Consider the following 72,089-nt stretch of genomic DNA (forward strand, 5'->3'; position numbering starts at 1 on the left):
GCGTGAGAAGACCCGGCAAGCCAAGTAAGATCGTTGCCAGTGCCCCTGGACTGGTTCTTGTGCGGTTGGCACATGAGATGCACCATTTTGAGCGTGGCCGTTGCCAGTACCGCCTGACTGGCTCCTGTAGGATTTTCGAGCGAGATCGTTGCCAGTGCCCCTGGACTGGCTTGTGCGGGTGGCACATAAAAGACACCATTTCGAGCGTGGCCGTTTTCGTGCGGGTGACACGTAAAAGCACCCACTACACTCTCTGAGTGGTTGGCGTTAGGAAGGGCATCCAGCTGTAGAAACTCTGCCAAATCAGACTGGAGCCTGGTGTTGCCATCCGGTTTCACCAGTCCTCAGTCAAATCGTCCAACCCATGCTAGCATGGAAAGCGGACGTTAAACGATGATGATGATGATGATGATGATATATATATATATATATATATATGTACACACACACACACACACATATTGATGCATATTTTTTATATATTGATGTACAATTTTATATATATTGACATACATTTACATATATATATATATTATATATATTCATCACATATAAATATATATATATTGATGTATATGTTTTATTTTTCAGATATATTTTGTTATACATTTTTATTATGTCTGTTCCTTTTATCTTTCTCATCTTGGATCCTTTCTGATCGATTTTCTTACACAATGATTGATCTTAATTTTTTGTTTTTTTTCTCTCAAATTTATACAATATATTTTCTTTCTATTTTAAGGGGTGTGTTTAACTCTATTAGGATCAAGTCTAGTTTCCCTCCATACAATTACTGAATAGATCAGATCATTCAGTCTGTCAATGTTTGGCCAGTTAACGATGATGAGCAGGCAGAATCGTTAGTCTAATGGGCAAAATGCTTAGCACCATTTTGTTCATCTTTACATTCTGAGTTCAAATTCCACCGAAGTCAACTTTCTTTTTCATCCTTTTGGGGTCAATAAAATAAGTACCTGTTGAAATTGAGCCAAAATTTGAAACCAATGTTTGGGCAGTTTGTTATCAAGCACAGAATTCCTTGTTTGTTTGTAACTTTGGCAGGTGTTTACATTGACCTATGGTCATTGATTTTGTTATGTTCTCTTCCTCTTTTCTCTTTACATTGGGTCATCCCATAAATAATGCAGTTTTTTTCAATTGCATGAGCTAAAAGTTGGAGGGAAGCAGGATAAACTACCTGCATCAACTTGCTATAAAAGAAGGTAGCCCATCCCGCTCAAAAGATCCCTGAATAAGGTTTGTTTAAGGATATTGAGTAAAACACCCATGATTCCAAAGGTGAATTATTCAAACCCCAAAGAATTACTCTCAACACATGGCTATGATGCTCCCCCACTACTTCTGCTCATGATCAGAGATGCACATATCGTCAGCCACCAAGCGACATGCTCAACTGGTTAAGGTCAAACAACTGACAAGCAAATCTGTGATATTAAGCAGAATATTTGCTGTAGCCCATCTTCTATACCAAGACAAAACAATGTACATGATAACACTTCCAATCAATTAAGATCAGAAGCCATGAGAGCCACTGCCTGGTCCTGCATCATTATTATCATCATTATTAATATTATTATTATTATTATTATTATTATTGGATTGTTGGACAAAATGCCTTGTGATATTTCTTTTGGTTCCTTATGTTCTGAGTTCAAATCGTGCTGAGATCATCTTCTCCTTTTGATCTCTTTGGAACTGATTGCATAAAGTACTAGTCAAATCTGATTCCTCGTGCTTATATTAGAAATAATCATTATCATTTAAAATGTAAGCCATTCTACATAACTATGAATTTACCTTATATTGACTTTGGGTTTTTAAAAAAATGAATTTTAGATATAAAATTTTTTTTTCAGAAATTTTGTAGCAAAATAATTCTTTGCTTCTACTTAAAAATTTTTTACTCAAAAATCTCAGCAACTTGCAAGCATGTCTCCTTCTATTCACTCTTTCCTTCTCTCTCTTACTCTCTCTTACTCTCTCTCTCTCCCTCTCTCTCGTTATCGTACTGTCTCTCTCCTCCTCTTCCTCCCCTACTCTTTCTTTGTTTTACCTTCTGCGGATTGTATTTTTTTTTGAGATTGCATTTTGCCCGTTTCTAATATTTTTTGTAAATATTTAATTTTGTTTTTGTTTTTAAAATATGTGTATGTGTATGTGCATATACTGTGCGTGTGTATGTGCATATGCACACACACACACACATATACATATATATATATACATATGCATATATATATGCACATACATACATACATAAATACATACATACATATATATATATATATATATATCCACACACACACACACACACACATATATATACATATACATATATATATGCACACATACATACATACATAAATACATACATACATATATATATATATATATCCACACACACACACACACATATATATACATATACATATATATATGCACACATACATACATACATAAATACATACATACATACGTACACACACACACACACACACACACACACATATATATATATGTACGCACACATATATATGCATATATATATATATATAAATGCATATGTGTATGTGTGTGTATGTATGTATGTATATTTCTAGTGATGGGGAAGTTGTTTTCCAGTGTGGCAAGCATAACTGTCTGTAGCAGAACTACAGGTACCAGCATCAAAGACACCAATCATAACAGACAACAGGCTCTATGTGGTCATTTGATGCACTAGAAACAACAGCCAAATTCTCTCAACTCAAACCTTTCTGTCTTAAAATGTAGGAAGGACACATTGAGCAATGTAGTCCGAGATTTACAAAAAGATGGGAGGGTCACGGCTGGAACGCCTTTAAGAATAGGTCTGTTGAATCAGAGCTTGCCAAGAGTAAAAAAAACAATAGTATCTACACCAACAAGCCACTAGCAGAAGCCTCAATCTGGTCACTCAACTTGCTAGAAACAGCAGCCAAATCTCCCCCTACCCTTTTAATACAATGAAGTATACATTGAAGAATCTAGTCCTAGATGTACTATAGGATGGTCATGCATGGAATGCAATTGTTCATAGGTATGCTTGATCTGTGTTAACCTGCCTTGGACTAAACAAACTACACAACAACAACTTCATTACTAGAGAGACTACAGCTATTTCTGACGAATTATGATGATGATGATGATGATGACGATGATGATGACGATAACGACGATGATGATGATAAAGATGATGATGATGATAATGCTGATGATGAAGATGATGATGATGATGATAATGCTAATGATTAATGACCCTCGCTATTCATGAAGTTGATAATATTGCTGCTTATGAATATGATGACACGAGCGATTTACATTGATGATAATGAGGGGGGGGGGGGTGAGTGACGGTGCTGATGTTGCTTATGCTATTGTTGTTGGCAAGGATGATTAAAACAGTGACATTATATTGATGAGGATGATGATGATGATGACGACGACGATGATGACGATGATGATGACGACGACGACGATGACGACGACGATGATGACGATGATGACGACGATGATGATGACGACGACAACAATGATGATGATGATGATGATGACGACGATGACGATGACGACGATGATGATGATGATGACGATGACGACGATGATGATGATGATGATGATGACGACGATGACGATGACGACGATGATGATGATGATGATGACGACGACGACGATGATGACGATGATGATGACGACGACAACAATGATGATGATGATGATGATGATGATGATGATAATGAGGAGGAGGAGGAGGTGGAGGTGGAGGAAAAGGAGGTAAGGAAGAGGATGACAGTAGTGGTTGTGATGGCTATGATAGTGACAGTGCTGGTAATGATGAAGATGCTAGAGGTAGTGATGACAATGAAGGGAGGTGGTCATGGAGATGGCGACGACGACGACGATGATGATGATGCTGATGACAACTATGATGGCAGTGACAACAACGATGATGATGGTGGTGGCGGCGGCGGCGGCGGTGCTGGTGGTGGCGGCGGTGGTGATGGTTGGTGGCAATGACAGGGAAGAAAATTCTATTCTTTGCAATTCCGATGGCGGTGGTGGTGGTGGTGGTGGTTATATAGTAACAACGACAACAATTCGATTATGGCGATGATAATGATATCTCTACTGCTGCTGCTACTAGACGGCTCCTACCCAACCCGCCGTACAAACAGCCATCTGTTCTTTACTCCACGGCAACCATCGAGACTTCCCTGACACTTGTCACAGCACCTGCAACACCAACCACGACACTGTAGCCAACGCTTTAGCTTGACATAAAAATCAATATTCCCTGCACATAGACTTCTACTTGCTATAAAACACTGCACATTAAACACTAACAAGGGACTCGTCTTCTAGCCGTCGATGTTGTCGTTGTTGTTGTGACTGTCATTACCGATGCTATTTTTGTTGTTGCTAATGTTGTTACTGTCGCAGCTGCTGCTATTTCTACAGCTGTTATTTTTGTATTGGTTGTTGTTGTTGTAGGCGTTTCTACAGTTGTTATCCTGTTAGTGTTGCTGTGGGTGTTGTTGTTGTTGTTGTTTAACTTCAGGTCAATCTGCGTCCGGTAGATTTATGATTGCTAGCATTCTAGTCCCACAATGATCTGTTTCTTCTTTTAGACACTTGGCAAGCGCCTTCTAATATAAAACTCAGGCAGACCAATACCCTGTGAGTAAAAATTGATAGACAGAAACAGAAAGATAGCCATCATAGGCGGCGAGCTGGCAGAGACGTTAGCACGCCGGGCGAAATGCTTAGCGATATTTCGTCTGCCGTTACATTCTGAGTTCAAATTCCGCCGAGGTCAACTTTGCCTTTCATCCTTTTGGGGTGGATAAATTTAGTACCAGTTACTGGGGTCGATGTAATCGACTTAATCCCTTTGTCTGTCCTTGTTTGTCCCCTCTATGTTTAGCCCCTTGTGGGAAATAAGAAACAGAAAGATACCCATCATATATGTATATATATATATATATATATGGGAGAATTTACGAAAAAAACAACAGACGAGGACAGGTGGTGTAAACAACAAAAGGATGTATTAGTTTAACGCTCAGGAATAGAGAAAGTCTTTAACGTTTCGAGCTACGCTCTTCAATAGAAAAACAAGGAGATATATTAAAGAAAATGAAAATGCCACTTTTTAAAAAAAATTTGGGGTGTCTTTCAAATATATATATATATAAATTAATAAATCTCAGTGTAGTAAAAAAATGTAGAAATTCTTTTTGCTACCAGTGGTCTAGCGAGAAGAAAAAAAAACTAGTCAATAGACTATATATTGTTCATATAAATACATACAGTGTACATTTAAACACAAAGAAAGTACACTGTATGTATTCATATGAATAATTGTGGTTTGGAGTTTGACTGCTCCTTCTAGCGGGTTAGATGTCCTATTATGGACATCTCTCTTATGTGTTTAGATGTACACAGTATGTGTATATATATATATATATATATATATATATATATATATATTATATATATATATATATATATATATAACAGAAACAGCAGAAGAGATCTTCAGAAGAAGAACTCCCATCTGACAAGTATTTCAGCCCTTATACAGGGAGCCAGGCCCACCCAGGTAATAACTCCTTGGTGTCCTGCTGCTTCAAATCCTACAGCAGGATTTGAACCTGGGTCATTCTTTTTGGACTCGGTCTGTATTTCAGCCCATTAGGCCACTCTGACTGACGAAGGAACCAGTTCTCTTCTTCTTTTCTATTCCTTTAAATAACCAATTATTATGCATGTGTGCATGTGTGTGTGTGTGTGCGTGCGTGCCTTTGAGTTGGTGTTTGTCCCCACTAGGGCTTGATAACTGGTGTTGGTTTGTTTATGTCTTGTAAGTAAGCAGTTGTTCAACAAAAGACTCTGATAAATGAAGCACCAGATTTACAGAAAAAGTACTAGGATTGGTTTGTTTGATTAGACCCTTCAAGTCCCCATCATGGCTACAGAAAATCTGCCTCAACAAATTCTTCGGACCCATGTGAACATGGAAAACTGGATGTAAAAATTATGATGATGAAGATGATATATATATATATATATATATATATATATATATATATATATATATATATATATATATATATATATATATATACATGCAGGCATGCATGCATACATACATACATATATATATATGTATGTATGTATGTATATATATATATATATATATATATATATATATATATATATATATATTAGAAGCATCAGTTGTGGCGTGCAAGAGAGACGATTGCGCTGGTATGGACATGTGGTGAGAATGGAGGAGGATAGCTGCGTGAAAAAGTGCCACACCCTAACAGTTGAGGGAACCCGTGGAAGAGGTAGGCCCAGGAAGACCTGGGCTGAGGTGGTGAGGCAAGACCTTCGTACATTGGGCCTCACCGAGGCGATGACTACGGACCGAGACCTTTGGAAATAGGCTGTGCGTGAGAAGACCCGGCAAGCCAAGTAAGATCGTTGCCAGTGCCCCTGGACTGGTTCTTGTGCGGGTGGCACATGAGATGCACCATTTTGAGCGTGGCCGTTGCCAGTACCGCCTGACTGGCTCCTGTAGGATTTTCGAGCGAGATCGTTGCCAGTGCCCCTGGACTGGCTTGTGCGGGTGGCACATAAAAGACACCATTTCGAGCGTGGCCGTTTTCGTGCGGGTGACACGTAAAAGCACCCACTACACTCTCTGAGTGGTTGGCGTTAGGAAGGGCATCCAGCTGTAGAAACTCTGCCAAATCGGACTGGAGCCTGGTGTTGCCATCCGGTTTCACCAGTCCTCAGTCAAATCGTCCAACCCATGCTAGCATGGAAAGCGGACGTTAAACGATGATGATGATGATGATGATGATATATATATATATATATTCTACTATACCTATCCCTGTAGACCAACAAACCAACAAGTGTGTCTTTCTCTATGTGATCTTCTGACTAGCTAGAAATAGCAGTTAAATCACACCCTGCTGTCTTAAAAGAGAAAAGACACATCAGACGACAATGTAGTTCTTGATGTACTGTGTCTGAAAAGAAGACTGGATACTTATGGCTGTAACACATTGGATCATAAGTTCATTAAATAAATGCTAACCTGGGCTAAACTGCAGCGATGACAATAACTACAACAAGAACACTGCTGTTGAATGGAAGTATTATCCCAGAAGGTCATGTCTGTAACGTGTATTCAATTCACTGTGGAGTCCTGTCTCTTAGCTTATTTCTCATGCTTTTTGTTATGGCTGAGATGATTGACACCTTTCACAATGTCCTCTCCATAATACCTAGAATTAGGAGAAATACCTAGAATGTGGTACAAGCAAAACAAGTGGAGAGTGCTTCAGGAGAAATTTTTTTCTCATAAAATCATTCATTTGCATTACATATCCATAGCATTTTTGTCATCAGACCTGTATATACCAACCAATATTTCTAATCTTTTATCTTGATTCAGACATTGGAGTGCAGCCATGCTGGGGCTTGAAGTATTTGGTCAAACAAACCAACCCCGTTTTTAGAAATAATACATTTTCTAAACCTCTCAGAGAGATTTATGCAGGAGTGATACGATGAAGTAGTTGTATGCTGTCAACTTAATGTGACAGTCCCCTGATGGGAATAATACTACTCTTGGTTAGACCTAAGAAGCTGCACCACTTCCTGTTGGCCTTGACACATTTCCTATGTCCTTATGTTTACAAGGGGGAGACAAGCTTAGCTGGGTGGAGGTGCTTGTCTCCCCCTCGTAAACATAAGGACATAGGAAATGTGTCAAGGCCAACAGGAAGTGGTGCAGCTTCTTAGGTCTTACCAACAGTAGTATTATTCCCATCAGGGGACTGTCACATTAAGTTGACAGCATACAACTACTAAATCAATCCCCATACTCAATTTTTAAGTCCTACTTGATGTATATATATGTATATACATACATCAATCCTTGTCTACCAAATCCACTTACAAGGCTTTGGTCTGGAGCTATATCAGGAGACAGTTACCAAAGGTGTTCCACAGTGGAACTGAACCCAAAACTGAATGGTTGGGAAGCAAGCTTCTTAACCACACCTCTGCCTTATCTCAAATGTAAAACAGAAATCTTTAAAAATCCCATCAAACCATCAGAGATACCTGCAGACAACAACTCATATAAATCATCTTTTGATTAGTAACATAGTTTGTTACTAACAAAGACTATGCTTGCACTTTACAAGATTTTTACCACTGACCTATCGGTTATTGACCCCTTGCCATTGTTTCCCAACATATGATCTTCAAAGATAACCAGAAGGGTTCTTGAGCTGAATTCAAAATTTGTTCAGTAGACAAACCATTTAAAAGCTTGTTGGGGAAAGTGGGAGGCCTTCAGAAAATTTCTTTAAATAAAAGGGGGCTCTTGGTAGTGAAACGGTTGGAAACCATTGTCCTATGCTTTTAGTGAATTAGACCATTGCATACTCAAGTTTATCCTTCATGACTACCTCTCCTCTGTGAAGGCGCAATGGCCAAGTGGTTGGGGGAGCAGACTCGCAGTTGTAGGATTGTGGTTTCGATTCTCAGACTGGACGTTGTAAGAGTTTATTGAGCGAAAACACCTAAAGCTCCACGAGGTTCTGGCAGGGGGTGGTGGCAAACCTTGCTGTACTCTTTCACCACAACTTTCTCTCACTCTTACTTCCTGTTTCTGTTGTGCCTATATTTCAAAGGGCCAACCTTGTCACACACTGTCATGCTGAATTTCCCCAAGAACTATGTTAAGGGTACACGTGTCTGTGGAGTGCTCAGCCACTTGCACGTCAATTTCATGAGCAAGCTGTTCTGTTGATCAGATCAACTGGAACCCTCATTGTCATAACCAACAGAGTGCCACGACCTCTCCTTTTTTTGTCACTCTTCTAGGTTCTTTACAAACCACTTTTTACCCAATATTTTTTCATTAGACAGTTGACCTGGAATTTCTCTACTTCTCATACTTTTGTTAGCCATGTTGTGAAGAAGGTTCAGTGTCTTCTACCATAGCCCATGACTTGTGAGTCAATTTGGTTGACACGTGTTGGTTTGTTTACATCCCAGTAACTCAACAGTTTGGCATAACACATTGATAGAATAAATATCAAGCTAAAAATAAGGCATGTACTGGGGTTAATTTGTTTCTTTAAACCCTTCAAGGTGGTGCCCATCATAGCCACTGTCTAATGGCTGAAACAAGTAAAAGATCGGAAAATATCAAATGAACTTCAATTATGTAAATCTCATTAGTCTTTGAGGGCTTGAAAAGGCCAGAGATACAAGTCCTTCCTCTTGGCTAAACAATGGAAAACAAGGAAACAAAACATAGTACCCTTTCCAACAGTAATTATGCTACCCAAGTAACAGAACTAATCTTATAATTTCATAACAGAATAATTAAAATAATCAATGACTAACAAGATAGTAAGCTGGCAGAATCATTAGCACACGGGGCGAAATGCTTAGTGGTATTTTGTCTGCTGTTATGTTCTGAGTTAAAATTCTGCCGAGGTTGACTTTGCCTTTCATCCTTTTGGGGCCACCCTTACAGCCAGGAACTTTTCAGCACCCCCTCATATATAAGGCTGTGTTATTAAGAAGTTTGCTTCCCAACCACGTGGTCTTCAGTTCAGTTCCATTATCTTCAACTATAGCCCACGGCTGACAAAAACCTCGTGAGTGGATTTGGTAGACGGAAACTGAAGGAAACCCACCCTATGTGCATGTATGTGTTGTCCAGAGATCCAGTGATTGTTGTAAGCGAACATCATCGTCATACGAGCGAGCTTATTTGCTTCCAATTTTCCGTGAACAATGTGTCTGGTGAAGGGGGAATATTACCTTGTTTGGAAACAGGAGAAAGTTGATGACAGTAAGGACATCCCGCTATAGAAAATCTGCTTCAATAAATTCCGTTTGAAGCCATGCAAGCACGAAAAAGTAATTGTTAGATGGTGATGTATTTATAGAAATGTTTCCAACTGACAGTCAGTCACAGCTGAAGGTACTTTATTTTATTTATGCTTTTCAAGGAATGAACGTCATCCATTCAGCATAATTAAAGAAATCAATAAGTTGTGATTAACAAAGAAAAAAAGATTTATATACCGATATTGCTCAGAGATATTATTTCTTTTCCGCCAAATCGACCCCAAATACCACTCTACTGTCTTAAAATAAAAGAATACACTGACAAGTAAATAGATGGAATGGTCACAACTGGAATACCTTTGATAGAATAATCTATTGAAACGGGGCTGACTTAGGGTTAAACACCTAACTTTATCTAATATTCATTCTTTCTCTTTTTTTTTTTTTTGGAATAAGATAAAAACTATTTCTAAAAATAACTTAACAGAGTACTGTTATTTGTGTAAAGTTATTTTTAGTACAATTGTGATAATGTTGATTTCTCTCATCGCCGCTAGTTCCAATATTATTATAGAAAACGTGATTTTAAGTGATAAATTCTAGAGAGTATAAGGTTCATTTCCGTCTAAACGAGACATGGCACAGATGCGGACGGAGAGGCGATGCGGGTGACTGAGATAAAGAAGACTGGCAAATTATCAACACAATTATCTGTTGTTAAGTTATTCAGGTCAATTTTCGCTACATCTACTTAATCTGGCAATCCTCCGCGCATCATCATAACGAAAAGCAGTCGACAGACATAAACAAACCGAAAGAAATCTGAACGCAAAATGGTTGGCACTTATACAGTTGCAGCTATATCAGGGAGTTGCGGATTTCTACTTGGAGGTACTCTTTATGGATATTATTTATGTTGTAAAGCACATAGGAAGAAAAATGTCTACGAAACACCAAAGTTAGTCGACGAGTATATGTATCTTCATTACGGATCTCCTCAGGCTTCCACGCATGCTGACTGGTATAATAACTTTCAAATTAGAGATGGATTCGATTTCCCTCTTCGATGTGCCATATTCTGTGATAAGTACTGCCCCAAAGAGGTGAGTTCTCATCATCAATTGTATATAATTCCTGTATTATGTATTCTTTATTAGTAAACGTATTTTCATTTTCCTTCACTACTCAATCCTGTGTTCGACCGTCAGGTAACATTATATTTCATACTTAAAAGTTGTATCGATTTGTGCAGCTTCCTTCGTGTATTTATACATTTCCCCCCCTTTCCCTAGATTTCATTTAGGTTTTGTATGTATTTTCCTTTCCTTTAGCTGTCCCATCCGAAGTAAAATATATATATCACTTGCACCCAAATGTCATACCTTAATTTCTTACACCTCAACGTGCCACGTTCCGGGTTCGCCTTCTTTTCTCATTAACCTTGAAAGACTACCAACACTACTAGTTGAAGCTTCTATGTGGTCGCTTCGATCTTCTAGTATTAACAAGAAGGAAATAGTAAAATTCAAACCTATAAACAATATTCAGCACACCTACATAAGTGCACTCCCACAACGACTTTATTTCCTCAAAATTTTCATGAAAATGGATATTTTTAAATGGAATTTTCTGCAAATACTTTTTCAAATAGATTCTGGTTATATCTGAATCTGTTGTGAAAAACTTTGTTTTGGCAAACGATTTAAAAAATGTCAGGAAAACTCAAACTAAAAAGCATGGAACAAAATTCAGGGCACCGACTTCGAATTTGTTACATTCTTCAGAAAATTAAAAACGTCGTAAAAGTTGCCCCATCTCAGCATGAAACGTCCTTAAATACTCCCCCAATCACAACAAATCATGACACATTTCAGCTTGCAGGGTCTTATTGCTACAAAAATACTCTCCTAACACGCTACGAGGTAGCTTTCTAGAAATGACAGCCAAATCTCCCTCAAATCATACTCCACTATTGGCCGATGTAGTGTCCGATGTTAAATATGGTTGTTGACATCATAAGAAAGTATAAACTTCAAGAGAAGGTGAAATAATTTTTTCGAAACGGTGCATCTCTAAACGAATAAAGCTATGAATAACAGTGTGTAAATATTAAGTCAACTTTTCTATCCAAAGGGTTTTAATCAATATTTAGAAATTTTGGTAAATTTTCAGATTAACACCCGCACGATTTTCACTAGGGTGTTAGGGTTTTGGGGTCAGGGTTACGGTTTTAGGGTTAGGGTTAGGGAATTCCGTCCCTAACCGTAACCCTAACCCTTAGACTCTAACCCTCACCCTAAAACCCTAACACAGTAGTCACTACTGTGTTAGGGTTTTAGGGTGAGGGTTAGAGTCTAAGTAACACCCACACGATTGTCACAATCGTGTGGGTGTTAATCTGAAAATTTACCGAAGTTTTTTTTTCATTTATAGCTTTATTTGCTTCGAGATGCACCATTAAAAAAAAAAAAGTAAAAAATCATGGTCAAGCTGAAACACTTGATCGAGGCTAATCTGGGGGTAAATAGCAACTAAACAATGCCAGCGTCTAAACACAAAATACAGAGCCAAAGCTGCTAATGTTGTTACATAACTTAATACCACCATCAAAAAGAAAGAAAATCATGCCTCAATATATAATATTAACTGTCTAAAATAATATATATATATATATATATAATTTTTGGTTAATGTAGTTTAGTGTCACGAAAAATTTTAAGTAAATTGCACCAGAAATGATTATGTGAAGTCCCATAATTTCATAAATATCGAGTCATCCCATAAATAATGTGGTTTTTTTCAATTACATGAACTAAAAGTCATAGGGAGACGAGATAAACTACCTGCATTAGCTTGCTATAAAAGCAGGTAGTAATTTTATTTTGTACTTATTCTTTGTGCAAGTTTTGAAGAGTGCAGTTCCCTATAAAATTGTCAAGCTCTGAAGACAGTGGGTAGGGAAAGGAGAAATACTGGCACCCCAGGCTAAAGAAGACCTTCACTCACGTAAGGTGTTGTTGTTGTTTCTTTGGTTTCAAGACGAAAGGTGTTCTTCCATCAGCATAATGCTTGGCCACATGCAGCAAGGATGACATTCCAAAGGCTGGAGCAGTTTGAATGTGAAATGATGCCCCATCCACCGTATTCACTGGACATTGCCTTATCTAATTATCATTTATTCCACATCTTCAAAATCATTTGAACAGAAAAAAATATGAATTCTGTAGACAAGGTCAGAACAATACTGGAGAAGTATTTTTCATCACAGACAAATGAATTTTGGAAGAGGGGCCTTGCAAGTCTACCAGTAGATGGAAGAGTATTGTAGAAAACGAAGGAGAGTATACTTTAAATTAAAAAAGATCTTAATTTTGAAAAATAAAAGAAGTATAAAAAAAACCGCATTATTTATAGGATGACACAATACATGCATTGAAGATATCACCTGGGTATGTGACATAAAGAAAATTGGATGTTTGGTGCTGTAGAAAATGGGTACAGGAAAATGTGGCATGCTTACACAAGTGTGCTAGAAAATTTCATTGAAAATTATCCATTTCTCTCAAAGTTATGAGGAAAGAAATTTGAGAAGAGAAGCATGTGGTTGATACCCAATAGGTAGGCTTCCTATGTTGGTTTAGGCTGCACACATGGTTGTAAACTATTCTTTAAATTTTGTTGATCCAATGATAAGAGCATCCATTCTCTGACTATTGAGGGGTGGTGGAAACTTGCCAAGAAGATACTCAGTTGACAATTACCTGTTTGCATCACTAAACCTATATGTATACATGTATAAATTTTGTGTCTATTCTTCAGCCGCGATCTACAGAAGCTCGGCGAGCTTTAGATATTGGATGTGCAGTTGGAAGGTCAACATTTGAACTGTCACAATATTTTGAGGAAGTTATAGGAATTGACTACAGCCAAGCATTCATCAACCAATGCCTTTTATTGAAAGAGAAGAAAACATTAGATTTTTCGATTGTCAGTGAAGGAGACATTTATGAAAAACACACAACTACATTATCGAGTTCTGTGGTAAGTCTTCTCTAATTTTAAGCTCAAATTATTTCATTTAAACTATAATTAGTTGAGAAATCTTTGGGATCTTTTTCCATTTGATATATTTGTTTTGATTCTATTGGAAATTCTTCAGATGTAGTTTTCCAACTGAATTATGAAAATCAAAACTATATTTTTGAAGCAATTAATAACATGAATAATATGAAGATTGAAACATTGAAATTTTTTGTAATTTTAGCCAATAAGATTCATCCACATTTTACACAATATGATGATATATTGTTTTATTTTTGTTTGTTTCCACCACCATCATCATCATTTTATGTTCATATCCGATGCTGGCATGACTTGAATGGTTTGGTAGGATCTGGTAAGCCCCAAGGCTAGGCTGAGCTCCAGTGTCAGCTCTAGTATGTTTTGTATGGCTGGATGTCCTTCTTAGTATCAACCAATTTATAGTCTGTACTGGATTGTTTTTTTTTTTGTGTCACTTGCACTATTAGGGTTGCCACATGTTGCAAGACAGGAAAAGAACAGAAAAGGCAAGAGGCCCCTAAGTGGTGGAGTGGGGAGTATTTGGGAGGGAAAGATGATTTTATGCCAGTTGTTGAGTGGCTAGAGTATGAAATAGGAATGTACATGTATGTGTTATTATAGAGGAGATATATAGCTACCTCACATAAGGGTGTTTTGTTTTATGAAAACCAAAACAATTTTATATTTTTTGTAAAATTAATAATAAATATGTTACAAAACCTCTAAATATGAAAATATTTAATGAAAGACAAATTAATATGTACAATGAAATTTTATGAAGCACTGTGAACACTAACTCCCACGATGCTGTGGTAACTTATTTGAAGAAGAAATTATTGATGAATTTAATTGGCTTAAATCACAGAAATTTCAATCTGTAACCCTTTAGTATTCATATGACTCTGTCAACTGTAATGCTTATTTATTCATATTGTGTTGAATTGCATTATCTCATAGCTTTCAGATTTCTAGGATGTGAATGTTTATTATTAGAATGACATTGTAGGATAGGTGTGAGAGACCAAATCTGGCCAGTTTGAACATAAAACAGGTCAAATATTCAGGCTGCATATGGCCAGTTTAAATGCTAAAATTAAAAATTTTGTAACTTTATTTTCATTAATTTCTTTAAGAAATAGTTGAAATTTTCGTAATTAGCTTGAAAACTACATCTATGTAGAAATTTTCCATAACATTAGAATGAATGTATCAAACCAAAAAGATCCATTGTGTATTGTATTTTATTGATTTTTATTTTTCCCTCTGATTTTACAACTACATTTTTTCATATTTGTATTGATAGTACCTTTTCATTTGGTATCGATAGTACCTTTTCATTTGGTATTGATAGTACCTTTTCATTTGGTATCGATAGTACCTTTTTATTTGGTATTGATAGTACCTTTTCATTTGGTATTGATAGTACCTTTTTATTTGGTATCGATAGTACCTTTTTATTTGGTATCGATAGTACCTTTTTATTTGGTATCGATAGTACCTTTATTTTGGTATTGATAGTACCTTTTCATTTGGTATCGATAGTACCTTTTCATTTGGTATCGATAGTACCTTTTTATTTGGTATCGATAGTACCTTTTTATTTGGTATCGATAGTACCTTTATTTTGGTATTGATAGTACCTTTTTATTTGGTATCGATAGTACCTTTTTATTTGGTATCGATAGTACCTTTTTATTTGGTATTGATAGTACCTTTTTATTTGGTATCGATAGTACCTTTTTATTTGGTATCGATAGTACCTTTATTTTGGTATTGATAGTACTTTGTCATTTGGTATCGATAGTACCTTTTTATTTGGTATCGATAGTACCTTTATTTTGGTATTGATAGTACCTTGTCATTTGGTATCGATAGTACCTTTTTATTTGGTATCGATAGTACCTTTTTATTTGGTATCGATAGTACCTTTATTTTGGTATTGATAGTACCTTGTCATTTGGTACCGATAGTACCTTTTTATTTGGTATCGATAGTACCTTTTTATTTGGTATTGATAGTACCTTTTTATTTGGTATCGATAGTACCTTTTTATTTGGTATCGATAGTACCTTTATTTTGGTATTGATAGTACCTTGTCATTTGGTATCGATAGTACCTTTTTATTTGGTATTGATAGTACCTTTTCATTTGGTATCGATAGTACCTTTTCATTTGGTATCGATAGTACTTTTTCATTTGGTATTGATAGTACCTTTTCATTTGGTATCGATAGTACCTTTTTATTTGGTATTGATAGTACCTTTTCATTTGGTATCGATAGTACCTTTTTATTTGGTATCGATAGTACCTTTATTTTGGTATTGATAGTACCTTTTCATTTGGTATCGATAGTACCTTTTTATTTGGTATCGATAGTACCTTTATTTTGGTATTGATAGTACCTTTTCATTTGGTATCGATAGTACCTTTTTATTTGGTATTGATAGTACCTTTTCATTTGGTATCGATAGTACCTTTTTATTTGGTATCGATAGTACCTTTTTATTTGGTATCGATAGTACCTTTTTATTTGGTATTGATAGTACCTTTATTTTGGTATTGATAGTACCTTTTTATTTGGTATCGATAGTACCTTTTTATTTGGTATCGATAGTACCTTTTTATTTGGTATCGATAGTACCTTTATTTTGGTATCGATAGTACCTTTTTATTTGGTACTGATAGTACCTTTATTTGTTCTTTTCAATAATAGTGATCACGATGATAATGATGATTTGAAGGTGTTGGAATAAGTTTTTCTGTGTCTTGAAATTTTATTTCAGAATGTTGACCGAGTGAACTTCCAAGTTGGTGATGCTTGCAACCTACCAAGAACTCTTGCTAAATTCGACTGTGTTCTTGCTGCCAACCTGATCTGTCGTCTGTACGATTCAATGCTTTTCCTTAAGAGACTGCCAGAATTAGTAAAAGAAAATGGTATTTTAGTTCTTACAGCACCATATACTTGGCTTACTTCATTCACCCCAAAGGTCAGTTTGTTATTTTATTGCATATTATTTTCTTTTTTAATGATTCTTAAGAAAGGAATGGTTGTGCTGTGTTTTTTTCTTTTTTGCATTTAAATAAAATTTACTTTTTAACCATGGCTGAGTGGTTAAGAAGCTTGCTCTGCAACTACATGGTTTCTGGTTCAGTCCCAACTGTGTGGTTTCATACTTGTTATGCAGCATCTTGGACAAGTGACTTCTAATGTGGCCTCAGGTCAAACAATGCCTTGTGAGTTAATTTGGTAAATGGAAACTGTGTAGAAGCTTGTTGCATATATATAACTGTGTGTGTCTTTGCGTTTCCATTTGTCTCCCACCACCACTTAACAACCAGTGTTAGTTTGTTTACATCCTTGTAACTTCAGCAAACGTGACTGATACAATAAGTACCAGGCTTGAAAATAAGTCCTGGCATTGATTTGTTCAACTAAAACCCTTCAATGCAGTGCCCCAGCATGGTCACAGTCTAGTGACTGAAACAAGTAAAAGATAAACAAGTGAATCTGGTGCCATGTCTATTTGAAACAAGTTATTGTAGCTTATATTTTACTATTGTAAGCCATGTACATAGAAAATTACTTGTCTTTATAAGGTACATCCAATTAAAATGGAAGTTATAAAGTAGTCTGCCAAATCAGTAGTTTTACTGAGGAGGAGGGGAAATGGCTAAATGGATACAGTTGTGGTGTACTAGTTTGTTGCTCTTGAGTTCAAATCTACTGCCTACATATCATGGTATATTTGGTCAAACACTTAACTCCACATGTCTTTATTAACCAAACTTTCAAGAATAAGTATTATGTCTTCCAGGAATGTTATCTACAATGGACAAACATTATACATTTTGGCATACAGTCATCATCATCATCGTTTAACGTCCGCTTTCCATGCTAGCATGGGTTGGACGATTTGACTGAGGACTGGTGAAACCGGATGGCAACACCAGGCTCCAATCTAATTTGGCAGAGTTTCTACAGCTGGATGCCCTTCCTAACGCCAACCACTCAGAGAGTGTAGTGGGTGCTTTTACGTGTCACCCGCACGAAAACGGCCACGCTCGAAATGGTGTCTTTTATGTGCCACCCGCACAAGCCAGTCCAGGGGCACTGGCAACGATCTCACTCGAAAATCCTACGGGAGCCAGTCAGGCCGTACTGGCAACGGCCACGCTCAAAATGGTGCATCTCATGTGCCACCTGCACAAGAGCCAGTCCAGGGGCACTGGCAACGATCTTACTTGGCTTGCCGGGTCTTCTCACGCACAGCACATTTCCAAAGGTCTCGGTCAGTAGTCATCGCCTCGGTGAGGCCCAATGTACGAAGGTCTTGCCTCACCACCTCAGCCCAGGTCTTCCTGGGCCTACCTCTTCCACGGGTTCCCTCAACTGTTAGGGTGTGGCACTTTTTCACGCAGCTATCCTCATCCATTCTCACCACATGTCCATACCAGCGCAATCGTCTCTCTTGCACACCACAACTGATGCTTCTAATGTTCAGCTTTTCTCTCAAGATACTTACACTCTGACGGGTATTCACATTGACATTACACATCCAACGGAGCATACTGGCTTCATTCCTTGCGAGCTTACGTATGTCCTCAGCAGTTACAGCCCATGTTTCACTGCCATGTAGCATGGCTGTTCGTACGCATGCGTCATACAGTCTGCCTTTTACTCTGAGTGAGAGTCCCTTTGTCGCCAGCAGGGGTAAGAGCTCTCTAAACTTTGCCCAGGCTATTCTTATTCTAGCAGCTACACTTTCAGCGCACCCACCCCCACTACTAACTTGGTCGCCCAGATAGTGGAAACTATCGACTACCTCTAGTTTTTCACCCTGGAATGAGATAGAAGTTGTTTCCTGTTTGTTTACAGTCTTTATTGCACCTGAACATCTGCCACAAACAAAAACTAACTTGCTAGTTAACCTGCCTTTGATGTTGCTGCACCTCTTATGTGTCCATAGCTTGCACCGGGTACATCTTATAGAGTTACTACCTACTCCTTTTCTACATACTGAGCAGGGCCATCTACCTGAAGGGGTTTGTGTTTTATCTACCTTCCTACTTATTAGGATTTTGGTTTTAGCTGGGTTGACTCTAAGGCCCTTCAATTCTAGACCTTGCTTCCACACCTGAAACTTCTCCTCTAGTTCTGATAGTGACTGAAACTTCTCCTCTAGTTCTGGTGTATGATATTTATTATATGTATGTAAACCTTAATCTTATCATGAAGAGTGTTTTTGATTAAAAACTCAAGTTAATTAGATTGTGTAATCAGTAACTTGATGCAGATATAACTGTGTGGTCGAAAAATTTGCTTCACAACCACATAGTTTTAGGTGATTCCTTTGTGCAGCATTTATCAAAAGTGTCTTGTGTCATAGCCACGAGCCTAATGTCTTGTGGGTGGAATTTTGTAGACAGAAACTAGGCATATTACTTTACATAATACCATACAGCATGACCTAATGTATTGTGCAAATGTATTTGTTTTGAGTTGTGATCCATAAATTCATATAATGTATTCATGAGTTGTCGATTTTTCATATTCCATTTTAATTCTTATCTTATTTTCTGCAATATTGAGAAAGTCTTTGCTTTGCTTTTTCAGTCTCATTGGCTTGGTGGCTACTATAATGAAGCAATGAAACCTATTTATGGATTTGATGCCTTAAGAAAAGTGCTCTCACCACATTTCAAATTGATCAAAGAAACTGAAATGCCTATGCTGATCAGAGAGACTCAAAGAAAACATCAATGGACAATTTGTCATGTCACTGTTTGGCAGCGTGTACCTTTAGAAGGATCTGTTTAGTATATCTTTCTTTCTAATCTGTTCCTTCTGGAATAACCTTCTTATTTGAAACTTGAATAGTCCTTTTTAAATCAAAAATTATGAGAAAAAATTTAGATATTTTTGTTAAAATTGTTGGACTCTATTTTTCTATGAATTTATAACCGATTTCCCACAATTTTGAAATATGACAGAAGTATTCTGGAATTTTTGTTTATTTTTTTACACTAACAATAATCCTGTTGGATTTGCCTGACTGTTAGTATTTTTGATTCTGGCAAGATGGCTTCATTATTTCTTGCATAATATTTTTTTAATAGGTCTGTGATTCAAAATTTTGATTATGTAATGTCTCATCTGAATGATTGGTACTTTTCTCAAGTTGCAGTGAAAATAAACATGATATATTTCAAAGAAATTATGACAATTATTTTGTTTTTCTTTTACCATATCACTCATCATTTACCCTGTAATATTCTAGTTCTGTTCCTCAGTTGCAGTCTTACCTATATTTAACATCACCTACATTGCAAATGGGGATTGCTTAGATCTAATTTCAATGTTAATTTTTCAATTAAAGCATCAGTCAGTTCTGACTATGAATATTTAGATTTTTGCTAAAGCTAAACAAAACTTAATTTGGTTGAACATCCATTCTAGAACTGAAAACATCTTGCTTCCAATAGCAGATCTGTTGAGATGCTAAAACTATTATTTAGCACTTTGCATAATCACACAGGCCTATTTGGTTGTTGCATAATTTCATTTTCCATAGCATGACGCATGCGTACGAACAGCCATGCTACATGGCAGTGAAACATGGGCTGTAACTGCTGAGGACATACGTAAGCTCGCAAGGAATGAAGCCAGTATGCTCCGTTGGATGTGTAATGTCAATGTGAATACCCGTCAGAGTGTAAGTATCTTGAGAGAAAAGCTGAACATTAGAAGCATCAGTTGTGGTGTGCAAGAGAGACGATTGCGCTGGTATGGACATGTAATGAGAATGGATGAGGATAGCTGTGTGAAAAAGTGCCACACCCTAACAGTTGAGGGAACCCGTGGAAGAGGTAGGCCCAGGAAGACCTGGGCTGAGGTGGTGAGGCAAGACCTTCGTACATTGGGCCTCACTGAGGCGATGACTACTGACCGAGACCTTTGGAAATGTGCTGTGCGTGAAAAGACCCGGCAAGCCAAGTAAGATCGTTGCCAGTGCCCCTGGACTGGCTCTTGTGCGGGTGGCACATGAGATGCACCATTTTGAGCGTGGCCGTTGCCAGTACCGCCTGACTGGCTCCCGTAGGATTTTCGAGTGAGATCGTTGCCAGTGCCCCCGGACTGGCTTGTGCGGGTGGCACATAAAAGACACCATTTCGAGCGTGGCCGTTTTCGTGCGGGTGACACGTAAAAGCACCCACTACACTCTCTGAGTGGTTGGCGTTAGGAAGGGCATCCAGCTGTAGAAACTCTGCCAAATTAGATTGGAGCCTGGTGTTGCCATCCGGTTTCACCAGTCCTCAGTCAAATCGTCCAACCCATGCTAGCATGGAAAGCGGACGTTAAACGATGATGATTAAGTGGATAAAAAATAAGGTAGTTTTTCCCTACAGCTAAGTGAACTGGAGCAATATAAAATTATAGTGTTCTTATATGTTTACAAAACACCAGCAACAGATTAAAAGTCATGGATTATAAGCTGTAGTTGTCTGCTTGTATTTTGCTTTTAAAAATCTTGATCTCACATTGAAAATATGTCTATCCTAGTCTCTGAAACTGTAATAACTGAAATCTAAACCAGAGCAATAGATTTAATTCTTCTAAAACCCTTGGGGATAATTGGCTTTAAAGAAAGGAATCCACAAGAAACCCATTGTGAACGGTTCCACAGGTATACCAGGTTTTCTTTTATTTCACAAAACTGACTAAAATTTAATACTGTGCATTAAATATGTCAAACAAATATTATTTTATCGTGGTTAGACCATAAACATTGTACTTATTTTTAAGTTTCTATGGGTCGAAGCAAAGAAAAGGTTTCTCTTTTCTGGATCATTTAATATATTACATTATATATATATATATATATATATATATATATATATATATATATATATAATATATATATACATATTATACATATTATACATATATATACAAAAATATACAAAAATTTATGCCTAAAATACAATACTGTCTGCTCAAATAATGATAATTATCACAAATATGATAATGTTGATCTTATTAGAGAGCAAGTGATTGAATGAGATTTTATTTATTAATATGGAAATTTGCTCCCATTAAATTTACAAATTCTGGTAATTGTTTTTTTTTTTTGTATTCTTAATTCAGTGAAAATACTGTAACCATCATCATTTGGACACCACATAAAGAGTAAGTTCAATTCAAAAGATGTAGTGAATGTGAGTGTGGCTAAAACTGAAGTGCTAATAAATAGCAGAAAGTACAAAAGCCCAATAACTTTAGAAAAGAGGCCTTGTTCAGTATGTATGAAACTTAATGCCAATGATGAGTCTACAGAAAATGCATTATCTCTCTGACAGAATAATAAAAAATGAGAAATTTAGATGCATTTATTTGTAGTTCTAAAGTAACTATTAGTAGAGCAGCTGTACATTTTAATACCTGCTGATTGCACAGGTAGATTGCAGCATGTAGTAGTTTTGTTATATTACTTTATTGATTAATTCCATATAAGGTAGTGTGACATTTTTAGCTTGACCAAGCAACTAACAGTACAATTAGTATTGATATACATCTAAAAAAATCAACAGACAAATTTATTTTTAGCTCTATGGCTGAGTGGTAAGATATTTGATTATCAACCACATGATTTTAGGTTCAGTCCCACCGAGTGGCACCTTGGTTAAGTGCCTTCTACTATTGCCCCAGGTTGACCAAAGTCTTGTGAATGGATTTAACTAAAAGGAACTTGTCATATTTCTGTGTGTTACTGTCTCCTTGTCTTGACTTCTTATGACAGCTGCAAATGAGTGCTGCCATCATGCAAGTGGTATTCTTCATTTCAAATCCTCCATAAAAACATGTCTGGTCATCGAGAAACATTACCTTATTTGGAAACAGGTGAGAGCAGAAAACAAGAAAGGCATCCGGCAATAGAAAAACCTGTCTCAATAAATTCTATCAGACCCATGCATGCATTTGGCTGAGGTCGACTTTGCTTTTTATCCTTTCGGGGATCGATAAATTAAGTACCAGTTGCGTACTGGAGTCGATCTAATCGACTGGCTCCTGTCTAGAGTAGAAAAGAATAAATTTGATATGAAGTCAAGATCCAAGAAAAAAAAAAGTGAATATCTGAGTTCCTTCCCCTTGGCCAAACTTCTTCAACAAAATCAACGAGTTTCATGTCTCTAGAGATATCGATATTGGTCATGGATGTGCTTTCTCACAACTGGATTTGCATTTTAAAATTTTCAATCTTTTTATCAATTACTTTGTTCTACACAGCAGGGGATGTCTTCCTCATAAGTTACATTCATACTTTCACCTTTGCAAAGTTAAAGTAGAGAAACAACCAAGAGAACTGGATTGCCAGAATTAATAGAACATGGACAAAATGGAGAGGGGAAATCTGCCACATGGAACAAGGATAAATAAAAACGAAGGAGTTGCACTCATCATTGCATGTTGTCACAATATCTATTAATTATAGTTATCTTTTACTTGTTTTAGTCATTAGACTGCAGCACCATCTTGAAGTATTTTTAGTCAAATGAATCAACCCCCACTACTCATTGTCTTTTAAGCCTGGTGCTTAATCTGTTGATCTCTTTTAATAAGCTAAGTTTGGGGGTGGGGCATAAACACACCAACATTGGTTGTCAGGTGGTGGTAGGTGGGGGGGCAAACATAAACACACACAGATCAATGCATTTTATTGTTCTTTTTCAACTAAAAAAAAAAAAAAAAAAAAAAAAAGGGAGAGAATTTCAAAGGAGTGACATTTCTGGGAAAATATGGGAAAGGGAAAGAAATGCAGAACAATGACATTCTGGGGAAATAAGGACTAGGCATAGGGGTTTGTAAAGGGTGGTTACGCATTGGAGAAATAAAGTAGTGCCTGAGACCGACCGGCCAGCTCAGCAGTAGCAGCAGAAATCACACCAATCAACCAAATGAATTTCCTTTAGATGCAGCTTAGAATGTAACAGTAACATTGTCCAAATATGAGGATAGCACTTCCGGAGCTTTGCAGAGATTTAGTATTTGTTGCTGGCCTCAAGGCAGAAAGCTTGTCTTTGTTGCTGTTGATGTGCATTTGCTGTCAGTGAGAATAAAGCCTACCATTTGAAGCAATCTCGAGTTGTAGAAGTAACTGCGAGACAAAATATCTTTTCTACTCTAGGCACAAGGCCCGAAATTTGGGGGGAGGGGGACAGTCGATTAGATCGACCCCAGTACACAACTGGTACTTAATTTATCGACTCCAAAAGGATGAAAGGTAAAGTCGACCTCAGCAGAATTTGAACTCAGAATGTAAAGATGGACGAAATACCGCTAACGTTTCTGCCAGCTCGCCGCCTTGGGAGACAAAATATAATGGGAGATGTAAGCAGTAACAATCCTTTCTACTTTAGGCACAAAGGCCTGAAATTTTGGGAGACAGGGCTAGTTGATGATCTCAGCCCAAGTGCTTAACTCATACTTATTTCATCAATTCTGAAAGGCAAAGTCAACCATAGCAGAATTTGAACTTAGGATGTAAAAACAGATGAACTGCCACAAAGCATATTGTTTGGCTTGCTAATAAATTTGCCAGCTTGTCATCTTAATGTAAGTAGTAATAATGATTTCAAATTTTGGCACAAGGCCAGCAATTCCAAGGGTCAGGGTAGGTCTATTAAATCAACACCCAGTGCTCAACTGGTACTTATTTTACCAACCCTGAAATGATGAAAGGCAAAATCAACAATGGCAGAATTTAAACTTAAAATGTAACCCTAACCCTAAGCATTTGTCTGCCGTGCTAATGACTTTGCCAGCTCGCCATCTTAATCTGAAGTAGTAATAACCATGTTGGCCTGTACTCATACAGTAATGTAGTATGAATGACTATGTTGGTCTGTACACATAATGCTATGAATAATAAAGGTTGAGAGGAAAAGAAGCTCTGATGATAGTGGGAACCAAAGAAGAAGAATTGTTGTTTAGCCATAGATTGATTTTGATCAAGTAGATTTCTAATCAAAAGCAATCCAGCTGTGGCTATCCTGTGTTTCTCTGATGTGTAGTGAATCCGGAACAAGATTGTCCAATGTATCTTTTTCTCAAATGGTGGGATGTGGTTTGAAGGAAATTAAGCTGCTATTTCCAGCCAGTTGAGTACTCTTTAATTTCAAATTTCAGCAAACTGTTGTATCCCTAATTCTATTGCCGTTTACAATATATTGACTGTGTTACATGCCTAACTATCATGATATGAAACAGGGATTAGCAAGTTCTTTTTTTGATGGTCAACTTTTGATTTTTTTCTAACATTTGTCAAAGGCTCCCATATATAACTCACAGATAAAAACATCCTTTATACCTCCACCCATTTCCATTACAAGCAATGTTTAACGACAAAAATTAAATCACGATTTAAAAGACTGAAAGTTATGAATTGCTCACTAGCTCACAAATACATTAAATTTGGGCATACGTGCACAAGACTGTCCCTCCACCCCAACATTTGTTTCCTCATAACTTTCGGAAAATGGATATTTTTTTTACTAAATTTTCAATAAATTCGCTTCAGCTGGTGTAGATTCCGATTATTTCATAATTTGTGAAAAAAAGTGGAGAGGGGCTTCGGAAAATTTACACTAGTCAGAGGTATTTCCTCATAACTTTCAGAAACATGGGTATTTTTTAAAGAAATTTTCAACAAATACCTTTCAAAGTGTGTAGATTACAATTACATTGGAATTTAATATGATGAAAAAAAATAATAATAAATTGATAGGCACGCACACATCACATACATCTACAAAATGAAACTTGTAATTTCGAAAGAAAATCGTGTGCGTCAATATGTTTATGTGCGTGTTACTTTTTTTTTATGTTAAATTCCTATATAATCGCGATCTGCAAGGTATTTGTAGAAAATTTCATATAAAGTACCAATTTTCCTCCAAGTTATAGGGAGACGATGCCGACTAGGTTGAATTTTCCGAAGCTCCTCTCTTCCTCTTTTTCACAACAAATTCCTATATAATCAAAATCTACACAATCTGAAGCGTATTTGTAAGAAATTTCATTGAAAGATGTCCATTTTTCTGGAAGTTACGAGGAAAGAAAGTCGGTGGGAGCCTACATTTGAAAGAAATACCTCATCGATCTATTTGTTCCTGACCCCAAAGTAACTTCAACTTGAAAGATTAATTGTAAAAGATCAAGAGAAGAATTTAAATATAGATGAATGACTGACCCGCAATAAAATAAACTGTTGTATATACCTTTATCTTTTCCACTTTATACTGCGCTTCCATTTTCAAAAAACAAAACTGCCTCTAATCGGATAATAAAGAATGTGAGGTTTTTAAAAACTTGGAAACATCTAAATTATTTCTTTTAAAAAGTGATATTACCCCCATCTTACTCCTAAAATAGTTTAAGGCTGTAAATGAACAATGAGAACCTATTTCAAAATGTCAAGGTGTCGATCGTGTTGATCTTTTTTGGCAAACAGATAACGGTTATAATCGAGTTTATGAAAATAATTATTGGATGATGGTAAATATGATATGTCACGTTTCTAATGATCATAGAACAGTACGAAGTAAGAATAAAATTTTAAATAATTCTTTTAAGTTTAATTCTGAGAGATAACAAAAAATTGACGACTGCTTATTCAGCGAGAAGTTGCAAAAGAAAACAATAGTCTAACGGCGAATATAATTGACAGGTGGCATTTAAAAGTTTAACAATTTTAATATCAGTTCAATTAATGGCACTAAAATATTTAAAAATATATTTAAACTTTTATACTGTTACGAAGGCCATGTTACCACTCTTTCGGCTTCGTCTATCAAAGTCCAGTTAGGTGAGTGGACATCTGTAGATAACCAGTTAAAGTCATCAATTAAATTCCAGTTATTACGTGAACGATTTAACCCTGACAATTCGTAATGGTCGTCTATCTCCGGATAGTCCCAGTTGTAAGGAGCGAAGGCAACTTCTGTACATTCTTCGATAATAGCCCGACTAGTAACATGGATGTAGAAGTGACACTTCTGGCTTTGATGGATGCGTAATTGCTGACAGCCTAACACAAAGGTACAGTTAGAACAATCGTTAATAAATATAGCAGAAGACACGGGTCCACAGAAAACTTTGCAATCCTTTAGGAAGTTAACATGGACAGCTGATGGTGCACCGTAGAGTTTAACAGTACAGTCTGTCAGTTTTGTCAGAAGAACGTCCTCTTTATTCGTCTCTTCGGCTTCTTTGATTAAAGTTTCGTTTTCTCGGTCGGCGAAATGACATTCAGTAAGACTAATCTCCAGCTCGTCTGTTTTGCTTTCCTCAATTTTTGGTGTAGGATCACTTCGAATTTTTTCTGAGAATTTCTTCTTACTTCTGAAAGCAAATTTCTTTTTTGGAAGAACAGCATCCTTCTTATTCAGAAGGTCATTTTTCAGGTTATTTATCTCAATTTGAGCTCTTCTTAAAACCGCAGCCGGTAAAAATATCGCAGATTCCGTCACATATTTCTGAAGTTCCCCCAAAGACACTGTTATTTCTTCGAATCTATTTAACAGGGTACTTTTCTCCAAGCTTTCACAAGTACTTAAAAACTCTTCGATTAATCTCTTCTCTCTTTGAATGCTTTCGAGAAAGAAATCAACATTTTCTTTTTCTGAAGTATTCAAAAGCTTTTTTTCGGTTCGTTTTTTGATAATATTGTGTCTTTCATCTTCCCTAGCTTGTAGTTTAGATGTGATAGAAGCTTTCTTGGCTTCGACATCTTCTCCGGGTGTCGCCATGTTGATGTTTGATATGAAGGCCGCTTACATCAAATACAAATGGCTCTGAATCATCACTGCTTTATAGTCATCGTAAGTAATTATAATTTTTCAGTTTGTTTAGCTCTGGGTAATTTTGATATTACGTAATTCTCAGCAGCTACCATGTATTTTAGCTGCATTTGTGTGCGTTAAGATCGATAAACTGTAGAATTGTCGAACTTGTCTCTTAAATTAGGGTACTATTAAAGCAGTATGGTCCCGAACGCGCAGTCGCGCGTCCGCGCTAGCTAGTCGTGAGTGGTCTATCCTAACCCTAACCCTAACCCTAACCCGTATTCGTTTGCACACGCGGGTTAGGGATAGGCTTAGGGATAAGGTTAGGGTTAGGATCGACCACTCACAACTAGCTAGCGCGGACGCGCGACTGCGCGTTCGGGACCATGCTGCTTTAGTAGTACCTTAAATTAGTGTTAACGTATTTGACGCTAGAAGCATTAATAACTTTACTGAAAACAATTATACAGTGAAGAAATTAAAAAAAAAAGACATTAGTCATGGACATACATTTTAGTTATTTTAGCAAGTACGGGAGATAAGTTCTGACATGTTCCTGCCTTATTATGACCACATCGGCCATTCATCGACATCATCATACTTGAAGTCGTGATGGGAGAATCACCTGGCAAATGTACAAAAATGTATACCAGGTAGCATTGAAAACTAGAGGTGTTAAGTGAATACATTATTTGGAGACATGACACTAGTCACACGAAAAACAAGTAGTTGAGTTACTGTTGATTTATCTAATACAGTATATGAGATTTATTTTCTAAAAGATGTTAAATAATATGTTTGTTTTCGTAATTGAATTTTCGAGATAAGATACACTCATAGATATTGTAACGGATTTTAAATTCTATTAGTAAAGCTGAAATGCATAAAATAAGATTTGGTTGACGTTTTGCCTGTGGCACACATCTATTGCTCTCAGGACCAATGTGGTAAACTCCTCAGATCTGGAGGTGCTTTCATTTGTTACCATATCGGCGGAGTTTCGGATCAGGATGCCCACATAAGTCGGATTTTTTTCTGTTTTGATGGGGATTTTTCCAATTTTTTCTTACAATGTGAAATGATTGGGGAGTGGAAGGGAGATTGATTATCTTTTGTCAACTCCCCACCTCCCTTTGGATCGATTTTGGCCAATGTTTTTTTTTTTTTGACATTACACACTTAAAATTTTCTTTGGTAAAAAGAATATTTTGAAACTATTTTCAGACAAAAAGTTGTGTGATTTAAGGGAGACTTAGCTGTTGTGTCTAGCACGTCTCATAACCACCTTCCTCTTTACTTTGTCACTCTGACGTGTATCCATGTTTTTCAATATTTTTCTCCCCCATAAACCCATTCATGTTATGAATAAGAAATTGAAAATTTATGGGTTTTTTTCAACCCTACTCCCTCACCCCTCATTGTTTCTGTTTATAATTTTAAAATATTGGAGAGCCTCTGAAGGTCATTGCTGGGATTCATCCACAGTGATTTTAAAAAGCTATTATAAAAGATAATCTATTTTAATAACATACTTTTCTGTTTGTGAAAAAATCCCATCAAATTAGAGAAAATCCTGTCAAACTAAAGCGTTTGACCCGGTGACAAAAATATTTTAAAAATTAGTCTAATAGGTGTAAAAGAACTTGCTGGGAACGAATATGAAGGAAAAAAATGCGCGCTCGCGAACGGGGTGGGTGGGGGAGAGGGCTCGGAACATTTACGATGTGAATGTTCCAAGACGCCTCACTGGAGCCAAGAAACAAAAGAAAAATAGTGTAATAGATGTAAAACGACTTGCTTTGAAAGAATATGAAAAAAAAAAAAGAATGCACGCTTGCGAAAGGCGGGGTGGGGAGAGGACTCGGAACATTCTCATTGTCACACATCGTCAGTCCATGGCCTCTAAACTATAGTGTTTGACCCGTGCTCAAAAACAAAAAATGTGTGTGTGTGTATGTATATATATATATATATATATATGTGTGTGTGTATAAATTAAAACAGTAAGGTAAAAAACTGGATATTAATTAATATCAATTTGATATCATGGAACTAGTCCATTGAAAGAATCAGGAAATTCAGAAATAATCGCTTTAGCAACTCAACAGATCTGCTATTGGAAGCAAGATGTTTTCAGTTCTAGAATGGATGTTCAACCAAATTAAGTTTTGTTTAGCTTTATCAAAAATCTAAATATTCATAGTCAGAACTGACTGATGCTTTAATTGAAAAATTAACATTGAAATTAGATCTAAGCAATCCCCATTTGCAATGTAGGTGATGTTAAATATAGGTAAGACTGCAACTGAGGAACAAAACTAGAATATTACAGGATAAATGATGAGTGATATGGTAAAAGAAAAACAAAATAATTGTCATAATTTCTTTGAAATATATCATGTTTATTTTCACTGCAACTTGAGAAAAGTACCAATCATTCAGATGAGACATTACATTATCAAAATTTTGAATCACAATAGACCTATTAAAAAAATATTATGCAAGAAATAATGAAGCCATCTTGTCAGAATCAAAAATACTAACAGTCAGGCAAATCCAACAGGATTATTGTTAGTGTAAAAAAATAAACAAAAATTCCAGAATACTTCTGTCATATTTCAAAATTGTGGGAAATCGGTTATAAATTCATAGAAAAATAGAGTCCAACAATTTTAACAAAAATATCTAAATGCTTTCTCATAATTTTTGATTTGAAAAGGACTATATAAATTTCAAATAAAAAGGTTATTCCAGAAGGAACAGATTTATTAAACAGATCCTACTAAAGGTAGACGCTGCCAAACAGTGACATCACAAATTGTCCATAGGTGTTCCCTTTCAGGCTCTCTGATCAGCATAGGCATTTCGGTTTCTTTGATCAATTTGAAATGTGGTGAGAGCACTTTTCTTAAGGCATCAGATCCATAAATAGGTTTCATTGCTTCATTATAGTAGCCACCAAGCCAATGAAACTGAAAAAGCAAAGCAGAGACTTTCTCAATATTGCAGAAATAAGATAAGAATTAAAATACAATATGAAAAATTATTATATGAATCACAATCATTATATGAATCACAACTCAAAACAATTAAATACATTTAGACAATACATTAGGTCATGCTGTATGGTATTATGTAAAGTAAATTTTGTTCACATCTTTTGTCAAAGCCACACCATAACCTTTATGCAACAAAATGTTTATAAAATATCTATCTTTGAATCAAGTACACCAAACCTGAAGAGAATCTAAAGAGACTTTATATCATGATGACAATTCAGTTCTTTCTTATATATTGCAACTGGAAACAATAACATCGTTGGCAACAGTTTTCCAAAGAACACAGTCAATGGTTCCCTGCATGTCTTATGATGAGTGTGTCTTACCTCAGCAAAGAATCAAATATTTCAAGGTATTTTATGTACAAAGTATTGTGTTTATTGCTTTTCCTAACATTGTTTGCCAACATACACAGGTGAAAGATATACACAACAGCATATATGGTGGTGGTGGTGGTACAACATACATACATACAAACATAATGGTGGTACAGAGTTTATGCCTAGTTTCTGTCTACAAAATTCCACCCACAAGACATTAGGCTCATGGCTATGGCACAAGACACTTTTGATAAATGCTGCACAAAGGAATCACCTAAAACTATGTGGGTTGTAAAGCAAATTTTTTGACCACACAGTTATATCTGCATCAAGTTACTGATTACACAATCTAATTAACTTGAGTTTTTAATCAAAAACACTCTTCATAATAAGATTAAGAAGGTTTACATACACATAATAAATGATATCATGCACTGTATGCCAAAATGTATAATTAATGTTTGTCCATTGTATATAACATTCCTGGAAGACATAATACTTATTCTTGAAAGTTTGGTTAATAAAGACATGTGGAGTTAGGTGTTTGACCAAATATACCATGATATGTAGGCAGTAGATTTGAACGTACCTTATAAAGACAAGTAATTTTCTATGTACATGGCTTACAATAATAAAATATAAGCTACAATAACTTGTTTCAAATAGACATGGCACCAGATTCACTTGTTTATCTTTTACTTGTTTCAGTCACTAGACTGTGACCATGCTGCGGTACTGCCTTCAAGGGTTTTAGTTGAACAAATCAATGCCAGGACTTATTTTCAAGCCTGGTACTTATTCTATCAGTCACTTTTGCTGAAGTTACAAGGATGTAAATAAACCAACACTGTTAAGTGGTAGTGGGAGACAAATGGAAATACAAAGACACACACACACAGCTACATATATGCAACAAGCTTCCACACAGTTTCCATTTACTAAATTAACTCACAAGGCATTGTTTGACCAACAGCAGAAATAACCGTTCCTTCTTCAAGAATCATTAAAAAAGAAAATAATATGCAATAAAATAACAAACTGACCTTTGGGGTGAATGAAGTAAGCCAAGTATATGGTGCTGTAAGAACTAAAATACCATTTTCTTTTACTAATTCTGGCAGTCTCTTAAGGAAAAGCATTGAATCGTACAGACGACAGATCAGGTTGGCAGCAAGAACACAGTCGAATTTACCAAGAGTTCTTGGTAGGTTGCAAGCATCACCAACTTGGAAGTTCACTCGGTCAACATTCTGAAATAAAATTTCAAGACACAGAAAAACTTATTCCAACACCTTCAAATCATCATTATCATCGCGATCACTATTATTGAAAAGAACAAATAAAGGTACTATCAGTACCAAATAAAAAGGTACTATCGATACCAAATGAAAAGGTACTATCGATACCAAATAAAAAGGTACTATCAATACCAAATGAAAAGGTACTATCAATACCAAATAAAAAGGTACTATCGATACCAAATAAAAAGGTACTATCAATACCAAATAAAAAGGTACTATCGATACCAAATGAAAAGGTACTATCAATACCAAATAAAAAGGTACTATCAATACCAAATGAAAAGGTACTATCAATACCAAATAAAAAGGTACTATCGATACCAAAAAAAGGTACTATCGATACCAAATGAAAAGGTACTATCAATACCAAATGAAAAGGTACTATCAATACCAAATGAAAAGGTACTATCAATACCAAATGAAAAGGTACTATCGATACCAAAAAAAAGGTACTATCGATACCAAATGAAAAGGTACTATCAATACCAAATGAAAAGGTACTATCGATACCAAATGAAAAGGTACTATCAATACCAAATAAAAAGGTACTATCGATACCAAAAAAAAGGTATTATCGATACCAAATGAAAAGGTACTATCAATACCAAATGAAAAGGTACTATCGATACCAAATGAAAATGTACTATCAATACCAAATGAAAAGGTACTATCAATACCAAATGAAAAGGTACTATCAATACCAAATGAAAAGGTACTATCGATACCAAAAAAAAGGTACTATCGATACCAAATGAAAAGGTACTATCAATACGAAATGAAAAGGTACTATCGATACCAAATGAAAAGGTACTATCAATACGAAATGAAAAGGTACTATCGATACCAAATGAAAAGGTACTATCAATACCAAATAAAAAGGTACTATCGATACCAAAAAAAAGGTACTATCGATACCAAATGAAAAGGTACTATCAATACCAAATGAAAAGGTACTATCGATACCAAATGAAAAGGTACTATCAATACCAAATAAAAAGGTACTATCAATACCAAATAAAAAGGTACTATCAATACCAAATGAAAAGGTACTATCAATACCAAATAAAAAGGTACTATCAATACCAAATAAAAAGGTACTATCAATACCATATAAAAAGGTACTATCGATACCAAATGAAAAGGTACTATCAATACCAAATAAAAAGGTACTATCGATACCAAATGAAAAGGTACTATCAATACCAAATAAAAAGGTACTATCAATACCAAAAAAAAGGTACTATCGATATCAAATGACAAGGTACTATCAATTCCAAATAAGAAGAGAAAAATGTAGTTGTAAAATCAGAGGGAAAAATAAAAATCAATAAAATACAATACACAATGGATCTTTTTGGTTTGAAACATTCATTCTAATGTTATGGAAAATTTCTACATTGATGTAGTTTTCAAGCTAATTACAAAAATCCCAACTATTTGTTAAAGAAATTAATGAAAATAAAGTTACAAAATTTTTAATTTTAGCATTTAAACTGGCCATATGCAGCCTGAATATTTTACCTGTTTTTGCCAGTGCCCCTGGACTGGCTCTTGTGCGGGTGGCACATAAGATGTACCATCCTGAGCGTGACCGTTGCCAGTACCGCCTGACTGGCCTTGTAGGGTTTTCGAGCGAGATCGTTGCCAGTGCCCCTGGACTGGCTCTTGTGCGGGTGGCACATAAAAGACACCATTTCGAGCGTGGCCGTTTTCGTCCGTGTGACACGTAAAAGCACCCACTACACTCTCTGAGTGGTTGGCGTTAGGAAGGGCATCCAGCTGTAGAAACTCTGCCAAATTAGATTGGAGCCTAGTGTAGCCATCCGGTTGCACCAGTCCTCTGTCAAATCGTCCAACCCATGCTAGCATGGAAAGCGGACGTTAAACGATGATGATGATGTTCAAACTGGCCAGATCTGGTCTCTTACACCTATCCTACAATGTCATTCTAATAATAAGCATTCACATCATAGAAATCTGAAAGCTATGACATAATGCATGATTAATTCAACACAATATGAATAAATAAGCATTACAGTTGACAGAGTCATATGAATACTAAAGAGTTAGATTGAAATTTTTGTGATTTAAGCCAATTAAATTCATCAATAATTTCTTCTTCACATAAGTTACCACAGCATTGATAAATTAAATACCAGTTACACACTGGGGTCGATATAATCGACTTAGTCCCTTTGTCTGTCCTTGTTTGTCCCCTCTATGTTTAGCCCCTTGTGGGCAATAAAGAAATAAGAAACGTTAGCATGCCAGGCGAAATGCTTAGCGGTATTTCGTCTGTCTTTATGTTCTGAGTTCAAATTCTGCTGAGGTCGACTTTATCTTTCATCCTTTAGAGATCAATACATTAAGTACCTGTTGCGTTCTGGGATCGATCTAATCGATTGGCTCCCCTCCCTCAAAATTTCAGGCCTTGTGTCTAGAGTAGAAAATATTTTAAGGCGGCGAGCTGGCAGAAACGTTAGCACGCCGAGCGAAATGCTTAGCAATACTTCGTCTGCTTTACGTTCTGCGTTCAAATTCCACCAAGGTTGACTTTGCCTTTCGTCCTTTCGGTGTTGATAAATTAAGTGCCAGTTGTGAACTGAGATCGATCTAATCGACTGTGCCCCATCCCCAAAAATTTCGGGCCTAGTTTCTGAATTAAAAAAAAAATCTTTTGGTTGATTTTATCTTTTCTAGTTATGATTTCTGAGGTAATTGTTCAGTTTAGAGATGTAAAAAAAAGTAGATAGAAATCTAAGTGGAAGATAACTAGTAAAGGACCATAAATGCTCTACAATTAGATATATACACTCTTACTTTTGATTTTTCGCGATAATGGCATTTCCCAGAAATTAAACCCAGTAGCTTAGTTTTCCAAATATATTAATTTGCTGCACCACATGGATTGGATTAAAACTCTATAATTTTATTTAGCGATTTCCTTTACTACAAGTATATTGAAGTTGTGTTTCGTTTTTGTATCTGGATTGCAAGTTTCTTTTAATGTAAATTCGTGTGTTGAAACAAATTTTGTTGTTTCTGTGGAGAGTCATACTGCCTTGATATCCAGAGTTGTCTCTCATTACGTAACAAACCTATATATATATATATATATAGGTTTGTTACGTAATGAGAGACAACTCTGGATATCTATATATATATATACACTTTGTTAAAAAGCTGCAAAAAACTGTCCGACGAACGAGAACGTGAAACTCTGAGTTTTTGTGATACTTTTGCTGGTCTTTAATAAAGCATATTACTCTACCTCTGGTATTCGAGTACTATTTTTTTCCACCTTGTTTCGCTTTTATGTGCTTACTCTGGTATATGTACGTAAGATCGCCTTGTATATATCTATATATATATATATATATACACATATAGTCAGTCAATAAAAAAAAAACATATATCAGAAAGATGCACACGCTAAAAAATAGAGCAGTAATTATTACAGCAAAATTTTATATAGAGTTACCGAAGGTTTCGCATCCACAAAGCCAAAGCCTTGTGGACAATTCGTGAGATTCTATATGAATACAAAATTTTTAAATGTCTACATTGCAGACGTGAAGAAACTCGAGAAATCCGAAAAAGCGTTAATGAGTACGGGTTATTTCCCCTTAATCAGAGAGAAAAATAAAAAAAACTTTTATAGACACGGAGAGGCCTAACAAGCAAACGTGGGGCGGGGGTCTAATTTTCTAGTAAGTAGTGCTTGAAGTGGATGCATTTAAAAAACACTTCCTTATGGCTGTTTAATGCGCCAGGCTTCTTAAAGTCCTTAAGAATTTTAATTTTCTCCGCAATGCAGATCTTGCAACAGCCACTTCCATTAATATACGTGCCCGGAAAATCAATTCATTTCCACCTGACGTCACACGGGGCCCCTTGATCTTTGAGGTGCCACACATGACGGGCCAGGGACGTGACAAACCGTCTTTCTGGGACTCTGAATGATGACTGGTGGTTAAGAAAACATTTCTTGTACGAAATACTTGTAGTCCTATTGGCACTCCTGGTAACATATGGAACGAGGCTGGTCATCCGATTGGTGTCGAAGATGAATGTTTGGTCCTCATCTGAGGTGGCGGAACTGGGAGCAGTAGATACCCCCTCCAAGTCGTTGATTTTTGATAGGTCATTATTCCCAGGAGCATCATTTGTACTGGTCACTCTATCTGCATCTATGGTTTGTTCATTAATCATGATAGTGGTACCGGGATCTTCGGTGATGCTCTCTGTGATGCTGGTCCTGGCTTGGTTACTATCTCTGGGTCTGGCAACTGTATTGGCGTGAGACCTGACTAATCTGCTAATGATGTTGCTGTTCGATGTTATGTTACTGTTATTATGGATATTAGGTCTGGGTATCACTGTGACCCCTTCAGCTTCGCATCGGCCTCCTACTGGACAGATATTATATACCCTACAAGAGCAAACTGCCTCCTCCCTTTTATTGTGGGAACTTGATAACTCCGTGAAGATATACATAAAATAAGAAACTCTAACAGGTCCTTAGTCTTCTTCGATAAGACTAAGAACTTATGCGCTTTTTATGTGCCACCAGCATGGATGCCAGTCAGGAAGCACTGGCATCAGTCACGATACCAATTTGACTTGACTCAACAGGTCTTCTCAAGCTCGACATATTGCCCGACGATTGAAGGATACTTTCAAATGGGCCAGTTATGCAGCACTGGCATCAGCCATGGCTACGATCTCACTTAGCTTGCTGGGTCCTCTCAAGCACAGCATATCTCCAAAGGCCTTAGTCGCTTGTCATTATCTCTGTGAGGCCCAACGTTCAAAGGTCATGCTTCATCACCTCATCCCAGGTCTTCCTGGGTCTACCTCTTCCACAGGTTCCCTCCACTGTTAAGGTGTGACACTTCACACAGCTGTCCTCATCCATATGTAACACATGACCATACCAGTGCAGTCGTCTCTCTTGCACACCACATCTGATGCTTCTTATGTCCAACTTTTCTCTCAGGGTGCTTATACTCTGTTGTGTATGCACACTGACATTACACATCCAGCAGAGCATGCTAGCTTCATTTTTTTTCAAGCTTACGCATGTCCTCACCAGTCACAGACCATGTTTCACTGCTGTGTAGCATGATTGTTCGCACACATGCATCATACAGTCTACCTTTCACTCTGAGCAAGAGGCCCTTTGTTACCAGCAGAGGTAGTAGCTCTCTCAACTTTGCCCAGGTTATTCTTATTCTAGCAGCTACACTTTCAGAGCATCCACCCCTGCTACTGACTTGGTCATCTAGGTAACGAAACTATCAACTACTTCTAGTTCCCCACCCCCTAGCATGTGATGGAATCTCTTTTCTGTACATCTTCGGTGTTTATTTCCCCTGTGCATCTATTTGCTGCCATAGTAAGGCATGCAGAGTGAAGCTGCTTGGCACAGATTGACCTTGAACGCTGCTGTGCATGTGCACTAAGTTTTAACATTCTAGCTCACTTCTGCTATTTATAGTAGTGCTCTGAAGAAAGGTGTATCAGTTGTAGTAGTAGTATCAGCTGTAGTAATAACAGCAACAGCAGTAGTAATAGTAGTAGTGATAACAATAAAAGTGAAAGTAGTCTTGTTTGCTTATTTTATCAAATTTTGTGTCGTCTTCTTCCAAGTAATCAAACCATTTTCAAGTTGTTGCCATGCAATATTATTGCTGAATCAGTTGTTTAAATACCAAGCAGTAAAAAATGAATTCAAGAAGACAGAGAGACTGACAACAGAAATTGCAACAGCAACATTGCTGTTGTTGGTTTATTGAGGCAAAAATTCAAGGATGAACAATAAATAAATTCAGCAGATAAACAAATAGAGTTTACTTTACAACATTGACATTAGTAAGTTGTACTTAACACAAGTGTTACATTCATCTGATGTGTTTTGTTTGTGATCAAAAGTACACTCTACTGTTTAGTTTTGTTTTGTTTGTCTCATTTACTCAGGAGAAATTATGTGTGAAATACTGCAGTTCATTTGTTCAATAAGTCAACTTGCATTTCATCTATGAATTTGTTTTAGTCATAATTTTTTTATGTGACAGACACAAGTTATATTTCATATAATACATACATACATACATACATACATACATACATACATACATGTATATATATATATATGTATATATGTGTGTGTGTGTGTGTGTGTGTATATATATATATATATATATATATATATATATATATATATATATATATACTTATACTTCCTCTTCAGCAAGACACCCATATCTGCCTCACTATAACCTTTTCATCATCACCTCCTCCAATGCTGCCACCCCTCTTATAAGTTTTCGTCTTGCAAGTGCCACTTAAACGCATCCAGTCCACACTGTAAAGTGGTTGGTGTTAGGAAGGGTATCCAGCTGTAAAAATCCTGCCATAACAGTCACAAGTTTGGTGCAGGCTTCGGTGTGGCCAGCTCTTGTACCATCCCACCCATGCTAGCATGGAACACGGACGTTAAATGATGATGATGATAATATATATGTATGTGTGGGAATATGTGTGTGTGTGTGTGTGTGTGTGTGTGTGAGTTCATAAAAGGACAGCCAGACAGCCAGATAGATATAGCAGGGGTGCTGAAAAGTTCCTGGCTTTGGGTGAAAGAAAATACAAGAGGATCAGTTAATTATGATTTTATTGAACATATTCCCCTCTCAGATTCATGCACTTATTTCAGTGGTCCTCCAGTTTTTCTAAGCCCTGTAAAAGAACTCAGAACGTTGGACCTCAAACCAGGCCTTTCACGATACCCTTAAACCAGAAACTTTTCAGCCCCCATCCCTCATAAACTATGTGTAAATTCTGAACAGTGATGAGTGTTTTATGTCACCCATTTTATTTTCCTTAGTTTTGCAGTCAGCAGAGTGCTTTGCAAATATATGGATCACTTTTTATCACCCATGACACTGTTTTACGCATGCACACACACACAGTAGGCTTCCACACAGTTTCTGTCTACCAAATCTACTCACAAGACTTTGGCCTGCTCGAGGCTATGGTAGGATATGATTGCCCAAAGTACCAAGCAGTAGGACTGTAACAGAAACCATGTGGTTAGGAAGCAAACTTCTTTACCACACAGTCACGTCTGTATATATAAGTTTAAAGGTAGTCAACTAAGGAATATATGAAATAAATTTAGAAAAATTGTAGCTGCTGGAATGTTAACAGGTATGGTGGAATAATTAGGCATTATAATAAGTGTGCAATGTTAGTTAAGAAAGTGAGTATGAATGTGGAGCATTGTTTAGCATTGACTTGATCCATAATCTTTGCAAATTATGCCAACATGGAAGGCAGATGCAAGATGACAAAGCTGTATATGACTATGGTATGTCCACACTTAGATTTTGCATCACCAGTCTGGAACTCCTATCTTGCTCGGCAAGGTGCATGCAATCAGACGAATACTTGCTGTCAGACATCTACCATACTCTGAACGTCTTTCTTCCCTGGGCATTTACACATTAAAGCTATGATGTCTGGCAACTGACTTGGTAGATACCCACTAGATTATCCACCATCTTTCTGACGACAACAACAACCCCGAGTACCTTCTTGAATAACGGCTGAATTTTATGATGACAATGATGATGATGATGACGACGACGACGACAGTTATGATACAGACAGATGATAGAAGTATATGATGAATGATGATTGAAAAATTGCTGAAAGATGTTGGTGGAAGATACAAAAGTTGTTTGAAACAGTTTTGAGATTTGATCATTGAGATTTAAATCAAGTCAGGTAAATAAACCTCATAAAACGGTGCTAAATTTTGTAAATATGTGAAACCCTTATCAGTAAGTTAATGTTAAAATAAATGTGACGTACAAAGAAAACAATTAAGTCTGTAGATAAAAATTGAAAGAGAAGTATCATAATTTTATATTTAATCTTTTATATATGCATGATAACATGCAAAGGCAGAAATATTATTACTATACTGAACTTTTTCAATATTTGTAATCTATTTCTGTTTGTTATTTAGTTGGAGAAGGAGAAAAATCATTACTACGAAAAGCTATTCAAAATGAGGTTATATAGAGTTGCTTCCCTTAAATCATTAAAATAATACATTTGATGACCCTAAAATTCTAAAATCTAAAAACATTCCAAATAGGAAAATTTTTAAAATCCGAAAATTTATTGAGCAAGAGAAATGCCTCAAATAGAAAATTCTTGAAAGCATTTAGGAATGTTCTAAAATAAGAGAATATATTGTAGATAGGCATAGAATGAAAGTGCAAGAAGTGAGATTGTTGTATAGCTGTTTTATGTGGTTCACATGTTGAACCAAATGTGTGAAAAGTGCTAACCAAGGCTAACACCAAAGTTAGATTTTTGATGCTCACAGTATTGAAAATGTTAACCCCACTCTTAGATGTTTACTTCAAACACAATGGAGTTTGCAAACAACAATGTACAACATGCTAACACTGATGTGTAACATGTTAGCAATAATATATGATATATTAGCATCACTGCTACATAACATAATAGCATCGTCGTGTAATATGGAAGCTATACTGTACCATGTGTTAGCAATACTACCTATTATACTAAAAATACTGTACAGAATTCATACAGATCTTCATAATAATGTATTCACATATTGCATTATAATATAGGTCACCCAAAATACTAAATAGAAAAATCACTAGTGCAGTGCATAGAATGCCTCATAGTTTTGTTTTTGATACATGGGGCCCTAATTTAAAATCTGAGGTCAGCTTTGTATTTCATCCTTTCAGGATCGATAATGAAAAAGAATAACAGTCCAGGGGTGCCGAATTGGTAGAAATGTCCCAGCATCAGACTGGATAATTTGCAGTATTTGTCTCAATTTTTTGTGTCCTGAGTTCAAATACCACTGTAGCCTACTTGGGTGCTAGACTTAATCCCTCTCCCAGTTTAATAACACCACTTCGGGAACTGAATGCCTTTCATGGAGTCCATTCTTTTCCAAGAATTTGGGCCAGCTCTCCAGTTTAAGGATACCTTCTTTCCTCCTCTCTAGTCTTGGAGACCCTGTGATTGGTCTGCCTTCATACTTGTCCACAAAATAAAAAAACAACATAGTACCACTGTGTGCTAAGACAGTAGTACTTTATGATTTGTTACTTAAATTGTATGATATATATGTATATATATATATATATATATATATATATATATATATATATATATATATATATATATATATGTATGTATCTATGTATACTCAGGTTGATATAGTAGAGTTTTACCCATCTTTATCCAGGTCTCTACTCTGTAGAGCACAAAATTTTGCTAAGGAGTACGTTTCTATTAGCAATTCCAATGTTGACATTATTTTGCATGCCACGAAATCTCTACTTTTTTTTTGACAACACAGCATGGGTCAAAAAGAATGGAGACTCCTTATTCAATGTACCAACAGGTGCATATGACAACAGAATTGTACATGTTAATAGGTATTTACATCTTATACAATTTGAATATAGAATTTCCTTCACTAAATACAGGATTATATAGGGATGATTGCCTTATAGTTACCTTCAATATGAACGGGCATGATCTTGATGGCCTTAGGAAGAATCTCATTGCATTCTTCCAAAGAATGGGTTTAAGAATCATGATAGACAAACCTGAACAACATTAATTTCTTAGACATAAATCTAGATTTAGAATCTAATAGCTTTAAACCCTTTCATAAGCCTAATGAAAGGCTATTCTGTATGTGTGTGTGTGTATATATATATATATATATATATATATATATATATATATAAGCCACTCTCATATGTTGTAATGTTTTATGGCATGCAAGTGATACTAAAGAAAAGTCTTGCAAGTAACAAGGTATGGCATGTTCAGAACACTATTATAAGTTGGCAACAGTGCATAATATGTCACCAACATAATATGCTACAATATTTTCCCATAATGTCTTTTCAAAATGTATAATTTATAATTTTGAATTTCTATTATTTCAATGTTTGTCTAGATTTACATTGATATTGAAAATTCATCAATTGTTTTTGAGTTATTTTCAATGTAAAACAACAATTCAATATAAATTTAAAATTTAAAAAAAAAAGAACTTGCAAAGCCTTTAAAATATTATATGATTGTTTTTCTTGTTGTGGATCCTTTTAAGATAACATATTGCTAAAAATAACCCTAGTTCAATTAAACTTAATGAAAATATGAGTATCATCAGTACCTTGTGACTTATGTGTTGAAACATTAAAACAGCTGTATAAGGAATAACTATTTCACCAACTCCATTGGCCATTAATGATGTGTACAAAATAATGACATCCAACTCCAAGAATGATCCAGCCCATGTCATTACAGATGGTAGAAAAGACGATTGAAAGAAACCGTACCCTGACGAACCAACCCAAATGTAAGCAATTTCAAATTTGAACAAGAACAGGGTTGTTGTAAATATCACTAAACCTACAAAATTGAGGGTGAGTAATACTTGCATGGATATATATCTTGAGAGAAACACATTAGTTATTCTTCCAAGCAAAACTGAACCCCAGAACAGTGCAGTTATAGTGGCCATAACAGATTTAGATTGAAACAGTGGAGATGATATTCCATAAAGGGTCAATAAATGACTATAGGTTATGATACTTCCATATACAGGAATATGAAAGAGGAAAATTAAAATAATGAAGGCTAGTTTGCCTTTTAGATTTACTGATCTGACAGAAGGTAAATCTAATATGACAGTATAGTCAACTCTTTTTACCTTCTTCAGTAGTTCTTCAATAAAATAGTAGAAGAATGCCAGAATTGGTGGGACTAATATAAGAGATACAATCATGTAGGGATAAGAAATCCTGTTAGGGGTCGTATAACAAGTGTCTTTCGTGCATTCAGTGATGGAAGTGATGTTGGCATTTGAATAAATAATCGAGTGGCTCTGGAATGCTCTGACTATGAATGCAATGGTGAGTCCAGAAAAAGCTGAAGCTACAGGCAAGCTCAACATTTGCCAATTATGGTTTGATGGAAATAGGCACAGGCATAATGCATAGCAATCTGAAAAATGAAAAAAAAAAGTAAAAACAGACTTTTACATTAAAGAATAAAAGGTACAGTGAGTTTGTAGAAATAGTACGGTACTAAGTTTCAGAGTCTACACAGCGCATACAATTAGCATCTATATTTAATTGTATCTCTGAATAATATGCTGATACTTTAAATAGTTTCTTGCCTCCAAATCAATGGCATCTCTGTTACTGCTCACCATCTAGTGAGGATAATTCACATCACCGCCTCTTCTTTTTTTTTTTGTTTTTGGTTCTGAGTTCAATCCATGCTAGAGTCAACTTCTCTTTTCATTCTTCTACTTAGCTGTCTCAAATGTATTGGGACTGAAACACTTTCCTCCACCATTGCATAAAACTGACAGAGCACCAACCAGTTAATTGCAAGGAGTGTGTGGTGTTATGTGACACGAAGAGGTGAGTTGCATTACCTTCACTAGATGATGAGCAGCTACGGAGATGTCATAGATTGGTAAAGTTTGGATTTGGAGGTGAGAAACTATATAAAATATCAGAGTATTATTTACAGATGCAATTAAATGAAGATGCTAATTGTATGTGGTGTGTAGACATGTTTCAGAACAAAGTTAGTGTATAGGATGTAGCCAAAACAGATGATATGCATTAGAGATAGAAAATATGAAGTAAGATGTATTTTTTTATATGTTGGCATCCAGTTTGGCCTGAAGTTCAAAGACCTTTGGGTAGAAAAGGGAGATTTGTCCAATTGTTTTGATATTTGATTTCATTCTTCATATTCTTTTAGAGTAATTTTCTTGAGAGAAGAAAACAGCCAAACAACTGAACTTCGCAAATACTTCAGAAATGACAAAAAAGAAAAAAGTATTCCAGCTTTGCTTTTCCCTGCAACACCCTGCATCATTTATATAATATAACCTGCTTTTTATTAGTAAAAGTAGAATATTTCTTTGCTTTAAAGACCAAAGTTGCTTTATCATGTTCTACCTCGTTTTATACTATCATTGGCTGCTCATCGAGAACATAGTTAGATGCCTAAGTAACTGAAAATATCTATCATAACCACCGAACATCTGATGAATCTATTTTAGCTTTTCTGAATGTTCTCATTGTTAGTTATGCACTGTTTAATAGACTGCTGGTCACATTGTCATAAGTTCAAACTTTTCTACAACCATTGTAACCATGAAGAACTAGGCTTGTACTCTCCCTGCTTTGTTACTAAAAAGATTGGTTCTACTCTTATTTACGTTTAAATGGTTAGATGTAGGAACAATCTTGAGTAAGTAACTCAACCTACAAGAAATAGAAGCCAACTCTGTTTCAAATCACATTCTAAGGAAAGAGAACATATTGGATGATATATTTTTAATATACACAGGAAAATGGTTGGTCTTGATGGGAATTCATTTGATTATAGGCCTACTCACTCAGAGATGACCTAGGGTTGAATAATAACATTATCTGGTTTATCCAAATTTATGACAGTTATCTCAATTATGTTAGTGTCAAAAGCAGTAAGAGGTACTTACAAGCATCAACCAATCCTTTCGAGAGGCCTTGTAAAAAAAATAGAATTAGAGTATTTGTGAGATTTCCAGCCAAAGGAATGAAAAAAGTAGCTATGGCCCCTAATAACAGACTGACAGTTATAAATAGATACATGCTTTTAAATTTTAAACATGCACTGCTAATAAGGATTCCAATGAAATTTCCTGCAGATGTGGTTGGCAAAATAACGTTTATTTCATTGACATGTCGGTGAATATTCTCTGCAAGGTCTGGTAGACTTGGACCAATAATACCATTGTTGAAACCCTGAAAAATCATTATAAATTAATAAATATGAATATATTTAAATAGATAAATTACTTCATACGCATACAACAGAAATAAAAGTGAAGTAAATGGAAACAACAAGCTAAAGGTAAGGAAAGATATGTAATGAAATAAAGTAAAATAAAATAAAATAAAGTATGGGAGACATAGATCTAGAAGTAAGCCAAAGGAGTTACATTTTTAGAGTTACTTAGTATTTAGATTACATGCTATTAGTTTAATTACCAGTATAGATATGCGGAGGATCAATGATACATTTATGGACATTGTACAACTAATATATACATAATTTATATGAAAGACTTATTATAGCTAATTAGTTGATATATTAAAATATACATTAGATATATATATTTGTTTGTTGTCACTCCGTCGCTTACGACGTCGAGGGTTCCAGTTGATCCAATCAACGGAACAGCCTGCTCGTGAAATTAACATGCAAGTGGCTGAGCACTCCACAGACACATGTACCCTTAACGTAGTTCTCAGGTGAAGAGGATTCAGTTCTCTCAGTAAAATTAAGAGAATTTACAATACTCTGTTCAAGAACAAGGATTTGATTTTGAAGGAAATCAAATCTTTGTAAAGGTTAATAAGCTGTTTTGCTTATAATATTATTGTTTCATTTTCAAATAATCACTGTCTTATGAATAAAGTTTGGTTGATGATTGTTTTATGACAAAGATAAAATAATAAGATTTATTTGCTTCTAGCATTCTTTTCATGACAGTATGTTTTGTCTGTTTTAGGTTGCAAAGATGTTGACTTTTACAGCAAGGATGTTGATAGGCAAGCAAAGTAAAAGGTTTCAAGCATCAGTATTAGCTGAGAGACCCTTCCAATGCATTTGTGAGGATATTATAGGAGAAATTGAATAAATGTGTCGTACTTTAAATTAAAAACAATTGTTGAGAATTTTAGTTAAAGCAAAAAGGGCAAGTTTTAAAATATGAAAAGCAATTATAAACAAATATAACTTACATTCAAGCAGAAAGCCCAACATAGCCAAACCAGTTGAAAATATTTCATACTTTCAGTTGATTCCATTAGCAAATTTGAACTATACAGAGAACACATAAGAGAAGTAGGTGACTAAGCTGCAAACATAAAATATATTCAAATTCAGTGTTTAATAGGCCATTGAATTAGAAATAATATTTGTTATATTATTTTCATTGTAAACATATAACAATAACTTTAAAATATCCATATGAATAATTGGATAATTATAATTCTAAACTGTGTTGTAGAATAGTCAATATGTAAATATTAATTATATTTCACTCATTATTCTTATCATTTGTAAAGTTCTGAGTTTTCTTTTATCATGCAAAAAGGGAATTGCATAATTGATGCTTCAATAAATTTTATTCAATAAAATAATTGCCATTATTATTAATGACATTTGCCCATCTATCAGGCAATTCAAATATTCCATCAGCATAAAATTTGACTGGGTTTGAAGGAAAAAAAGATATCTAGGTGCATTTTGACTCCATCTAAATTAAATGTTTTTCCTTGCAATGAGTTCTGTAGAGAGAAAAACAAGTGGTAGTTGGATGGTGCAACATCAGGAGAATATGGTGGATGATGTAAGAGATCCCAGCCAAGTTCATGTAACTTTGGGTAGCCAAAGACACATGTGTTTGGGCATTGTTTGCTTGGAACACTATCCCTTTCCTGTTGGTAATCTCTGGCCTCAATTCCTTGATTTTTTTTGTTCAAATTAACCAACTGATGACAGTACACATCAGAATTAATGTTCTGGTTTTGTGGGAGAAGCTCATAATAAATAATGCCTTTATGATTCCCACCAGACAAAAACCATAGTATTTTTGGCATAGACATTCATTTTTGGTTACTGTTTTGGGGGGATCCTTACATAAACTCCAGGATCTTTTTCACATTACATTTTCATACACATTCCACTTTTCATCTCCAGTCACAAGTTATTTCAAAAAAGGTATGGAATACTTGTCCAACGAATTCTTTTCTGAGAGTTTGTGAGAGACCCATACATTATAGCAAGAAATGTATCGTAGCGTCACTAGGTATTTATGAGCCGTACTTTTAGAGACTTCCAATGCCTCTGCAAGTTCTCTAGTCGTGTTATTTGAGTTTTCTTTGGTTTTTGATTCATCCACTTTTGGAGGTCTTCCACTGCAACTGTCATCTTCCAAGCTAAACTCTCCAGCTTTAAATTTTGCAAATCACCCTTGAACAATTGATTCACCTACAGTATCATCACCATAAACTTCACAAATGTTTTATCAAGTCTTTGCAGTACAACAAAGTACAAATGAGTTAGGAGAAAAGTTGGGCTTAAGAGGCATTAGATGTGGTGTGCAAGAGAGAAGGCTGCATTGGTATGGTCACATGATGTTTATAGATGAGGATAGCTGTATAAAGAAATGCCAATTGCTAAATGCATAAGGAGCCTGTGGAAGAGGGAGACTCAGAAATATGTGAGATGAAGCAGTGAAGACTGCCCTCAAAATGTTGAACCTTTCATAGAAGTTCAACGAGAGAAAACAATGTTAGTGATTTTCAAAATATTTGTTTTTACAGTTGTTTCAACTAACCCTTATGTAATAATATAATTATGGAGTACATCCCCATTATTGGGGATTTAAAAAAAAATATGAATTAACAAAATTGAAATTCACTCTTGTATAGGCTGAAGATATAAGAGAAAAATAAAACAAGAAATATAGAAATAAGGAGGTAAAAAGAAATTTTAAAAACCTTAAAAAAACTTTTTTTTTAATCATAGGAAAGAATACAGGTTCTGGAGTTAGTAGTAGAAAGGTTAAGCAATAAATCATGTCAAGCTGTCTCAAATCCAATTTGGTATATTTTTTTTAGACTAAGCTGATACTAGTGGGTAACTAATCATCATAACTGTTACATTTAGTATAGCAGTAAACCAAGAGAGCAAAGATAAGATTGAGACATCAAAGAGCTATGATTTACAAACACATTTTTTACATGTCTGTACGAACAAATATCAACACAACTATATACATATATCTATAAATTTCACCTAATATGTATGTATGTATGTATGTATGTATGTATGTGTGTGTGTATGTATGTATGTATGGAAGTGGATTGGTAGCACAATTAGAAAGGACACACCAAATGCAGCGAAAAGCACTTTACAGTGGAATCCGGAGGGATATAGAAAGAGGGGTAGGCCTAAGAACTCGTGGCGTAGATCAACACAAAAGGAACTAGAGAAAGGAGGACATTCATGGCAGAGTATAAGTACAGAAGCGAAAAATTATGCGACATGGAATTCAATTATAAGTGGCCTATACTCCGCGTTGGAGGGTTAAAGGCAAGAAGAAGAAAGAATGTATGCATGCATGTACTTTATTATTGTTATAGTCACCATCATCATCATCACCACCACCACTGCCACCATCATCATTTTTATTTAACATCCACTTTTCTATGATTGCATGGGTCAGACGTAATTTGTTGAAGCAAATTTTCTGGTCAGATGCCATTCCTGTTGCCATCAGGTTATGTTGCAAGAATGTAAAGGAAGAGGCAGACATATAACTTAAGAGTGAGGACTGAGATGTCTTGTGTCTTGCTGTACTCAAGAAGACCTGTTCTCCATAGCAGAAGTGTTTATGTTGCTTCCTTGCTGAAGAGGTTTGGCCTGCTAGACCCCTGTGCCAGTGCCATGTGAAAAACACCTGTGTAAGTGCCGCATAAAAACCATCCATGCCAGTACCATGTAATAACACTTATGTCAGCGCCACATAAAAGCACCCATGCTGGTGTCGCATAAAAAGCACCCAACACATTCTGTAAAGTGGTTGGTGTTAGGAAGGGCATCCAGTTGTAGAAACCATGCCAAATCAGACTGGAACCTGGTGCAGCATTTCTTATTTCTTTATTGCCCACAAGGGGCTAAACATAGAGGGGACAAACAAGGACAGACAAAGTGCGTAACTGGTACTTAATTTATTGACGCCGAAATGATGAAAGGCAAAGTCGACCTCAGTGGAATTTGAACTCAGAACGTAGCGGCAGATTAAGTACCTTTAAGCATTTTGCTCGACGCGCTAACGTTTCCGCCAGCTCGCCACCTTATGCTCCACCAATGCTGGTGCAGCATTTCTGCTTGCTAACTCTGGTCAAACCGTCCAACCCATTCTAGCATGGAAAATGGACGTTAAGGAATGGTGATGCTGATGTTGATGATTATATGTACACACACACACACACACACACCACATATGTATACATACATATATATACATGAACTGGCACTGTTGGTTACAATGCCGAGTGTTTCAGTTGATCTGATCAACAGAACATCCTGCCCTTGAAATTAATGTGCAAGAGAGACTGAGCACTCTACAGACACATGTACCCCTAATGTAGTCCTCAAGGAGATTCTGAACGACACAGAATGGGACAAGGCTGGCCCTTTCAAATACAGGTACTATTCATTTTTGCCAACTGAATGGACTGGATGAAAGTGCCATGCGAAAACCACCCATGCCAACACCATATAATAACATCTGTGCTTTGCTCAAGGACACAATGCATCACCAGAAATCGAATTTACAACCTTACAATCATGAGCTAAATACACTAAGCCACATGCTTTCACACACACACACACGCGTCTATTTACATGCTACAACTATTGCTGTAGCAGATTATCACTAATTTAACTGGATTCTAGCTTTAATTGTTACTAAGTTTTTACCCATTGCTACACTGCCAGTAAAAATATTTGTTAATTATGCACATACCTTTTTTTAATAATAGATAGTAAAAGCCTTTTTTTCTTTTTGAAGTCTATGTTGAGTTGTGTTGACAGACTTACCCTAACAATTCCAGCATTTTTCATCAAAACTTGTTTGTCACTATGGTGACAACACTACCTGTCTATCTATCTATCTATCTATCTATCTATCTATCTATCTATCTGCCTGTTTGTCTGTCTATCTATCTATCTATCTATCTATCTATCTATCTATCTATCTTTCACACAGTCTTTCTAGCTCACTGCACTTCTCTTTCAACAACTTCTTCTCCTCTCATTTTAGCTCTATGTTGTGACAGGAGTTGTCCCCCTGTTGATTCCTCCCTGTCTTCCCTTCTTTCACATATATATATTTAATTAATATAATATCTAGATCAACTGTGTTATAAAATAATTGCTAGTATTAATTACTTTTCGTGATCAGCGAACATTGTACTGTTAGTATTGCTGTATTGATTGAGTCGCATAATTACCTGTACCAATTACTATCAATGGTTGGTTGATTGTTACTAGAGAACTGACTAAGCTGCATTAATTATCATTGGTTTCTATGTAGTCCAGTCAATTTATTAACAGCAGCTGTGCTTGACTGGTCTGGCTAGGGCATTGCCTCGAAGGGATATTTAATCACTTCAATTGACTTCAGTACTTCTTTGAAGTCTGGTACTTATTCTGTCAGTTTCTATTGTTTTACTGCTAAGTTACAGCTATGTTAACAAAGCAACATCAGTTGTTGTGTGGTGTGAGACAAACACACACTTACACACATATTCACATGCATACATCAACACACAAACTTTATATATATGCGTGTGTGCATATATGTATGTATATATGTGTGTGTGTGTGTACATGTATGTGTGTGTGTATTAGAACTTTTCACTTCATTACAGGTGGATAAATATAAGATATTGTAAGAACCGGTATCCAATACATGGGGTAATTAAATTATTAGAGATGTACCAAATGTATAAGGGAGTACGTTCAGATGCACCATTTAAACAAATTTGGGTATATAAACACTTAATGATTATACTGCATGAATAAAAAATATATTACGGAGATGTACTTGCATAGCAAGTGACCTGATCTGAGATCATGTGCTCAAACAAAAACAATTGCAGCATGGAATGTGTTTATAGCCATTTAAAAATACACAAAAACCGTTAAATTTAATTTGTCAAAATATTTTCGTCACTTTGAGACCGCGACCTGTTCACTGACAAAATTCTGAAGAATTCACATATCCAGTGAATTATGTAAAAACCTTATAAATAGTCTAAAGATTTTTATAAATTATAAACACTATGAAAGTATATAAAAGGATATATAAATGTATAAATATATCAAATATAAAATACAAAAATTAATAAAACAAATATAAAAATATAATATATTATACTGTGAGTTTTATGAAAAGAAATTATAAACTGCCAAACCATTTATAAGCTATAAAAGCTACATAAATGCATAAGAGGGTTTATAAATAGATAAAAAATTTGATAATATAAAGTATAAAAATTTACAAAATATCTTTTACAGAATGATGTAAAAGGCATAAAAGAGATATAAATAAGGATATAGAATAAAATAAAATAAGGATTATTTTATAATGATATTAGTATATCAAAAAAGAATTCCTAGACATATTATTATTATTAATGCAATATAAAATAAAATACATGTATCAATGATTTACAGAAATAAAAATACCTTTGGAAATGGGTTTATAAAATATTTCTAAAATACATTAAAGACAATGATCTAGGTAAAATAGTAACAGATCTTAGAGGGTATATTTTATACTTAGGGGAAGTGCAAAATTTAGTACCATAAAAAACCAAGTAATGTGCACACCTCTGTAATTTATGCAGGTGATTTTCAGGATAAAAATTATTTAAAAAAAGCTTCTACTCATGTGAAATTCACACCCAAAAGTTTTCAGAATTGCCGATATGGTCAGGGGAAATGGTTTTCAATTTAGTTGTATTTTGCATAATTTCACTTACTTATGATTAGATTTTATTTTCATTAAAAAGAAATAATTTTTGTTTAACAGGTATCACATTAAAAGCTATTAAATTACAAAGAATTTGTGTTGTTTATAATAAATTTTATTTTACATTTCTTGCCCACAAGAGATTATGTCTAATCTTTAACATACTGCTGTCTGTCTTCTCAAATCACTATCACAGGAAAAGTTGTTGATAAGAATTATCAAAAAAAACAAAGTCGATAAATACACAGGTGTTGCAAATTAAGTTTAATTACCAATAAACATCAGCTTGGATGACACTTTACTCAACCGTGTAAAATATGTAAAATGTGACCCGGACCATGATTTCTAGCATGAACATCAGATTTAGTTAACCATTTAATGGCTTTAATGAATTTATACAGAAAAAGCAAGCATTATACCGTCCAGCATAAATAAAAGTCATCTTCATTATATTTAAGCCCTTATTTTTTTTTGTAAAAACCTATTCTGACTTTAAATGAATCAACTTCCTGTATGAATGTTTATGTTTAGTACATCTTTTTTCAACAAAAAAAAAATTTCCAAAACTATTCTGGAAACAGTCTACTTGTAAAGTTTATTTCTATTTTTACTGAGAAAAAAAGCATAAATTACATGGGTTTTTACGGTAAACTATTATAAAATGTATGAAGAGATTCCCAAACTGAAGGGGTAAATACGTAATGTAAATATTGAAAACTTATAGATCAAAGGGGCTAAGGGTTACAAGAACGACAGAAACAATATAAATATTTTGAGCTCCATTATTGATGTGAATATGTTAAAGCAGCGGTGGCATCCTTTATATTTGAAGTCTATGCGGTCATCTAATGAGAAAGGTTTCTATATATATAACTATTTTTATTATAACTAACCACAAAAACAAACATTAACACACACATATATATAACTATATATATATAATTATTTTCATTATAACTAACCACAAAAACAAACATTAACACACACATATATATAACTATATATATAATTACTTTCATTATAATTAACAACAAAAACAAACATTAACACACACATATATATAACTATATATATAATTATTTTCATTATAATTAACCACAAAAACAAACATTAACACACACATATATATAACGAGATATATAATTATTTTCATTATAACTAACTACAAAAATAGACATTAACACACACATACATATATATAAGTATATATATGATTTGACATTAAGAATTTTAAAAATTTTTTCTTGTATTTTTCTCCCTAGTAAGGAATGATCGGTTATGTAAGAAAGATGAAGAATTTGCCTGTTAATTAACAGCAGCACCAACACACACACATTAATGTGTGTGAGTGTGTGTGTACATGAGCAACTACTATAATAATACTCTTGTGTTTTTCTCCGTCACAACTTATGAACGAGAAATGGAGGGTGATAGATGAATAAGGAAGAAGTGATGGTAGACTGAAAGTGGGAGCATTTCAACTCTGTGTGAGTATATGTGTGTGTTTGTAAAAGGGGAGTATGTGAATGTTTATGTGTGTGCAATGGGAGTGGGGTTGTGAACATTCAATGCTGAAAAGAAAAATCAAACAGTGTTTCAACTCTTAGTGAGTATGTGTGTGTGTGTGAGTGCGTGCATATACAAGTGTAGAATGTGAATGTATGTGTAAACCAGCGTTCTTTCAGTAAAAAACGATGATCGATGTCACATCTCAAAAGACAACCACTGGATAACATTGACATGTGTATTAATTTGTTTTACCATCCATATTCACATATAAAATACTACAATTAACCCTTATTTTTGACGGCATGGGGCCATCATGTAGCATCCATTTTCCTGATTGGCAGGGGTTAGATCAATGGTTCCCAAATATTTTCGGGGTGCTGCCCCCTTGACATCCAGGCCACATTCCTAGTGTCCCCACCCCAACTATCACAGACATAGACCTCTTTTTGAAGCAAATTCAAAGCAACTGTATTTCACAAATAAAACTTAACCTAATGAGCCCTTTATTTTGTTGTTTTTACATGAATCACTACCCCATTATCGCCCCACTTTTCTTCAATGTCCCCTTGGAACTTTTCACCACCCCCAGGGGGGCAATACCGCCCACTTTGGGAACCACTGGGTTAGATGGTTTGACCGGGACTGGTAAGCTGGAGAGCTGCTCTAGGTTCCGATGTTTCGGGTTAGTTTCTACAGCTGGATGCCCTTTGTAATGCTAGCCACTTCAAAGAGTGTACCAGGTGCCTTTTACGTGTCATTGACATGGCACGGGTGCCTTTTATGTATCACCGACACTGACCATGACATTTTCTCAAGCATAGCTAAATAGCAACAGTCTCAATCATTTGTCATTGCCTCCATGAGACGCAGATCCATGTGGTCAGGAAGCAAGCCTCCTATAAAGCAAGCCATACCTGTGTCTATACATATATGACCTTTTACCTGAATCAGTCACCAGACTGCGGCACCACCTTGAATAATATTTAATCAAATGAATCAACCAAAGTACTTTTGTTTTTAAAGCCTGGTGCAGGGCCGTAAATACACCTACACTAACTAACACAAAGACACACACATATAAATATAAATATACGATGGGCTTTTGTAAGTTTCCATCTACCAAATTGACTCACAAGACATTGGTCAAGCTGAGGATATAGTAGAAGACACATGGCCAAGGTGCCACACAGTAGGACTGAACCTGGAACCATGTGGTAAGGAAGGAAGCTTCTTATCACACAGCCACACCTAATGTATGTAAGTGTGTGTATACATGCTTGTGTCTCCAAGGCAGAGAATTAGAGTAATATTGCAATGCTAATGTAAATGATGTTCAGTTTGAAATCTTAGTTATACTATGAGATGGTCTAATCGAGTTTAATACTTAGCACAGGTAAGATGAAGTAGATGTGATAGGAAGAGGAGAAATGGATGCAGGAGTTAGGTCCAGATGAGGACAATATACAATCATTAATGATAATAAAAGAAACAAAAGTAAGAATACTTGACAGTGGGTCACGGGCTGTGAGATTCTATTGAGTGATAGCTGATCTATCGTGCAGACATCGTTTCCTTAGAAGCAACCTAAAATATGTATATATGTATATGTACATATATCTGTGCAAACTATTCCAGACATCAACAGCATCCACAATTTACAATGATTGAGAACGAATATAGGCAAATACTAACCTTACCCCATTGTCTGTTGTAAATAGTTGTCCAGTTCAGAGAGGAATGTAAAAAAATGCTTAAAACTATTGAACATATTAAATAGCAATGCAATATATATACATGTGTGTAAATAAAAATCTATATGCACAACACCTGTTTGTGAAATATAAATTTATTTGTTTATATATATATATTCATGGCTTTATGTAAGTAGACACCTGTGCCTTAGGTTGAGTTCAAAAATTTAATAACAAAACGTTTTGTTTGAGAAGAATACAAGTCATTATTATGTCAACATATAATTTTGGGACAAAAACATACATTTAGGGAGGAATGGAATTGATTAATTTATTATCAAAAGATGTACCCGGTGCAAGCTATGGACACATAAGAGGTGCAGCAACATCAAAGGCAGCTTAACTAGCAAGTTATTTTTTGTTTGTGGCAGATGTTCAGGTGCAATAAAGACTGTAAACAAACAGGAAACAACTTCTATCTCATTCCAGGGTGAAAAACTAGAGGTAGTCGATAGCTTCCGCTATCCGGGCGACCAAGTTAGTAGTGGGGGTGGGTGCGCTGAAAGTGTAGCTGCTAGAATAAGAATAGCCTGGGCAAAGTTTAGAGAGCTCTTACCCCTGCTGGCGACAAAGGGACTCTCACTCAGAGTAAAAGGCAGACTGTATGACGCATGCGTACGAACAGCCATGCTACATGGCAGTGAAACATGGGCTGTAACTGCTGAGGACATACGTAAGCTCGCAAGGAATGAAGCCAGTATGCTCCGTTGGATGTGTAATGTCAATGTGAATACCCGTCAGAGTGTAAGTATCTTGAGAGAAAAGCTGAACATTAGAAGCATCAGTTGTGGTGTGCAAGAGAGACGATTGCGCTGGTATGGACATGTGGTGAGAATGGATGAGGATAGCTGCGTGAAAAAGTGCCACACCCTAACAGTTGAGGGAACCCGTGGAAGAGGTAGGCCCAGGAAGACCTGGGCTGAGGTGGTGAGGCAAGACCTTCGTACATTGGGCCTCACCGAGGCGATGACTACTGACCGAGACCTTTGGAAATGTGCTGTGCGTGAGAAGACCCGGCAAGCCAAGTAAGATCGTTGCCAGTGCCCCTGGACTGGCTCTTGTGCGGGTGGCACATGAGATGCACCATTTTGAGCGTGGCCGTTGCCAGTACCGCCTGACTGGCTCCCGTAGGATTTTCGAGTGAGATCGTTGCCAGTGCCCCTGGACTGGCTTGTGCGGGTGGCACATAAAAGACACCATTTCGAGCGTGGCCGTTTTCGTGCGGGTGACACGTAAAAGCACCCACTACACTCTCTGAGTGGTTGGCGTTAGGAAGGGCATCCAGCTGTAGAAACTCTGCCAAATTAGATTGGAGCCTGGTGTTGCCATCCGGTTTCACCAGTCCTCAGTCAAATCGTCCAACCCATGCTAGCATGGAAAGCGGACGTTAAACGACGATGATGATGATGATGATGATGATGATGATGATGATGAATAATGTACTTGAATTCACTGCTAAGTACATTATTGAGGAGAGGAGTGTATGAAAGCCAGTTCATCAGTTGTATATGGGCACATTAACCCATTAGCGCCAAAGGTTTCTCTTTTAGGACCAGAGGGATAATCCATCATATTTCTGCAACAGCTGTATTTTTCAGAGATATCTTTCGTTAGTCATCAAGACTGCAGTGTCTTTCAAATATCACAACTAGTGTCTGTTGTATATGGGCAACACTGATGTCTCAGTTTTCAGAACAGTGTGAAAATCTTGAGGAAAAGGATACACTCAGTTTCATCCATCATTCAATCAAAAAAGAAGTCGGCCAACTTTGCCTTCCCCTGCTTATTTATAATAATGTTTCTGACATAGACATACGCATGAGCCATGTGGTTAAGAAGCCCATTTTGCAACCACGTGATTTCAATTTCAGTCCCACTGCATGGCAACTTGGGCAAATGCCTTCTACAACTTACCTAGGCCAACCAAATCCTTGTAAGTGTGGATTTGGTAGACAGAAAATGTGTAGAAGCCTGTCGTGTATATATGTATATACTCTTTTACTTGTTTCAGTCATTTGATTGCGGCCATGCTGGAGCACCATCTTTAGTCAAGCAAATCGACCCCTGCACCTGTTCTTTATAAGCCTAGTACTTATTCCATCGGTCTCTGCTGCCGAACCACTAAGTGACAGGGACATAAACACACCAGCATCAGTTGTCAAGCAATGCTAGTGGGGACAAACACAGACACACAAACATACACACACACATATATATATATATATATATATATATATATATACGATGGGCTTCTTTCAGCTTCCATCTACGAAATCCACTCACTGAGGCTATAGTAGAAGACACTTGCCCAAGATGCCACGTAGTGGGACTGAACCCAAACCATGTGGTTGGTAAGCAAGCTACTTACCACACAACCATTCCTGCGCCTATATATACATATATATACACACATACAAATATGTATATATAAATACATGTGTGTGTGTGTGTGTATACGTCTATCTCCTCCCACTACCATTTGACAACCAGTGTTAGTTTGTTTACATCCTTGTAAGTAAGTGGTTTGGCAAGAGAACTGATGGAATAAGTACCAGGCTTTCGAAAGTAACTGCTTCAATGCAGTGCCACAGCATGGTCGCTGTCCAATAACTGAAACAAGTATAAGATATAGATAGACACAAGGGGTTAATCAAATAACACTCCAGCTAAAATATTCTACCTCTTCTATTTTCAAACTGGCCCCTCACACCAACCCTACAATATCATTCTAAAAATTAACATTTACCTCATCAAAATATCAAAGCTACAAAGTGATGCATGTTTCATTCAAAACAATGTGAATCCTAGAGGGTTATATTGATACTCATGATCAGCAGATAGCTAAATGTATTGATCTCATAGGGATGAAAGGCAGAACTGAGTCTGGTAGGATTTGATCTCATTCAGAATGTAGAGTCATCATCACAGTCTTTTAACGTCTACTTTTTTATGCTTGCTTGGGTCAGATGGGTTTCACCAAAGTAGATTTCCTACAGCTACGTGCTCTATCTGTTGCCAGCTCACACCTCGGTTCCAAGCAAGGTAATATTTTCCCATAGCTAGACATGTTTTCCATGGAACACTGGAAATGAATGACACTGCTTGTACACACACACACACACGAATTCTGATCAATAAGTATCCGGACTGTTGCCATAGTAATAAAGCTAAAGTACGCAGAGTGAAGCTTCTTGGCACAGATTGACCTTGAACTCTGCTGTGCATGTGCACTAAGTTCTAACATTCTAGCTCACTTCTGCTGCTCACAGTAGTGCTTGGAATGAAGGCATGTAGTGTGTGATCGTCGCATTGACCAGGACATGTCGATACCTGCAATACCTGCTCATGTATCTCCATGTGTCAGAAGGAACAGTCAGAAATGTTGTCCACAAAGACATCAGATATAAATCACATATGAGGAAGGGTAAATTTGTCAGAAAAAGCAAAAGATAATCACTACATCAGATCTTCCTGCAACTGTCATGGTTTTAGGGGTTGTCAGCAATGAAGGACACGTGATGCCTCCTTATGTATTTCCACAAGGCCTTAAAGTTAACTCTGCCGCCTACATTGAGGTCCTAGAAACAATTGTTAATCCCTGCATAGACAGTGTATGAAATGGAAGGCCAAATGTGTTTCAGTAAGACTCTGCACTATCACACATGGCTCTAGTAATATAAGAATGGATAGCTGAAAATTTTCAAGATCACATAACCCCTAACATTTGGCCTCCTAATTCCCCAGATCTCAATCCCTTGGACTATTACATGTGGAGCATTGTTGGGAGAGAGGTCAATGAACATGCCCATAACACCAAAGATTCTTTGAAAGCTGCCATAATCAGAGTAATGTCCAAAATGAACCAGGACCACTTGGTTTGAGCATGAAGATGATTTAGATCTCATATAGAAGCAGTTGTTGAAGGTGGTTTTATTGAATAACATTATAGAAAAGAAGGTTTATTTTTATCCTCATAGCATTTTTTGATAAAGTTATCTGTTATTGTTTTTTTTATAAACCTAAATCTATCCTCAAATATCTTACGCACCCTGTATACATGCACACACACATACATCTTATTTCTTGTTTCAGTCATTGGACTGCAACCATACAGGGGCACTGCCTTGAAGGGTTTGAATCAAAGTGATCCCAGTACTATTTTTAGAAGTCTGGTACTTATTCTATCGGCATCTTTTGATGAACTGCTAAGTTACAGGGATGTAAACAAACCAACACTGGTTGTCAAGTGGTGATAGGATAGACAAAATTGCACACACACAGACATGTATAAATGATGGGCTTCTTTCAGTTTCCATCTACCAAAGCAGGGGCTGTAATATAAGACACTTGTCTAAAGTGCTGTGCTTGCCAACTGAAACCAAGAGATTTCAAGACTGGACCTGAAACCACATGGTTAAGAAGCTTGCTTCTTATGAATCTAAACTACACAGCCATGTCTACTACAAGGTATTTTGTCCAACATCCAAATGACTCTACCAATCAACTGCCCTGCATAATGATTTTCAACATTAGCAAGTCTATTTAGTACAGTTAACCCAGTACTCATTTTATCAACCTCAGAAACTGGCAGACAGAGTTAATCCTGAGGTGACAATTGATTTAGATATCATGACAGATGGAAATTTCACAAATAGAAAAATATCCATCACAAGGATAAGGACAAGTCATATCTTAATCTTTTACTGCTTTTCTTCCTTTCAAATTTCTTGTGGGTTTCCCTCTTCGGTCATAGCATTCAGTTAATTATACTATTTATTCTGGATTATTAAATTCTTTTCAACTCAAATCACAGGCCCAGAAGCTTTTCTTGAGCGAATGAAAGATTAATGAAAAGCTCACATTGGTTTGGTCTAAATATTTTCTTTTAGAATTATTGAATATCACCAGATGGAGAAGACCCAATGAAAGAAAGGTGTTGATCAATATTTTAAATCTTCTCATTTAATATAGAAAGATCTCTAATATTAGATAAAGGTATTGAAAAAAACTTCAGCATATGTATTGTTAATTTTAGATAAATTATTTAAGGGAAGCAGCATTTATGACGACTGCATGCTTTTCCAGACTGATAATGCTGATGGAGCCAATGTCCAACTTGAATGCGAAAATGTGACCGAAATTCTCCAAACAATGAACTGTGCTAAAGACACAATGTCCAGGTGAATGTTTTAAGATGTGTTATACTAATCTGCCTGAGACCACCCTTGATAGAAATTTCTGTTTGAACACTTTAGCATTCAAACTGTCCAGATCCAACCTCTCACACCTACCCTACAATGTCATTCTAAAAATAAATAATCACATAATTAAAATCTTGAAGCTACAAGATAATGCATGATTAAAATTCAAAACATGAATAAATAATCATTACATTCAACAGAATAACTGAATATTAAAGGGTTAAAGTGACCCAAAATAAGAAACTTCCATCAAAATTCCAAGCTAATTTATGTTCCAAACACCAGCTTAATAATGAAGAAGTCTTTATTAGTCTTCAAAATTAACTGAAACAAAAGAAGAGTATTTCAATGGAAATGCAATAACAGAAGTGTAAGTTTACCAATTCTCACAGGTCAGTATCAGCCATGTTTGACTTTCTCTTTTATTCTTTTACTTGTTTCAGTCATTTAATTGCGGCCATGCTGGAGCACTGCCTTTAGTCGAACAAATCAACCCCAGGACTTATTCTTCGTAAGCCTAGTACTTATTCTATCAGTCTCTTTTGCCAAACTGCTAGGTTACAGGGATGTAAACACACCAGCATTAGTTGCCAAGCAATGGCGCAGGGGGAGGGGGTTACAAACACAGACTCACAAACATACATGACAGGCTTCTTTCAGTTTCCGTTTACCAAATCCACTCGCAAGGCTTTGGTTGGCCTGAGGCTATAGTAGAAAACCCTTGCCCAAGGTGCCATGCAGTAGGATTGAACCCGGAACTATGTGGTTGGTAAGCAAGCTACTTACCATATAGACATGCCTGCGCCTATCCACAAGGGTTTGGTTGACCCAAGGCTATAGTAGAAGACACTTGCCCATTTATGACAAAGCACATCTTCAAGACCAATGAGTGAAAAGAAGGAAGAATCCACATATTTATTTTATCGATCTCTTTTGCTGAACCACTAAGTTACAGGGGATGTAAATACACCAACATCAGTTGTCAAGCAATGGTGGGGACACACACACATCTTATGCGGGAGTCAATAAAATAAGCACTAACTGTGCACTAGGGTTTGATGCAATCGATTAAACCCCATTCTCTACCCATAGCAAGGATTAAAAAAAAAAATGTTTTTGAATACTCAAACAGAGAAAGAAAAAATGTTTCAATCTTACATAGATTGAATTCAGGGAATTTATAATAAAAATAACTGCAAAGTCAACCCAAAATTTGTTTTGGGGGAGAAAAAAAAACACACACACACAAACACATTATCATTTAAGTATAAATTTTATTTACACAATACTATAGTCATTACAGAAAAATATTGCTTGTGCTAAGAGTCCTCAATTTCCTCTTCATCTTTCTGTGGATCAGCAGTTTGGTTCACTGAAACCATAAAATATGATTTAGAACATGAGTATGCTTGAGAAAGAAGGGAAAGAAAACTATTTAAAGAAAGATTAAAAAGATCAGGAATAAATAAATTAGAATAACTAGGGAATAACATACTATCAGAATAAATTAGTAATGATATCTCGTTATGTAAGGAAGATTATCTATTCTACAGAAATCAACAAATACCAAGAACTTTCATATGGTCATTCAACAGGCTAGGGAAAGGAGAAAAACCTCTTTCAAGCCACATTACACATTAAAAAATAAAATTTAAAAAAGACACTGTACACCTTGTGGTAAACCATGGCAAGGTGTACAATGTGTTGCTTAAGTAAGCATAGCATGACCAATCTGCAACACTGCGTGGTGTCAAATGTTTTGAATAACCCACATAGCAAAACTCTTCTTAATCAATAACTGCAATCAATATTTGATATTAACTTGTTTCAGTCATAGTCTGTGGCCATACTGGAACGCTTAGCTGAATAAATTGATCCATGTATAAACTTTTTAGGTCTGGTAATCAAATGATCGTGGGATACGTTGCAGCCTGCATCTGCAAAAATATTACACTGAAGTTTATGAGTTTGGGCAAATTGATACGTTAATATACCCAGAGAGAAGTGGGATTTGATATTCTGCAGCTGACTAACCCTTCACCCAAGAGAAAAATTCCTCAACTGAGAAGTTAAGTGGTATTTATAACACTGTAACAACATTATATTCTTTGTTCTTTGGTCAGTGTTATTTCCTATTCTGCTTCTCTCTAGAAATCAAAGGAAATGACTACTGCCCCCTTCCAAATTTTGCTTTTCTAACCTGGGCAACAATGTTTAGAAAGTGACTCATTTTCCATTACATTTCAGACAGATTCAGTGCTGAGTTGTCCAAGCAGAAATATCACCGTAGCAAATATTCTGCTCAATATCACAGATTTGCTTGTCAGTAGCTTGATCATGCCTCTTAGTGGCTGACAATATGTGCATCTCCGACCATGGAAGAGCTTCATAGCCAGGTTTTGAGAGGGGTTCTTATATATTTGAATAAATGTAACAAAAACAAAGTTTGAAGGAAATATTAGCCATTTTTCTTAGTTTCTAAGGATAAGTAAATAGGAAATAACAGTTGCTACCCAAGGACAAAAATCATGTTACACTGTAATATACAAGAACAATATGAGGGCAAGATGGGAGAGTAAATGTATGAAGTGGTCATAGATAAGAAACTGAAAGAAGCCCGTCGTGTGTGTGTGTGTATGTGTATATATATATCCATATATCTACTTATCTAGGTCTCTATATACCTATCTATCTATGTCTTTATGTACCTATCTATCTATGTCTCTATATATCTATCTATTTAGGTCTCTATATACCTATCTATCTAGGTCTCCATATATCTATCTATCTATCTAGGTCTTTATATATCTATCAAACTATCTCTCTCTCTCTTATATATATATATATATATATATATATATATATATATATATATATATGCCAGCATGGTAAATGGATGTTAAATGATGACAACAATGATTTAAGCCTATAAAGAGAAACAAACAAGTGCGAAGATGAGTTCAGCTGAGTAGAGGAGAGTGGCAGTGTTGGTTTGAAGAACAGGTTGGCAGTCTAAGAAATATTTTTAAAGCTGTTAAGCTTTCACTATGGGGCTTAGTTGTTTTTTTCCTTTTAATACACTTCAATCACTTCATATGTTTACAACTGGCCCCTCCCCATTGTCCTTATATAGTCTTGGTAACAAAAGGTTAGTCTCAAAATGTTAGGCTCTGCTTCCCTTTATAGTAGACAAACCTATCCAAACTCATGAACAACGGCTGTAATAGAATACAGAGAAACTAATAATCATTATCATCATCGATTAACGTCTGCCTACCATGCTAGCATGGGTTGGACGATTTGACTGAGGACTGGTGAACCAGATGGCTACACCAGGCTCCAATCTGATTTGGCAGAGTTTCTACAGCTGGATGCCCTTCCTAACGACAACCACTCAGCAGAGTGTAGTGGGTGCTTTTACGTGCCACCGGCACGAAGGCCAGTCAGGTGGTACTGGCAACGGCCACGCTCAAAATGGTGTATTTTACGTACCACCTGCACAGGAGCCAGTCCAGCAGCACTGGCACGATCTCGCTCGAATGTCTTTACATGTGCCACCAGCACAAGTGCCAAGAAGGCGACGCTGGGCACAGGTGCCATCACGATTTCGCTTTTGCTTGTCCCAACAGGTCTTCACAAGCCAAGTTTCGTGTCCTGCATAGGAGCCAGTCCAGTGGCACTGGCAACGATCTCACACAAAACTTTAATTCCACATCTATAGTAGAGTAATAAAAAAAATATTAAAAAGGTGCAAGAATACTTACAAGACTTGGTCGTGGTAAAAACTTCCCAGGAACCATCATTTGACCACATTCCTTCCATTGTGATTCGGAATTCAGCCATCATATTACCAAATAATTTCTGTGAGAGGGGAAAAATGTTATGGTCATGATGTTGAAAAACAAGGAGGAATATTGGTTTCAAATTTTGGCACATGATCAACAAGTTCATGGGACGGGGACAGGTTGATTACATTATCTCCAGTGCTTAACTGGTATATATTTGATGCACTCCGAAAAGGTGACAAGTGGATCTTGGCAGAATTTGAACTTAGAATATAAAGATGGACAAAATACCATTAAACATTTTGCTTGACATGCCAATGACTCTACTAGCTTGTTACCATAATAGAAGGAAAGCTCCTTCCCGAGTCATATAGACTCATAAGGCCAGTTTTCTGGCTTCCAAGGTGTATATATTCCCTACCTGGATGGGACACTAGTCTGCGAGCTGAGCAGACTGGAGTAATGTGAATTGAAGCTAAAAAAACAACACGTCACCTGGTTTAGGAATTGAAACCACAATCTGACAATCCTGAGCCTAACACACAAACCACTAAACTATGTGCTAGGAAAATTAAAAGAATAACGTTTGCACAAGGCTACATTCTAGGTGGATGGTAGTCATTTGAACCAAGCTTAGTACTTGACTGGTTCAGTATTTTACTGGCCCTAAACGGACAAAAGGTAAAGTTGGTTTCAGTGGAAATTGTACTCAGAATGTAGAGTCAGAAGAAATACTGCAAAGCATATGGTCTTATTCTTTAACAATTCTGTGGTTCCAGATAATAACATCATCATCATCATCATCATCATTTAACGTCCGCTTTCCATGCTAGCATGGGTTGGACGATTTGATTGGGGACTGGCGAACCAGATGGCTACACCAGGCTCCAATCTGATTTGGCAGTTTCTACAGCTGGATGCACTTCCTAACGCCAACCACTCCGAGGTAACAATTATGAAAATGTAAACAAAAATTGTTTACATTCAAGAAAGTATAAACAACAAAACAATTATCAATTTTGATCTCCAGCCACTGTTATAAATGTGACAAACTCAAAGAATAATCACATAAAAAAAAGTGATATATTTTTTTTAATATACTTGGAAATTGACAAAATTAATTGGACACAAGGGACAATTCTTTCAATAGTCAATACTTACAAACGTTTATATTATACATGATGGGCTTCTTTCAGTTTATATCCAACAAACCCACCCACAAAGCTTATTCGCTACCATTTTCACACAACTTATCAACATGAAGTAATATCCATGATGCCCCCTAGTACCTGGCAGAAATTCAGGACAAGCATCAACTATAGCAGTCTCACTACTGTAGAATCCTACATGCCTCTTCCCCAACTAACTTAAAAAACAGGATAGTAATAGTATAGGCAGTTAAAAATTCAAAAAGGCTACAAGGCTAGTTACTTACCAAGATTCTGCTTTGTTCTGGAGATAATTTCTCTCCTTGTTTACAGACTTGATAATCTTTAGTCAAGGTGATAACACCTACAAGAAAGAAAAAAATTTTTTAAATGTTGATTCCTTGTAGTGACATAAAGCTATGAATTTCCCAGGAGGGAGGGAACAGTCAATTATACAAAGTGCAGTACTTTCTTTATAGCAAAATACTGTCAAACAGTCTACTAAATCATAACAGTGGAGTTGACTGAATTAATTCTTGTACATACCTGCTACCTATTTTACTAACTGTGGCAAGATTTGAACACAGAATATAGAAAAGAATGAACTCATAATTTAACTCTTGATATCAACCTACCCCAAACCACTAAATTGTGCAAACCCTTTTCTAATTATGAAATTAGATTTCAATAGGTAAACAGTTGAATATTACACCATAAAGGCAATATATTATTTTCAGAAATATGCTTGCACCTGGCCAAATTAATAAAAATACTGGTGCTGTGCAAAAGTACCTGTACCAGTGGCATGTCAAAAGCATCAGGCACACTTAGAAACCATGCCACAACAGGAGTCTGGACAGCTCCCAGCTGGTCAGATCCATGTCAAATCATCCAACTCATGCAAGCAAGGAAAGTGGACATTAAACAATGATGATGATGATACTATGATATAATTACTGTTTACACAAAGTTTGAGTGGAGACGCAATGGCCCAGTGGTTAGGGCAGCGGACTTGCGGTCGTAGGATCGCGGTCTCGATACCCAGACCGGGCGTTGTGAGTGCTTATTGAGCGAAAACACCTAAAGCTCCACGAGGCTCCGGGAGGGGGTGGTGGCGATCCCTGCTGTACTCTTTCACCACAACTTTCTCTCACTCTATCTTCCTGTTTCTGTTGGACCTGTATTTCAAAAGGGGCCAGCCTTGTCACACTCTGTGTCACGCTGTATCTTCCCCGAGAACTACATTAAGGGTACACGTGTCTGTGGAGTGCTCAGCCACTTGCACGTTAATTTCATGAGCAGGCTGTTCTGTTGATCGGATCAACTGGAACCCTCGTCGTCGTAACCGACAGAGTGCCATCACAAAGTTTGTAACGGAATTGATTTTAACCAAAGAAAATTATTTCTCATATAAACCATGCAAACAATTAGCACCTCACAATTTTTACTATCATTAGTCTTTCACAAAACAAACATTATCTTGCAATACAATAGTGGTGACAGATTTTCAAAATCAAAGCAAACTTCCCACCCAAGAAGATTAACCCTTTAGCATTCAGATGTCCCTGTCAAATGTCATGCTTTTTTACTCATATTGTTTAGAATTAATCATGCACTATTTTGTAGCTTGGAGATTTCAATGATGTGATTGTTTATTTTCAGAATGACATTGTAGGGTATGTTTGAGAGGCAAGATCTGACCAGCTTAAACACGAAAGTGTTAAGATACCTCAACAACTTCACAGTAGATCATCAGTAAACAATCCTAGTTAAATATGAAAAGGTGATAAACTGAAATGAAATGGAATTAATATAGAAAAACTAACCTCTATTAAGACTAGTCGGAAGTCCAAGTTGTCTCAACTGTGGTTCCATGGAATGAGAAAAATTTGTCAAAGGCCCTGCATCTATGTCAACATCTTGTGTGGCAATGTTTCCAGATCGAGCAAAATCAGGAGCATAAAATTCATTAAAGTATCTACAAAATAAAGAAATGACAGACAAATGTTATACATACAAGAAGGAATCAAACCCGAAACTGTAACAACATCAATAACACTGTTTTCTTTTTCGTTCATAGGAACAAAACCACAAATTCTGAGGAGTGAATAGCCATACTTGATTGGCACTCATTTTCTCAACCTTCAACAAATGAAAAGCAGTTAGACTCAGAGGGATCCAAACTCATAAAAGAAAGAAATACAAAACTAAATACGGTGAAACAATTTGCATGATACTCCACTGATTCTACCAATCTATTACCCTATCATCATAGTAGTAAATATCTATTGTGATAATATATTATTTATCATAAAGTTATAGACTGAATATTATTGCAAGGGTATAGTGAAATGGCTGTATCATTTTTCATGTGTCACAATTAGTTTTACGATGATAAAGACATAAAAGGCTATGCCAGCAAACTCAACCTCCCTTTGTCTGCTTTTCACCCCATCTCAGTTTATAAAACTTTGTTCTCATTTTAAAAGTGAAGCAAAACTTGTCCTTGTCTACCTCATTCCATACAACACACAGAATTGAAAGAAAGAAAAATAATAACCACAAAACTTAGTTTTTTAAGTAGCAGTAAGCTTGACTTTAAGATATGGTATCATGGCAAATTACCCTGGTCAAAATTATTCTTATTGCTAAAACAATATCATGAAGATTTCCACTTACAAAAACCTCAACCCAAGCATATTTCAAATATTTATTTATAGTAAATATGTAAACTGTTAATCAACCAACTTCTCCAATATGAAAAACATTGAAAACAACCTATTTAATTTGTAGCTGTTTGCTTCAAGCTTTAACAGAAATCATACAACCTAGCCTAACCACCCAAGGGAGCTAACTCAAAACATGTCTATCTTACAGCATTAAGGAAACAGAGTTTAACTCGTCAACTTTTCAAGACCATTTCTCAGGGTGATTAGTAGGTCTGGCTACTGTGCAGTCACTCCAACAATTGCCTCACATTTTTTTGTCATATCCTGAGACTTAACTTCACCACTTGCACATCGAAAGCTAACCATTACAACATTTTTCTCACCAGCTTTATAATCGATCATACACATCACATGTCCCATATCAGCAATCATTTCTCTTGCACAGTTTTGACTGGTATACTTAATACTCAGTTAATCTCTCAGCTTACTTGTTCTCCCGTTTTTGTGAGGATTAACACTGCATAATCAACTAGCATATACAGCCAGCTTTTCACATAATGAAGGTCTGTGGCGACCATGATTGTAAACCCATAACTAAAAGTTTCATGCAACCATCCTCATCCTAATCTGTTGAACTAATCAAACTTACCACTAGATGGTATTTACATAAATCAACCTAAGAATGGCGAACAAGAAAATAAATTATTAATAACAATGAGTTTTGATTTAGACACGAGGCCAGCAATTTTTGAAATGTGGGGGTTTTGATACTAGTATTTTATTTTAATGATCCTGAAAAGATGAAAGGCAAAGTTTAGCTTGGTGGGATTTGAACCTAGAACTGCTAATGATTACAAAGTTATTTCAAGAGGAATTTTTCCCCCCACATCTAAGGCTACACTACAATTGAATGAATGTTCAATTATATCACATTCCCAAGATACTGGAAACCAACTGACTGTCAAAAATGATAAACAAAAATCTTGTAAACCAACTCCAAATATTATCATACTAAGTAATGATTATTAATTATATAAGAGGCTCTAAAACTGCCAAAGCCTTAAAACCAGAGTCAACTTGCTAAATTTACAGATGATAGTGACCTCTAAAGAAGAATTTTAGCTATATATATCCATGTTAAAAAAAAAAGTTAGGGTTAGGAACTTGAAATAAAATGGATTTTCTTGACATTTTTTGGAGGTTGCTTCTTATGAAAAATCAAAAATTACTAGTCAAATCCAGTCATTGTAAGTGTAAATTTAGACCACACTCATAATGGCTTCGATAAACAGCTATCCAAGCAAAGTCATGATGGTGGAAATAAATATTGGATTAGAGGCTTTACACTAAATTTCCAAGTTCAAATAATATCATTTGAAAGGTACCAATAATACACAAGATAAACTAAATCTAACTTTAAAAGAACTTTGTGCCAAGGCAGATAAAATTCACCAAAATGAAAATTTCCAAATGATATTATCGAGAACATTCAGCAGCTGTAATGTGTAAAAGGAAGCAAGTCAGCCCAACTGACTTTCCTTCACGTCACACACCAACTGATAATGGAGGGTTGTCCCCCTTGAGCAATAAGAACTTATTCTGAACTCTGATTGTATATCACATTTAAGTAAAATGTTTTAATTGGAAAAAGACACCTAATAATTAATCCAAACTAGGTAAGAATTGAAATAATAAAATAGTGTAACTTATTAGAAATGAAGACATGAAGTGGGGTAAAAAAAAACGGGAGACCAACATTGAAAAAAAAAAAAAAAATCTTGGAGCCTTATGAAAGAAAAGTGAAGTGGTTTTTCTGAGAAAATAGTCTGTAAGTGGTTCTGAAGGAAAAGGAGAGACAGGGTTGAGGGAGGTTAGAAATAAATGGTAGCTGATATTCTTGCTTTCTTTTTGACAAGAAATTTCTATAACCTATAATTTACAGTATTCTTTAAAGGTCTCCCATAGTTTAAATGCAAAGGTCAAGAATTATGCCATTAAGAAAAAAAAATTAAAATTAAATAAAATATCAATAAAAATAGTTGAGAATGGAACGGTAAACAATTCTGTTGTATCATCATTTGATGTTATTTAACAAGCATAAATGAAAGAAGATGGGGCAGATTATGTTCTAGCTGGCACTTGAATCTGCTGTTATCAAATCCAAGAATTAAAACCGACTTCCACCACCTCTTTGTACTGAAGCTAGTTCTATAACTGGCTTTCCTAAAGTTCTCAACCAGGGTCCATACAAAATTTTGAAGTTAAAATTTATCTGCAATAAATTGGTTATAATTCTACAATACACAAAATACTTCAGCAATTTTTTACTCATACCATTCCTAATAATATTCAATTGTAAAAATATAATGGATTTTTTTAAACATTAAATAGCTAGGAGGGTCCACCTGAGTAAAAATAGGGATCATAGGGGTCCATAGGTAAAAAAAGGTTTGAGAAACACTGACTAGGTTGCAGTTGTGCAATGAAAGATTAGACATCAAATTTCAAGTTTTGTGAATCATTAAATGACTAAAATGGTTCTTTTATGATGTAACTGTTTGTGTTGTAATTTACATAAAAATGCAGTAAACAGAAATAGTAATCAAATCACTAGGAGACTCTGCAATTACTGCTTCTGAAGCACTATGCATCATTAATTCTTTTATTTTCTCATTTATACTCATTTATATGATACCAGGTCCACCTAACTGGCTCCCATGCTGGTGGCATGTAAAAAGCACCATCCGAATGTGGCTGATGCCAGTACCCCTTTACTGGCTCTCGTGCTTGTGGCACGTAAAAAGTACCAACTGAACGTGGCCGATGCCAGTACCTCCTGACTGGCCCCCATGCTGGTGGCATATAGAAAACACTATCTGAACGTGATTGATTCCAGACCCACCTGACTGGCTCCTGTGCCAGTGGCACGTAAAAAGTACCCACTACACTCTCGCAGTGGTTAGCATTAGGAAGGGCATCCAGCTGTAGAAACATTGTCAGATCAGATTGGAGCCTGGTGCAGCCAATGGCTCTCCAGACTTCAGTCACACCGTCCAACCAATGCCAGCATTGAAAATGGACGTTAAACGATGATGAAAATACTGAAACACTGCCTTTGTTTCAATTAATTTTTAAAATAATAATGAATTCAATAAAATAACTTGTTATTAATCTCATGTTTGAAACTAAAATTAAATTTTGATGGAAGGTTAATTTTAGAACCACTTAAAACTAGAGGCTTGTACCACTGAACCAGGGGTGGTCTCAGGTGGGTTGGTATCAAGAGGGTTAAGCACCATTCACTTCCTGATCATCATAGAGATGAGGGAATGAAAATGTATTCGTTATGAGACAAATCTTAAATCTTAGATGTAAACTTTTATTTACCTGAAGAAAATGTGTTTTTTTTCCATGATGTAACTGATTTGTGCATCAATAAAAGAAAAAAAAACATGCCTGAAACACTTGTAGTGAACCTCAACCCATTTGTGTTCTTACTTTATATAGTCAAATATGATGTTATGATCCCTTGTATTCCCTGGCTGCTGTGCAAACCCTTTTTTCTTGCTATTCCTTTTCTGAGAAAACATCTACCTGTTAAAGTAGAACTCTGCACAGATTGATTTTTAGCAAGGCCAACTGAGGTAGTGTGTACTGTCTTCTCTAATCTGTCCTAGATTTTTAAACCTGTAATTAATTATGTCATATAATGTCAAAAGTATTTGATCAGAACTGAAGAGTATGCTCAGAGAAAAACATCAGCAAACCAGGTGACTCAGCGTGTGAAACACAAGCATGTGACTT

At 36.0% G+C, this 72,089-nt stretch overlaps 5 protein-coding genes across 7 annotated transcripts in view; 1 reads left to right on the forward strand and 4 right to left on the reverse strand.

Annotated features, from left to right (window-relative positions):
* The first annotated feature begins 8,569 nt into the window (after positions 1 to 8,569).
* Positions 8,570 to 20,213, forward strand: LOC106880151 (uncharacterized). Its single transcript, XM_089351519.1, has 4 exons — positions 8,570 to 11,036; positions 13,753 to 13,974; positions 16,779 to 16,985; positions 19,613 to 20,213. Exons 1-4 carry the CDS (start codon positions 10,767 to 10,769, stop codon positions 19,814 to 19,816), a joined length of 903 nt encoding a protein of 300 aa, XP_089207645.1. The 5' UTR covers positions 8,570 to 10,766; the 3' UTR covers positions 19,817 to 20,213.
* Positions 20,214 to 26,604: 6,391 nt separating this feature from the next.
* Positions 26,605 to 28,193, reverse strand: LOC106880156 (tubulin-specific chaperone C). Its single transcript, XM_014929992.3, has one exon. It carries the CDS (start codon positions 27,802 to 27,804, stop codon positions 26,809 to 26,811), a length of 996 nt encoding a protein of 331 aa, XP_014785478.1. The 5' UTR covers positions 27,805 to 28,193; the 3' UTR covers positions 26,605 to 26,808.
* Positions 28,194 to 30,221: 2,028 nt separating this feature from the next.
* On the reverse strand, positions 30,222 to 32,527 carry LOC149136264 (uncharacterized). The gene is made up of 2 exons (XM_089351520.1): positions 32,263 to 32,527; positions 30,222 to 30,812 (listed from the first exon to the last, which is right to left on the reverse strand). The coding sequence occupies exons 1-2, from the start codon at positions 32,356 to 32,358 to the stop codon at positions 30,609 to 30,611; spliced, it is 300 nt and encodes a 99-aa protein (XP_089207646.1). The 5' UTR covers positions 32,359 to 32,527; the 3' UTR covers positions 30,222 to 30,608.
* Positions 32,528 to 41,701: 9,174 nt separating this feature from the next.
* Positions 41,702 to 57,593, reverse strand: LOC128247637 (sodium-dependent glucose transporter 1A-like). 2 transcript variants are annotated; one of them, XM_052967509.2, is made up of 4 exons: positions 55,424 to 57,593; positions 46,413 to 46,528; positions 45,125 to 45,410; positions 41,703 to 43,605 (listed from the first exon to the last, which is right to left on the reverse strand). In XM_052967509.2, the coding sequence occupies exons 2-4, from the start codon at positions 46,506 to 46,508 to the stop codon at positions 42,662 to 42,664; spliced, it is 1,326 nt and encodes a 441-aa protein (XP_052823469.1). In that variant the 5' UTR covers positions 46,509 to 46,528; positions 55,424 to 57,593; the 3' UTR covers positions 41,703 to 42,661. The 2 variants fall into 2 exon arrangements, with proteins under 2 accessions (XP_089207647.1, XP_052823469.1); XM_089351521.1 differs by lacking the exon at positions 55,424 to 57,593 and having other exon boundaries at positions 41,702 to 43,605; positions 46,413 to 51,578.
* A 4,340-nt stretch (positions 57,594 to 61,933) lies between these two features.
* LOC106880161 (mRNA turnover protein 4 homolog) overlaps positions 61,934 to 72,089 on the reverse strand; it is a 66,570-nt gene continuing 56,414 nt past the window's right edge. For both annotated transcript variants that reach the window (XM_089351525.1, XM_014929999.3), the window contains 4 exons: positions 67,443 to 67,594; positions 65,904 to 65,980; positions 64,448 to 64,544; positions 61,934 to 62,055 (listed from right to left, as the gene is read on the reverse strand). In XM_089351525.1, the coding sequence (XP_089207651.1) occupies positions 62,003 to 62,055; positions 64,448 to 64,544; positions 65,904 to 65,980; positions 67,443 to 67,594 (379 nt within the window). In that variant the 3' untranslated portion in view covers positions 61,934 to 62,002. The remainder of the gene's footprint in view (positions 62,056 to 64,447; positions 64,545 to 65,903; positions 65,981 to 67,442; positions 67,595 to 72,089) is intronic.

This window comes from Octopus bimaculoides, chromosome 4 (genome assembly GCF_046866305.1).
Source record: "Octopus bimaculoides isolate indiv1 chromosome 4, ASM4686630v1, whole genome shotgun sequence".
NCBI classification, from domain to species: Eukaryota; Metazoa; Mollusca; class Cephalopoda; order Octopoda; family Octopodidae; genus Octopus; species Octopus bimaculoides.

Coding starts and splice junctions, on each gene's coding strand:
- LOC149136264 (XM_089351520.1), bottom strand. CDS start 32,358: ATGCTTTTCCTTAAGAGACTGCCAGAATTAGTAAAAGAAAATGGTATT. Junction 30,813..32,262: donor TTACTTCATTCACCCCAAAG/GTCAGTTTGTTA, acceptor TTGCTTTTTCAG/TTTCATTGGCTTGGTGGCTA.
- LOC106880151 (XM_089351519.1), top strand. CDS start 10,767: ATGGTTGGCACTTATACAGTTGCAGCTATATCAGGGAGTTGCGGATTT. Junction 11,037..13,752: donor ATAAGTACTGCCCCAAAGAG/GTGAGTTCTCAT, acceptor TCTATTCTTCAG/CCGCGATCTACAGAAGCTCG. Junction 13,975..16,778: donor CTACATTATCGAGTTCTGTG/GTAAGTCTTCTC, acceptor ATTTTATTTCAG/AATGTTGACCGAGTGAACTT.
- LOC128247637 (XM_089351521.1), bottom strand. CDS start 46,508: ATGTGTTCTCTGTATAGTTCAAATTTGCTAATGGAATCAACTGAAAGT. Junction 45,411..46,412: donor GTTGGGCTTTCTGCTTGAAT/GTAAGTTATATT, acceptor ATGATTTTTCAG/GGTTTCAACAATGGTATTAT. Junction 43,606..45,124: donor GAAAGGATTGGTTGATGCTT/GTAAGTACCTCT, acceptor TTCATTTTTCAG/ATTGCTATGCATTATGCCTG.
- LOC106880156 (XM_014929992.3), bottom strand. CDS start 27,804: ATGGCGACACCCGGAGAAGATGTCGAAGCCAAGAAAGCTTCTATCACA.